The 71794-nt window shown below is 48.3% G+C and overlaps 1 protein-coding gene across 2 annotated transcripts; it reads right to left on the bottom strand.

The window, feature by feature from the left end:
* Positions 1 to 21048: 21048 nt before the first annotated feature.
* Positions 21049 to 31282, bottom strand: GMNC (geminin coiled-coil domain containing). Of its 2 annotated transcripts, XM_019499067.2 has the most exons (5): positions 29651 to 31282; positions 29137 to 29329; positions 27493 to 27578; positions 25868 to 25984; positions 21049 to 23542 (listed from the first exon to the last, which is right to left on the bottom strand). In XM_019499067.2, exons 1-5 carry the CDS (start codon positions 29651 to 29653, stop codon positions 22895 to 22897), a joined length of 1047 nt encoding a protein of 348 aa, XP_019354612.1. In that variant the 5' UTR covers positions 29654 to 31282; the 3' UTR covers positions 21049 to 22894. The 2 variants fall into 2 exon arrangements, with proteins under 2 accessions (XP_019354612.1, XP_006268853.2); XM_006268791.4 differs by having other exon boundaries at positions 29137 to 31282.
* Between the last annotated feature and the right edge of the window lie 40512 nt (positions 31283 to 71794).

Here is a 71794-nt window from a genome sequence, read left to right on the forward strand (position 1 = left end):
CCACAGCTGGACACAGGACTCCAGATGTGGCCTCCCCAGTTCTGAATAGAGGGAAGAATCACTGCCTTGATCTCCTGGCATCGCTCCTACTGATGCAGCCCAGGATGCCGGTCGCCTTCTTGGCAACAAAGCATATTTTACTAAAGGGGGAAACCGCTCCTGATTCTTCCAAACTCAAGCTCCACAGGGGATACAACAGTTTCACTGGAACTTTTTGCATGCAAGATTTCTCCATGGAAGTTGTATTCAAACCACAGAGAGGGATAATGTCCTTCCCCACCCCAATAGAGGTGGCTGGACAGAGTTTTTAGCCACGATGAGGGAAATGCAAAGTTAAGACCTTGAGCTCCTGGATTAAAATGTAGAAGCCTTATCTGAGATGCCAGGCACAACACAAGCACGGAAAACAGGACAACTTCATGAAATGCTCAGACTCCAAAGGGACAAGGCAGATGGGGATGTAGTGGGTCATGTGCACGTTAGTGCCAGCCCACAGGTCTGCAGAAAGCTCCACTGAGAAGCAAAGTTGCTCCAAACTTCAATTTGAACAGTGCTTCTGGCCACCTTGCAGCGTGGCTTGCTTTGTTTCACCCCCAGTCTCATCAGCTGGGGCTGGAAAGGTTCATAGATTTCATAGACATTCGGGCTGGAAGGGACCTCGGAAGATTATCAAGTCCAGCCCCCTGCCCCATGGGCAGGAAGTCAGCAGGGATCGTAGGATCCCAGCAAGATAAGCATCCAAATGTGTCTTGTAGGCATTCAAAGTAGGTGTTTGAACCACCTCCAGTGACAGGCTATTCCAGACCTTGGGGGCTCGGACAGTAAAGAAGTCCTTCCTTATGTCCAGCCTGAATCGGTCTTGCAGTAGTTTATAACTGTTCGACCTAGTCATCATCCCTTGGGGCGCTCTGGTGAACAGACGTTCCCCCAGATCCTGGTGGTCACCCCTGATAAACTTGTAGGTGGCCACCAGATCACCCCTGAGCCTGCGCTTTTCCAGGCTAAAGAGCCCCAGGGCTCTCAGCCTGTCGTCGTAGGGTCTGCTTCCCTGACCTCCGATCATGCGCGTGGCTCTTCTCTGGACTCTCTCAAGCTTCTCCACATCCTTCTTAAATTGTGGAGCCCAAAACTGGACGCAGTACTCCAGCTGCAGCCTCACCAAGGCCGAGTACAGGGGGAGAATGACGTCCCGGGATTTGCTTGAGAAGCATCTATGGATGCAAGCCAGGGTTTTGCTCGCTTTACTAGCCGCAGCATCGCATTGCAGGCTCATTTCATCTTGTGGTCAATCGTGACTCCCAAGTCCCTTTCGTCCGTAGTGCTAGCCAGCATAGCACTGCCGAGCCTATAAGGATGCTGCGGGTTTTTCCTCCCAAGGCGGAGAACCTTGCATTTATCGGCGTTGAACACCATCAGGTTCTCGTCCAGCCATTTCGTGAGCCTGTCCAGGTCAGCCTGGATCGCCTGCTGTGGGTGTCTGCTGTTCAGGTGTGAATGAAAGCTATTCAAAGGGCCTTGGACAGTCTCTGAGCTCGACGAGGGCTGAGTCCAGGCTTCACTTGCAAAGTTAGGGGAAGCCACTGCAGACTGGAAGGGGTTTGAGGAGTGAGTCTAGCTCTGAATGCTCACAAAAAGCCATGCAGTCTGGGGCCGGCTTTCTGGAAGGATGCTGCTTCACACCCCCATGCACATCATCTCTGAACCAACCCCGTCCAGGCCTCACATCAACACAGAAGCTGCTAATCAAAGCCGGTTACTGTAAATGATCAAATTCAGGAGATTGCAATGAGCTGGCCCCCTGCCGCTCTCTTCGGCTTCCTCTGTTTCACATTAACCCCGGTGTTGTCCTTCCCCGCTGCCCCGTGCAGAGCAGAAGGGTCCAAGTCTCTGTTGTTTTAAGGGTCCGTGCACACAGAGATGTGAGGGCGCATCGTTATCTCCGGCCCCTGCGCTCGTCACTCGGTGGAGCTGCTGTTAAGCCCAGGCTCAGCTTTTCTTTCCTGTTTCTTTCAGGGCCAGATCCTAATAGCCTGAGTCATGTTGCACCCCAAAACCAACCCAAATATAAGATACAGGAGTGACCAAGGGCTCCAGCAAGCCGTAAAAAGCCCTCCGCTGACCTGTCCAGTTGGGCTCCACGCACTTTGCTCTGGCTGGACACCATTTATATGTCAGCTGGCAATCCGGATTAAAGATGCCAGGAAAATATGAGCCATGCTGCCTTCTGCTCTTCCACCTTGCATCCTGCTTTCCCCCGCTCCTTTCTTCCCTCCCTTGCTCCTGCATTTCCCATCCAAAGCCACCCCGAGCGTGCAAGACAGAAAGGGCACGTGTGTTACCTACAGGAGGGTAGCATTTAAAAGCTCCCCTCACTACACAGACCTTCATCCAACCCCGCTTGGATGCTTAAAGCCGGTGTCGTACGGACCTGGGACCTCAATGCAGAAAGTTGTACAAACTCGGGACCTCAGAAATTCCCTGCGGCCTTTGTGTCACTCATATGCAAAGAGTATCCCTTGGCTATCCTGTGGAGCAGAAGGGAGTCGATGAAGGCCGGGCAGTCGAAACCACCCCTCATAAATCTGCAAAGTGAAACCCTTCATATATTCCAGGGCGGTGCTCACAAGGGGCACGTTGGAGGCATGCCAGCCGTGATGCTCATCCATCATCTTCTCCATTCGTTTAGCTGCTCTCAAGTATTCAGGTTGTTCTTTCCCTCATTTTATTCCCCAGTGAGTGCTCCTTTATTTTCCGGGGAACGCAGAAATAAAGAAGAATAGCGCACTGACCTAATGATGACAAATCGCTGCTTTGGCCTCGCCGTGGAGGGCTGTGATAACCCAGCCCCAGCCTTTGTGCACTCCTTCTGCCTTCAAGCATGAGCTCATTGAGGTGGCTGGGGCTGGCCTGGCTCCAGTTTGGCGTGTGTCTGACATTGTTCAGCGGGAACATACCGTGCCGGTGCAGGCACACTCCTCTCTCTGGGAGAGGAGGAAAGAAAACAAAAGCCCCTGGCCCCAAGTTAGCTAGTCTTATCTGCACCTACCATGGCCACCGCCGCCTCCTTCTCCCAAAGGGTGTTGCAAGCCATTTCTTCGAGCAGGCAAATCCCACGGAGGTGATCGGTACGTGGTAGACGGCTGGTTTGGAGCCGATGAGCAACGTGTCTCCGGGATGGGTGATAGCTATGAAGGAACGGCTGAGCATCAGTGCATAATTCATCATCAGCGCCCCATCTTTTTCCTCCAATATAGCATAGGCTCAAAGTCCCATGGTAGCAGAGAGCAATCTCCTCCTTCGTGATGAGCACCTGCTCCTTTGGTAGGAAGGTGGACTTTCTCTCTCTGGGGCCAGCAGTAGGGCATTCCCATCCTAAAGTTAATTCCCTTTATTTCCAGTTGGTTTGAGGATGAGCTGGTAGGGAAAAGTCTCAGTTGAACCAAGGGAGTGTGTTGAAAGGGGCACGCTGGCCCAGCTTGGGTTGACTGAGAAGACATTGCATTTTGGAGTGGAAAAGGAGTTGCTAAAGCATCCAAACAAACATCCCATTTCCTGTAACGAAACACATTTCCATTTACCATTTCACAATGATCCACCCAAAACGAATGTTTGAAATTGTTCATTGTCACTGAGCACTTCACCATTTTTGGTTTCCATTGCAAAGAGAAATGCTAATACAGTCTGAAACTGCAAACTCTCCCCTGAACCGGAATGATGGTTTTTTATGGCTATTTTTACATTTCATTTTGGTGAGATTCAGATCAAGATTTTTTTTTTTAAGTGCTATAATTTTCCTCTGATTTTCTTTGACCAGATGGATTGGAGTAGATATGAAAGACGGGTATTTTGGAATATTGTCCTTTGCTAAAGTTTCAAACCCAAATGTCAGGTGCTTCTCCAGATCTTGAACCAAATAATCTAGTGTTGAGTCTAGAAGTTTGGGCTGGTTAACTTGCAATAACTTGTCCTAACCAGCCTAGAAAAACCCTGACAAGGGTTTTTTTGTGGCGGCGAGAGACTTGACTTCTCTATTCAGGCAGGACTATGGAGGTTAAGAGGCAGAACCAGCAAAAGGAAAGGCAGCTGAATATCACAGCCTCCAGAATGATTCATGTTGCAAGGCATAAAGATGATTGCCAGCTCCTGTCTCCAAATTCACCACTTCCATCTGCTTAATATGCCATTTTATGAAGGAAAATGTGACAAAATAATAACATTTACCTGGCTATGGCGGGGAAAATTACTTCCTGACCTCAAATGTGATCAGTCGGACCCTAAGCAGGGGGGCAAGACCCTCTGGCCAGGAGCCTGTGGCTTTGGCACAACCCAGTCAAAACCCCAGCCTGGGCTGCAGCTTCTGAGAAGGTGGAAAAAATCCCTGACACATGTAGCAACAGGAAGAGAAAAAAATCCTTCCTGGCCCCATGCAGCAACCAGCAAAACCCAGAAACGAGGGCGATTAGCGTAGCATAGCAACCCTGATCCATGCTTGTCCAGCCTCTTCTTGAACACCGCCAGCGATGGAGAGCCCACATCTCCCCTCGGGGTCTATTCCACCACCTCCCTGCTCTGACAGTGAAGATATTTTTCCTGATCTCCAATCTAAACCTACTTTGATGCAACTTCAGGCCACTGGTCTGCATCCTACTCTTTGCAGCAAGAGAGAAAAGGTGCTTTTCCTCTTCTTTAGGGCAGCCCTTCAGATATTTGCAGACTGCTGTCATGTCCCCTTTTAAGAGCTTCTTCCACAAGCTGATCAGCCTCTTCTCTTGTGACTTGCTTTCCAAGCCCTTGATCATTTTTGCAGATCCTCTCTAACTGGGCTCCACATTTTTTAAAAGGACATAAAGAAAACCTGCACACACTACTCTACATAGGGACTAACCAGTGCTGAAGCACTGTCATCTCTTGTGCCTGCACCTAATGTCCCTCCTGAAGCATCCCAAAAGCATATCCACCTGTTGTGCAGCTGCATCCCACTGCAGACTCAAATTGAGTCTGTGGTCTACCAAGACCCCCATCCAGCCAAGTGTCACTCATCTTGTCGTTGTGTTTTTAATTATTCTTCCCAAGATGTAGCACCTTGCATCTGCCTGCTTTGAACTTCACCCCATTAGCTCTAGCCCAGCTTTCCAAACTGTCAAGAGAAAAGTAGTACAAGGCTGAAGCGCCGTCTCTGCCGCATTTTGACTCTGTTGCAAGGACTTTGAACAATGCCAAGGCTACTGACCTAGCAATGACTTCCATGATCCCATTTGGACCTAGCAATGACTTCCATGATCCCCATTTAGAGCTAGCAATGACTTCCATGATCCCATTTAGACATAGCAATGACTTCCATGATCCCATTTGGACCTAGCAATGACTTCCATGATCCCCATTTAGACATAGCAATGACTTCCATGATCCCATTTGGACCTAGCAATGACTTCCATGATCGCAATTGGACCTAGCAATGACTTCCATGATCCCATTTGGACTTAGCATTGACTTCCATGATCCCATTGGACTTAGCATTGACTTCCATGATCCCCATTTGGACCTAGCAATGACTTCCATGATCCCATTTGGACCTAGCAATGACTTCCATGATCCCCATTTAGACATAGCAATGACTTCCATGATCCCATTTGGACCTAGCAATGACTTCCATGATCGCAATTGGACCTAGCAATGACTTCCATGATCCCATTTGGACTTAGCATTGACTTCCATGATCCCATTGGACTTAGCATTGACTTCCATGATCCCCATTTGGACCTAGCAATGACTTCCATGATCCCATTTGGACCTAGCAATGACTTCCATGATCCCCATTTAGACATAGCAATGACTTCCATGATCCCATTTGGACCTAGCAATGACTTCTATGATCCCCATTTGGACCTAGCAATGACTTCCATGATCCCATTTGGACCTAGCAATGACTTCCATGATCCCCATTTAGACATAGCAATGACTTCCATGATCCCATTTGGACCTAGCAATGACTTCCATGATCCCATTTGGACCTAGCAATGACTTCCATGATCCCCATTTAGACATAGCAATGACTTCCATGATCCCATTTGGACCTAGCAATGACTTCTATGATCCCCATTTGGACCAAGCAATGACTTCCATGATCCCTTTCTTACATGAATTGCACAAGAGGTTGTTCCTTCTCCATCAACAAGATTTATAAGAGCACAGTGCAAACCCTCTCTGAGCCAAGTATCTGTGGCAAGGATCTCTTTCAGGGACGGTCCCTCAAAATCCAGTCCTACAGCACTTTTCTTGTGCACACTCCCTTAGAAAACAGTGGATCTAGCCCATAACAGCGGGATGCCAGAGAGAAGGTCAACCACCAGCTAAGTGCTGGACTCAAACTTTAACTTTAATATTTAGCTAATGGCCCTCCTTAAAAGCAAATCAAACAGAATAGCTTCCCCGTGAGCAGATTCTTTCCAGCAGCGGGGCTGCCAGCTGGGAACACATCTCATCCCGAAACCAATTAAGAGGCATCTGAGCAGTTAGTGTCTATCATCCGTGTTAATGCACTGGAACAAAAGATAACCCATTATATGTCCTCACATTAAACATTAAATGAGAAAGAATCCTCATTTGAACATCTGAGAGGAGAGGAATTCGTTGGGCCTTTTTGATCTGCACGTGTTTATGCTGGAAAGCAGGACCCCCACCCGTCCTGCCGTGCGTCGGGCTTGGTGCACGCGGTTATACTTTAAACAACGGTAGGGTCTGACCTGTCCTCTTGGCAGGGAAGGCACACACAGCCAGGGTTAATGCAGAACCACCTGCAATGAATGGCATTTTATGGCAGCATTTGAAATGCCCAGAGCAATGGCAAGAGCAAGGATGCTGGGTTCGGTTCCAGGATCTAGCTGGAAATAATGTGGGATAACATGCAATGCACAAGGAGCCCCTAGCAATAGGATGGGTCTCATTGGGAGTAAGGAGCTTGGTGTAGATTAGCATTGAATGGATCATGAACTATAGAAGGGCCAAAAGAGGAGATGGATGGATGGGACACTGCCCAAGGGTGATGAAGATGTCTCAGAGGAACAGGGTCAAAGGGAATAGCTGTGAGCGCTATACGTGGTAAAGGACTACCCGAAGATATGAGGCATCGACAGCAGAAATGCATGCAAGACAAATGGGAGAGGGGTGAGGTCCACCAGGGATGCTCAGAAGGAAAGAGCTCACGGCACCGACAGCTCTTCCTGGAGCCTCTTAGATGAGAGGAGAGAGCTCAGCCGTTTGCTTGGAGCAGATCAGCTTTGTGCAAAAAGTTAATTTTTGTCTTGACAACCAAAAATCCAGAAATGAAATGTTTTTTCACTTCTCCATCACTTTCAGCTACTTTTTAAATTGCATCCTTTTTTCAACCTCAGGTTTTGAGTTCTCAAAAAATGAGAAAGAAAGGATGTTTTTTGGAGCTTGGTTTGGTTTTTTTCCACTGAGCAGTCAGCATTTCCACTACGATGGGATCCGTTTCCCAACCGGTCGTGCTGCTCTCTGAGGGGAGGACCAGGCCCCTTGCTCACTGGAGATGGTCATGCTTGCTGACAAAGAGCTGGACCGACCATGTTCAAGGCATTAATTAGGGATATAGGTGGGGGTAGTGCTGCTTTGAGCAGGGGTTTGGACTACATATGACTTCCTGAGGTCCCTTCCAACCCTCATTTTCTCTGATTTTATGATTTCTGCTATAAAGTCTGGAAAGAGAGAGCTGCTTTGTTCAGGATCTTGGAAAGAAAAAGAAAGGATGTTGGACACCAGGCAGTGGTGACCGCAGGATTCATGATGCCCATGAGAGCAGGTGTGAACATATGGAAAGACAAAGGGGATGGAAGTAGCCCAGCGAAGACGGAGCAACCCAGGAGCTGAAGATCACGAAGGCAGGACCAGAGGGGTCCGGAGGGTGATGATGGCATCGGTTAGCAGGTCAATCAATGCAAGTCCAATGTTATCAAGAGAAAAAAAATCACTGGGCAGTGCCACCCTGCTTCTCTGCATGCCCACTTCAGCTGCTGTTCAATGCCCACACCAGCTCTGCATGAGCACATCAGCTGCTGCTGAGTTTCCCCCTTCAGATTAGGGCCACGGAGGATGGCTCTCTAGTGAGCGCTGCAATTCCCTTCCCCGCACAGGTGCCTGCTGGGCCTTGCAGCTGCCGGGGACATGCCGGGGTTGCCAGTCTCACGGGCTAGTGGCCAGTGCGCTGGCTTTGTTCAGTGCAGCCGCCGCTGGGCTGCAGAGAGTGCCAGCCAGGGATTTCATTAATCCCCCCCTCAGCTGGTCTGCATTCATTGCCACAAAGACAATGCCTTGTTCTGTGCGCCAGGCCAGGGGTATTTTTTCCTGACCCTGTGTCTGACCTCCTGTTATTTCTCAACAAACGCTGGCAAGCGCGGCCCGGCCAGCGGAGCAAAACAGCACAGCGTGTCACAGGCTGCTGCGTGCCTCCACGCCGAGAGGAGCGGCTGAGGCCAAAGGGACCCGCTGGGGCTTGGAAATGCAATGCTTAAGGCAGGAATAAATGCATATCGCTCCTGTGGGCACCGGGGCTCTGTCCTCCTGCTCCTCCTCCTGCTGCAGCCTGCACCTTTAGTACTGGACTCCAGGGAAGCCCCAAATTGGGCTGCTTTTGTCTCAAAATAGCTTCCACTTAGTCATTAGCCCCTTCTCTGATATGGGCAGGCAGTTCCCAGTGTCTTCAGGAGGGAGACTGGACCTGGCCCAGCCATATGCTGAAGGGTCCAGGGTAAATGTAGGGCTTTTCCTGTTCCACTCTCCATATCACCACAAAATCTGCCCTCCAGTGCTCTCCTCTGGGATTATTGCACCCAAGGGCGTGCTGCTCTGGGCAGAGGGGGGTGCTAGGATAGTGCAGTGAGAACCTGAGTACGCAGGACTGGGATGTGGTTTTGCACTGGGAGACATACCTTGCTGCTCCAGGTGTTGTGCATCCCCACTGGACCCTGATTGATGGGGCTTTCCCATGCCAGGGAAGCCAGTAGCAGCTCATGCTTTCAGCTCTAGGGATCCTCAAGGCAATTTCTGGTGCTGGTCCATATGGGAGCCAACAAACAGGTGTGTTTGAACCAGCAAATAATCTCTTTGCCTCAAGGCCTCAACATGAGGCCAATGACCTCCACTCTCCTCAAAGTGCTCTCAGATCTAGGGCAAAGGGATGTGTTTTGGCCCCTTCTTCCTGCCGGTGCCAGTGCTGACTGCAGGGCAAAGCAAGCCAAGACCTGAGATGTGCTGTGCATGCGGGAGGCTGGCATGAGCACGTACCCGGCTACACGTGTGTGCTGCCTCAATACCCCCTGGTTTGATAAAGGTGTGTATAGATCCTGCATGCACAATGCAGGCAGCTGGGTCCATTTTCCCTGCTACGAAGCCTTTTTGGGGAGCTGAACGTTGCATGATGTGGCCTTCACTCACACCATCCTCTGGGATGGGTTCTTCAGAGAAATGCCCACGCATGCACCAGGCCAGGGGTATTTTTTTTGGGTGCAGGAACAGCCTGGGAAGGCAGGCGAGATAGGCTCGGTGGCTTGCATCTGTGAGCATCCCTTTAACTTGCACCAGTGGAGGCCACGTGGGAGGTGGAAGGGACTGAAAGATGCTGCACAGGCTTGTTTGCAGCCACTGGGGTTTGCAAGCATTTGCTTTTGAGTAACAGCACATGGGCCAAGTGGAAACCGATGGTGGAGAGAGAACGATGCACCTCTGCAAAGGCAAGATGCACATCAGTCATGGAGACTGTGCAACCTGGCCGCGTAATTAGAAGGAAAAGATCCATCACGCTGGATGAACACAAACCAAGTTGGGGTTTTATGCCCATCTATTGATAAAGCTGCTTTGCCTTTGTGCTCCCTCGCAGGGGAGCTGCGTGTTTAAGGGCACCTAGGGTTGGCCATTGGCCCTGGCTGCCTGCTGGGGGTATGTAGATTTCATAGATTTCATAGACATTAGGGCTGGAAGGGACCTCGGAAGATCATCGAGTCCAGCCCCCTGCCCAAAGGACAGGAAGTCAGCTGGGGTCATAGGATCCCAGCAAGATGAGCATCCACTTTGCTCTTGAAGGTATTCAATGCAGGCGCTTGAACCACCTCCGGTGGCAGGCTGTTCCAGACCTTGGGGGCTCGGACAGTAAAGAAGTTCTTCCTTATGTCCAGTCTGAAATGATCTTGTAGTAGTTTATGACCGTTCGACCTAGGGTTTGTGCCTCTGCAAGTGAAAGTAAAATCTGGCCACTTATATGCAAACTTCACTGCCGCACGAATGCAGCAACCAGTGTAGATCAGGGGTGCCAAACTTATTTGCCTGGGGGGGTTGCTGCACTGGTTTGTGGGCCAGGCTGCATTGCCCATGGTGCACGGTCTGGAGCCAGCACTGCAGGCAGCACGAGGAGTCGGACCAGGGCACCATGTGCAGTTGACACCCAGGTCCCCTGGGCTGTGTGCATGGCTGGGGCTGGTGTGTGGGGTCAGTCCAATGACCCATGGCCCTAACCATACTGTCCCACAGATTGGATCTAGCCCATGGGCAGCATGCTTGACCCACCTGATGTAGATGCATGCTGCGGGGAGGGGAGAAGCATGCTGATTCAATACGAAACGTCCAGGGGAATGTGGGTAGGCAGATATGGCGTTAAGTCATGACCCTGGCATTAACTATCAAAAAAGAGTATTGTGGTGCGTGTAATGCTCACGGTGACTGGGAGGCCAGAAGTGATCAACAGAGTTTTCTTTGACAAGAAAAAATCTCCAATTTTCAGTTTAAAAATAGTAACCCCAAATCCACATTTTTCCATGATTACAATGAAACACCACAAATGAAACAAATGATATATACCACAAATGTATATATACATGTGTACATATGTAGATGTGTGTATATATGTATATTTATATTTTAATGGAAATATATTTATATTTTAATGTGGATGTAGGCTTACCAGGATCCCTAGTGACCGACACTCCTGTTTGTACTGTGCTAGTTCGTTCTACTCCCGAATAGGCAAGGGGCAATTCCACACACAAGTACCCATCCGCAACCACCGTTGGGCCCAATTCGGATCTCATGTACAGTGGGATTAATGAGGACTTTCCTGGACTGCAGTTCCTGCAACTGGAGCTGCCCTGGACTTACACCTCCCTGAATTGGATGAGCATCGGCTCACGTCCTGCTGGAGGGGCAGGTGTAGAGCTGTGTCTCACTTGGGATCCCTTGCATCCCAGGGAAAAGCAGAGCAGCAGGGATGATAAAGGAGCATGATGAATCTCTGCTCAAAACTTTGACTCTAGACAGAAACTCTTTGAAGTTTCCTGGAAGTCAGACACGGCTTTTCCATCATTTTGTAGTTGTGTTGAGGAGATGTTGTTGTTGTGATGGTCCAGGAGAGATGAGAGGCAAGCATTCTTGTGGGGTGTATATCTTTTACTGGACCAGTTTTGTGGTTGGTATAGACATTAGCTAGCTTTCAGGTATCTAATTTTCAGAAATATTGGGGAAAAGCTAAAATGTAGCAGGTTTGGGGTTAATACTTAGCTCAAACAGTCAACTTAAGTCTCCCACAACATATGTTTCTTCCCAGGCACCCTTCTCACACAGGAGTCATCCTAAAACAGTCCTCCAAACACACCCATAAACACAGTCCATACAGGGAAACTCAGTCCTGGGGTTTCTCCCCAGGCCCTGAGAAGGTGTTGCCTTCTCCCTCAGGTATGCTGCTCCCTCAATGCAAACTTCATCCTTTCTTTTGCACGAATTACCTCTCCTGGTCTTACGAAGCTACTGCCTCCAGACTTGCAGGCCTGGATCTTTCTCCAGACCCGGGGACAGTCTTTGGCTCAGTTTTGCCACCACTAGCCAAGCACCCTCTCCCTCTTGGTCTCCATCCTCTCCCTAGGAGTCTTTAACTTCCTGTGGGCTGCAATCATCCTCTGCAGCTGGTCCCATTCTCCTAGGCAGCCTGCAATCACTCCTGACTGCCTGCAGCTGGCTGTAGTCCCTGCAAGCCTGCAGTCTCCTCCGTCCTGGTGTGTGCATCTGCTGCAAGCCTTTGTGAGCCCACCTGCTACACTAAAACATTGGTAAAGAGCTTGTTCCATCCTGTTCACGATTTTAGCATCTAGTTCTCATGCAATTCCAGACCCAAGAAATCTGGAGAAGATACAGCAAAACATTTTGAGATTCAGAGTCTTTATGACAGCGTAACTGGAGGATTTCTCCTGAATCTGGAGCATGACTCCAGATTCTTCCCAGTGCACATGAGAGCAGAGTCTGACTACAAACCTACCAAGACATTTGAGGTCCAGCCTTCTTTGTTAGGTTTTACACCCTTTGGGAGCTCCTGGTATTATGCTTAGTACAATCGTGGCTGGTACCCCTGGGTGCAGACTCTCAAGGGGGCTGGACTCGATGATCTTCCGAGGTCCCTTCCAGCCCTAATGTCTATGAAATCTATTAAATCAATTCTCCAAATAACGAAAGGGGTGTTGGTTGCACCGTGTTGGTCTAAGGACATAGGCAAACAAGGTTATTTGGGTAAATCCAATATATTTTAGTAGACCAGCTAAAATAAGTGGAAAAAAATCTTCATTGCAAGCTTTTGGGTGCAAACACCCTTCTTCAGGCCACGGGGCCCAGTGACATTGCCATGCTCACTGGAGCAAGAGCCGGATAAGGTAAAGGGAGGTTGGGAAGTCAAATGTGCAAAATGCTTCAAAGATTACAGAGGTGGGGAGTGGGGAATGTTTCACCATCACAGATCACAGGGCAGCTGTGATCTCAGGGCAGCCTCTTTATAGGGAATAAAGAGCAGCAAATAGGGAACAGCTCTTCATTCACGTGTATCTTGGATAACGTACGGTGCTTTCCGCTAAGACATTTCCACTGCCTCCTGACTGCTTCTCTGGTTCTTCCAGGGAAGACTAGAAACATAATCTAAGAAAAATAACATCTGCAGCCCCAGCAGACACAGAGGTTCACTCATGAGCTTCACTCAGGGAAAGGTACTCCTTGGAGGGTGAGGATCAACTATACAGGAGCAAGCGCCCCGATGTTTCACTGGTCGTGTGTCCGCTCCATGGTTAGAGATTCAAAATGCTCCAGCTAATGAAGCAGCTGTAACAATAAGTCAGTTATAACAGCTGTGATAATAGCTCCATGCACATAGACTCCCCTGTTCCTTGGTGGCCTAATGCTGTGCTCTTCTGTGCTGGGAGAAGCCAGCTTGGGAGAGCTGGGTGAGCATCAGGCCTTAAGACATAGTAAAGATAAAATCCAAGGCAAATTTCTCTGGCAGTATTCACATCCTGCATCTACACCCTAGGGAGGAGGAGGACTCCTATTGCTCCTATTGCCTACGCTACATTTGTGCAGCAGCAAGGGGATGTTCTGCAAGACAAAATCTGACCCTGAGTGATGCACGTCCACTTGGCTTGCTGCCTCTCTGTTTTCCTTTGACATCTCATGGGTTGAATCATAGAATAATAGAAAATCTGGGCCATCCAGAGGTCCCATCTAGTCCAACTCCTGCTCAAGAGCTCTGTCTGGACCACCCCAGATAGGTATAGACTTGTCGAGTTAGAAGGGACCTCAGGAGGTCAGGTCTAGATCAACCCGCTGCTCAAAGCAGGACCAGCCCCAACTCCATCATCCCCACTGCATCCCCTGCTTTTAACAGCATAAGGAGCAACCTTCACAAAGGTACCAAGTGCCCAAATCATCACAGACACCCTGTGACTTGTCAGAGGTACAGCAAGGGCACCAGGGCACGGTGTCCTGCTCCTGCACAAACAGGAATTCGTTTGTTAAAATACACTTGAGCGATCCAAGGAGGAGCAACAAGGAAGGACGGTGCATCTTTTCATGCCCCGTCAGCTGTCGTTCCAATTAGCAGCCATGAGTCTCCTCCTGACGTCGAGTTTTCCAACGCGTGCAAGAGTTCAGAAATGAGGAGCGCTCCTGATTTCAGCACCTTGGCCAGAGCAACGAGCCTTGCACTTCACACTGCAATGGGGACAGGGACGGGGATGGGCCCGGTCCTCCAAGCTGCCCGCCCATGCCCTTGGGGAAGACCACCGTGTCTTGAAGTCGCATGACCAGCAAGTGGGAGGCCTAAGCTAGCGGTGTTGATGACTTTGGTTGAGTCACAAGCCTTGCCTCAGTTTCCTTTCTTGCCAATAAGGGTAGTAACATAGATTAACCTGCCAGCGAGGGTGTTAAAGCGGGATGCTTCACAAGCACTATGGGATCATCAGATGGAAGATGCCCCGTCTGTCCAAGCTGGTGGTATTTTCATTTTCACCAAGGCAATGATGTTGCCGAGTGTGTTCTTCACCTAACATTTGGATCAAAAGCAACAGCTGGAGTCTCTGTTGCTTTACGAACGAGCACTTCTCTTGTGCACGGGATGGTCCAAGATGCCTGGCTGACTCCAGCCCCCAAGCCCTCCTGGGTTTCTTAGCAGTTGAAAAGTTGGTTTCTGGGTCTCAGGCACAGGCATGGAGCTGATGTATTGTGGGTTGCAAACCCCACCTTGGGATGTGTATTGCTAAAACATTCAGCAATGCACAGCGAAGACACCAGGACGTGATTTAGGGGATGGAGTCAGAGGTGAGCTGCAGCTCGCTGTAAATGATTCACCGCCTGCTCAAGGCTTGTGGCTGGATGGCATGCGTCTGGCAGCCATCCACAGCGTTACCGAACTGTCTCTTCGGAGGCTCAGAAATGTCTTCCAGAGGTCAGGGGAGGTTACAGCAGAGGGCTCATTAAGTGTCTCTGTGATAAACAATAAACCAGCACACATTCCCCAGAAAAGAGCATCTCCCTCTGGTCCCAGAAGGTGCCTGGTTACTCATAAACCTGCCCACCACCAGGAGAGAGCGTTAATAAGTAACACGGCTCTAATTTTGGTGTCAAGCATAATTGACTTACTAAAGATTGGCAGTCTGGACTCAATCTCTCCTTTCTAAGCTTTTAAATGAGAAGGTGAAGCCATTTATACCTCCCCCCATTCATGTTCACAGTAACCGATGAAAATAATAATGCCCTGGGGTGCATGATGAATTTTGACTGCTTGTAAATTTATTCTTTGGATTCTCCTTTAAAACATAGGTGTTTTAGAGAGAAAAAGCAAACAAACTAGGTTGATGTTGTCGCACCAGACAGCAAAGCTAACCTATTTAACAATTTCTTTGTCTCTATTTTTCTGAGCAGGGACCGGATCACCCTCACCCCCGCCCCCACCGGGACCCCTGTAGGTCCCAGGGGAGGTGCACCCAGGCCCAGGGTCACTGAGGATCTAGTCAGGGAACTTCTGGAGGGGCTGGACGTATTTAAATCAGCTGGTCCTGACGACCTCCACCCCAGGGTGCTGAGGGAATTAGCAGAGGTCATTGTGGGACCCCTGGCATGGCTGTATAAGCACTCGTGGTGCTCTGGCGAGGTGCCGGAGGACTAGAAAAGGGCCAATGTGGTCCCCATTTTCAAAAAAGGGAGGAAGGAGGACCCAGGAAACTATAGGTCAGTTAGTCTTACCTTGGCCCTGGGTAAGCTTTTTGAGAGAGTTAACCTGGCACATGTCCGCGAGGGGTGAGCAGGGGAGATCATGCTCAGGGGCAACTGGCATGGGTTCATTCGAGGCGGATCCTGTCACACCAACCTGGTGGCTTTCTACAACCAGATCACAAAATCCTTGGACGCAGGTGTTGTGGTGGATGTAGTTTTTCTGGACTTTAGGAAGGCCTTCGACACCATCTCTCACCCCATTCTTGTTAAAAAACTTGGGGACTGTGGCGTCGACACCTACACAGTCAGATGGGTCACTAGTTGGCTGGAGGGCCGCACCCAGAGAGTGGTGGTGGACGGGGCATTTTCGACCTGGAGGGCTGTGGGCAGTGAGGTCCCCCAGGGCTCGGTCCTCGGGCCTGCACTGTTCAACATCTTCATCAGCAACTTGGACGAGGGGGTAAAAAGCACCCTGTTCAAATTTGAAGATGACAAGAGAAGGCCAAGGGAGATCTGGTGGCCATCTGTAAACTGGCCAAGGGAGACCAGCAGGTATTGGGGGAGTCCCTGGTAGGTGCAGCCTGGGATAGATCAGATGGGTAATATACTGTCCAAAGGATGCACCCAGGCCCTGCTCTCCAGGCACCTGTGAGAGGTTCCTGCAAGTCCCCATGAAGCAGTCACTGCACAGCCTGCACGATCCTCGAATCACAGAAAACGAGGGCTGCAAAGGACCTCAGGAGCTCACATCTAGTCCAACCCCTTGCTCAAAGCAGGACCAGCCCCAACTGCATCATCCCAGCCAAGGCTTGGTATACCCAGGTCTTAAAAACCTCCAAGGATGGAGACTGCACCACCTCTTCAGGTGACCTGTCCCAGTGCTTCACCACCCTGCTAGGGAGAAAGTTTTTCCTAATATCCAACCTCAACTTCCCTCGCTGCAACTTGAGCCCATTGCTCCTTGCTCTGTCAGTCCCTGTGTGGGAGCAGCTGCAGTTTTGCAAAGGGGGTGTTTTCCCAGCGGGGACTGGATAGAGCAGTGGTTCTCCACCTTGCTAGTTTTGAGGTCTCCCTCAGTCTCAAGCAGGGGAAAATCCAGGGGGCTGCACTGCTGCACTTATACCCCTGCTTCACTCCTGCTCCATGCAAAGTTTCAAACCAGCTGCCCAGCAGTGACAGCAGCATTTCTATTCAGGCAGCGCTTGACTTCATGGCTCATTGTCATCTACCTGATCTTCTAAACTCTTCACTCCACGGGTGCTAACGACACTCTCTTCTTTTCAGTGGTCTCGATGCTCCACCAAGCAACCTAGCTTTTCTTCAGCCATTCTGCTGTGTGTTGATTGCTCCTGGTCATGAAGCTCCTATTTCACAGTCCTGCAAACTGTCTTTAACTCACCAAGTGCTATTTGTTTTTGCTTCAATCTTAAGCTGAATGATGCAGCCTTAGGCTCCTCACACATTAGTAAAACTTCTAGTTTCTTTTTAACTGGAGAAAGCTATGTGCTGGGTTATATGTGATGATGCACCTCACCACCACATACACCCCACTTTTCAAAACTCTAGATCCTTCCCTGGACTCAAGGCAGCCCTCTGAAAATGCCAAATTTGATTTTTTTTTACATTATTTTTTACTACAGAAAATTGGTAGAGCGGTTCTTTTATTGCAAATTGCTCCTGCAGCAGGGCAAGATGTTTCTAATAATGATGATGATCATCATGCTCATTGTCAGCAGAGCAGGATGTTTCTGACACCCTGGATTCCTATTGGAAATCTCTGGGGCTATTTTGGGAATTGTGTGTAGGTGTTTGCACACCAAACTGAAAATAGTGTGGGATCCTTGAAAACCCCCAGACTGCCATGCTTCCTCGGTTGAGAATCACTGAGATAAGACTCCACCAATTCACCCTTCATCAGCTTACACGTGGTCCAATCCTGCCCTCACTGGGCACCCACATTTAATATGGAAAGGCCTGCTCCTGCTTTCATCCAAGGCATCAGGGAAACTCTGATTTAATTCAGTGAGAGCCCTTTTGAGACCTTGGGTTCATTAGGAAGGCAGGGCCTGATAAAAATGTTCCTCTTTATGCGAAGCCTCTTCATGTGGGCAAGCACAATTTTTCATGAGCACATTGTATGAGAGCACAAAGTCCACGTCCTCTGGGGGAGCACGTATTGAGGGCTCCAGGACTTTTGCTTAAGATGTGGAAACACGAGCATGACTAAAAGCAGGCATAATCCTAGATTGGATAGCCCTAGAGAGGTATGTGGATGACCAGCGGGGAGAAAGTCTGACTTACCAACTCATCCAGCACCCTAAATGTTTGGTCAGTGGAGCTGCATATGAAGGAGCTGAAGCGTGACCGAGAGGACAGACGTTTACAGCACTGAGGTGTTATTTCCAGCTTTATTAGATATAACTGACTGGCACCAATCATCTTGGCTCTGACACATCATTAGGAGTTTTTGCACCCACTGACACGCACACGCACACATCACAACATCCAACCAAGAAGCGTTATATTAATTGCCGCTGATATTATTGCCCGTTTCTAGAGACACCGAATGCTTTTTGTGTGCGATGGCATGCGTTGTCTTCGCATCGCCACAAAGGACAAAAAAACAAGGCCCTTTGGATAAAAATAACGAAGCAAATCTGTTCATTCAAGATGGGGATTTACAGGGGGTGAAACTTGCCCCTGCATAAAGGGTGAGCCAGTGTTTCTGGGCAATGTCTGTCCAGCTGAAGCACGCTGTATTCCCAAAATTTAAACAGTGGTGCATAGGCTTTATGTCCTGCAGGCCATGGGCTTGCCGTGAGGTTTCCCCATGGGGTAGAGCAGATAGCATCGCATTGCTGATGCAGATTGATGCTGGAGCTGGGGAAAGCCAAGGCACAGAGACCACGTGAGCTAGTTGAGCCAACATCAGGTGCCACAACTCCCGATCCCCACTCCACTCCGCTAATGACTTAATTAGCTGAAAGCACTGGCCCATGGGTTGGACCTTGTGGCGGTCTTTGCTCACACCCACCTCCTGCCTCCCTAAGCATGGCCGTGAGGGAGAACAGCCCGATCAGAGTCTGTTCCTAATGACTTCAGTCACTGCAGCAACTGGGCCTGGCACGGTCATGAATGGGTTAATTAAACAACTTTTAACCCAGGAATGACCAGAAAACTGAAGCATAGGATGGATGAAGTAACTTGACCATGGACACACCATGACTGAACCCAAGATCCCTACGGTCCCAGTCAAGATCCTTCCTACCTTCTAGCTATTGACCAAAGACAGTATGCTAAATGGAGACTGTTGAATGATGGAGAAGCTCAGGAAAGAGAAAGAACCAGCTTGAAATGAAGCCTGGCTTCTAAAGTTTCAAAAAGCGAGGGCCTCAAGACAGGCCTGTAAGATCATATTTAGCTGCCAGTATAAGTTCCTGGTTTTCAGAGGTAACGAGGATCTGCCAAACTTCCTTTCAGGAAGGATGGCGGAGGGGTTTTCAGTTATGTACAGCTTCATTACAGGAACAACAATACTTCACCTCAAGGCACTGCTTAATATTCACTTGTTCCCAGTTAATTCATTTGGTGCTTCACTACTTCACTCAATGTGACCAGTACTGGGCCCGGGAGAAACATTATTTTCTAGAGGAACACAGAAAGACAGATATTCATTAGGCCTTGCAGACTCTCCTTACAGAGACAGCGTATTAAGGAAAACGGTTTGCTATTGTTCTTGTTCTTGGGAAATGGGGCTTATTGGGTTTTTATTATTATTATAACTAAATAAATATTGCACAGAAAAATCTTCCACAGACATTCACTCAAATAACTGTGCTCTTTCAGTGCCATAAGCATCCATGTCATTAGGTTTAATCAGTAGAAATGTCTCAAAAAGCAAATTTCAAAGGGACATTCATGAAGATTTGCCAAAAGAAAGGAATGGGAATGATTTCATGTGCCTTTTCTGGCCGAACACAATTAATTGAAGCAAACTAAAAGAAAAAAAATAAAAGAAGCAACTATTTGTGATGAACGTATGGGATGAAACAATATTGTGCTGAATAAAATTGAGGAAATGCAGGAAAAAAAGGCTACCTGTGGCTAAATTAGCCACTTGATTAGTTTTCTCAGGTCTGTAATTTATTTAAGTGCTGTGCAGAAGGATGGCATAGGTATCATTTAAGTCTCATTGGGCGCATCTACACATGCATTCATGTGCTTTAGTTAATGCATATTACATCTAGTACCTTCATTGTGAGGGCATTTTTACATGGGCTCTGGGAGTTGGAGGGAGGTCACTTTAATTAGAGCAGCTTGAGAGTCTTAATTAAAGCACCTGGAGTGTCTCATGTATCAGTGTCTCCACGCTTTAAGATGGTGGCAGGGGCACTTTATCTAAAGCCTGTTGAACGAGCTTTAGTTAAAGTGCCTCCGTTGTCATTTTGACGTGTGGCGACGCCGATACACAAGATGCAGAGGCTGGCTGGAGTGCACTAATTAGCATGCTTCAGCAGACTTAATTAATCAAGTCTGCTCCGATGCACTGTAATTACAGTGCATCACAGCAGCCTCCATGCTCGTGTACAGGCACCCTTAGTGGTGCTTTAATGCACATTAAAATAGGCTAATGCACATTAAAGTGCTCATGTAGATGTGCCCATCTATCCCTATTTTGAGGCGTTACCTGGGACTTAACAGCCTAGGCTTGGTGCTAGCATCCTGCATATGCTGAATGTCATCCTAGTGATGTCTAGCAAAGAACAAGAAAAAGATGTAGTCTTTGTTTTGAAAAAAAACCCAAAAACCTAGAGAAGAGGGTATCAAACAGGGAGAATGACCTAACCACTCATTTATTTAATATTCATTTGGTTTAAAGACCAGTTACTGGACTAAAGGTAAAGACCGTAATGCTGTCAGTTGTATGGCACTACGATATGTAAATAGGACTGCCTCCTATGCTCTCGTTTTATAGTTTTAACACATAATAAAGGTGCAGTTGCATAGGGAGGCAGAGACTCTCCTGGACACCTGGTCTAATCCTCTGTAGCATGCTGCTCACCATGTTCAGACAACACACACGCACACACCCAGACATCACACTCCCATCACGCTCTCGTGTTAAGGAAAGTTAATTAAACAACGTGCTTTCTACCCTCTGTACTGATCAATATTAGAGCAATAACCTTAGCAAACAGAGAAAACCATCCTATATGCACGCATCTTCCACAGCTTTCTAGAGAGCAGACTGGAGCTAGTTAACATCTTGTCTAGAAAAAATGAAGGAGCTGTTTGTATCAGAGGGAACCTCATCCTGCTTTCATTTAAAATATAGCAAAGCAGAAAATTTGCTACCAGTGGTTTTGATTCTGCTCCACCTGAAACTGGCCAAACATCCATTGGTTTGGTTTTAATTCGCATGCATTATTGCACTGGGTTAAACTACTGCCTCTGCTAAATGCATTTAAACTCTTGTTCTGTGCACAGAACGCCTACCCTAACCCTCCAGAATAAGTTACATACAAATACAGATCAGTTTATTTAAATATTGTACAAAGAATTAGTTTAGCTCCTGACGCAGAAGCTCCAATACTGAGAGTCTAAGGCACAAGAGGATGCTTGGAGTAGAAAAAATGGATTTTAATCCTTAACTATGTAAAATAAAATTAGACCTAGGCTTTATAGGAAAATAAGCAACCGGAAGGACCCTTTCATAAAGAATCTTTCCTCAAATCGTGGTCACAGATGCAAATAGACCTCCTTGGGAGAGTAGGAATCACCGGGTCTGTCCCTTGGTTTTCAATTCGATTAAGACTTGAACACCAAAAGATGAGCTGAAGTCAATTAGCAAGCAAAGGTTAAGCAAAACATTGGATGTCTGTAAGTTTACTTCATATCAGCCGACTTCATCTTGTTCTAACTATTGCAAACAGTGCCGTCAGCTTCTCTAGCACCCTCTGTCCCAGGATTTTAAAGCAGTTTTGCAGGCAGTAATGCATTTACCCCTGGAACACCCCTGGGAGATAGGTAAGGGCCTAGAGAAAATCCTCAGTCCCAGGTAATGGCTTCAACCACTAGAGGACACTGTCCCCAACGTCAGAGGAAACATCTCCCACGGAGAGGAGAGAACAAAAGAAAAGCCGAAAGCCGACTAGCTTTTGCAATAAGTAGGGGTCTCTGGGAAACAAAACCTCAGGCTGATGCTGCTTCGGATCCAGACAGTGTTTTCTGGAGCAGGAAAAAAAAGTCACGTGCAACCTGTGAGTGTCTGGGGTAGCCCAGAGGGAGGCACCGGCTCTGCCGATAAAACTAAACGTGGCTTTTGTGAGCAAAGGTGTCCAGTATCCAACTGCAAAATACTGAGACCTCCAACAAGTGCGCCCGGGAGCAAGTCAGTCCCAGCCTGAGGGCTGATGATCACAGAGACTATTGCAAGCACAAGGGGATTCATCTGTTGTCTTAGCAAAGGTGGCTCTGAATTCATCTCTCTGCAAGCTGTAATTTCTCCCAACAATATACCGGGTCATCCCCTCGGCCGGCAGTGGTAGAGTTACATTGCTTGACAACAGCCGAGCACCCGGCCCGTCACCTGTAAATCCAGAGACAGCGAGAAAGCGATGGAGCAGTTTTGCCTCAGTGGGTCCCGCAGTGAAAACAGCTTCAACAAACAAAGTGCAGGGAACACTAGGAGTTGCTGATTTGGAGCAGAAAACCTGCAAGGTTGGCTGAGTTCCTCCTGGTTCATAAGGTGCCCTCCGTGTTCACAAGCACGTGATTGCAGGGATGAGAACGAGGGGCTAGAGCATGTGCTAGTGGACCCCTTGGTGCTTGGCAAGATATGCAGCCACGGGGACTTCCAGGCACCCAGCACCAGCACGACTATCCCCTCTTCTCCATCCCTGGTCCCAACCAGCTCTGGCACAAAAGGGCAACAGCAGAGACCACGTTCCCTTCCTGTCCCACCTCTATGCAATCAGGTCCAGGAGGGGATGGTTCCCAGGGGTCCAAGGCAGGCGAGGCTGGGTGCAATCCTGCCCAGCAGCTCCGAGATGGCAGGAGTTGGCTAGTGTGGCAGGAGGGTTGGGATGCATGGCAGTGATGGGTTTGCAGATGCAAAGAACAGATTAGGAGGAACTGTTTATGTGTCAGAGCCCGGGCAGAGAGTTTAGACACTTCCCAGTGCAATCTGGAGCCGCTCTGGCCACACTCAGGAGCGTGCCGGGGGGGTGAAACGAGCTGAGGGGTGCAGCGAGAGAAAAGCCCGTAGGAGGGGCAGTGCTTCTGTTCTCCCAGCCCCTCTCCAGCGCCAGCGGGGCTGGTCGCGATGGCTCAGTGTCTGTAAACCCATCCCCAGCGGCCGGTGCAGTCACTCGGACTGCTTGGGCACCCACGTGAACTTCCAGCCCCCGTCATCGTCACGGCGCACGAAGGCCTGGCCTTGCTGGAAGGTGTGCGTCTTCACGTTGCGGTGGGGGCTCACGGACGTGGTAAAGGCCACTTCGGTTTTGTTGCGTGACACATCCTGGGAGAAATAGGGCAATCCGTAGGCGGGGAAAGGCACGTCACCATGCCCGGAGGAGGATGCGCAAGGGGCTGAGGAGAGAGGGGGGAGATAGGGTGTAACCTCCTTGCAGGGGCTGGCCGTGCTGGGGGTGCGGGTCAAAGGCTCGCAGCCGTACAGAGCTGTTGGGTCCTCTGCACTGTCGTAATCCATGGCCTCCACGGGCTGCGGGCAGTACGGGTCCTTTCCCAGCTCGCTGGCCAGGGCACTGTAGTTAGCTGATACCGACTCATCAATGGTGTCGATGTCTTTTAATCCAAGGGTCTGTAGCACCCAGCTGTCCACCGCAGGGTGGGGGGACTCTTCGCAAGCGGTGAACTCGCTGAAGAGGTTTCTCCTGGCTTTTGCTAGCGGAGGAGACTCTGGAGGGGCAAAGCAATCGTTCTCCCTGACCTTCCTCTTGCCGCCTCTGAAGATGGCATGGTCCCTCTGGCTGCTGCCTGAGAGCAGTTTCTAGACAAGAGAATGGGAGGACAAGGCAGGTTACAAACTAATCAGGCTTGTTTCAAGACTAATTATACCCAGAGCTCGTTCTCCATGACAAGGCAGGTGCCGCTGTGATCGTCTGGGGGCATTGCTCCCTTTGGGAATAACTTGCGGCCTTGAGAGACCAGAGCACGGTAAGGCTGGAGCCGAGATTGTGTCTTCACGTGGGAGCTCAGAGCAAATCCTGCCGCAGTGTCTGGACAACAGGTTGGGAAAGACACCTAGGATGACCCTGGGTTGTATGGAAACAGATGGGGTAGCATAGATCGCCAGGCATCCTCAGGGGTCTCCCCCTATAGAGGGGAAAGGACGGGAGAAGCCAACAGCTCCTTTTCCCTACAACAAATTATAGGGATTGCCCACGAGAGACCCCCAGCTCCCGCCCTCGTGCCCTAGAGGGGCAGCAAGGAGCCCAGCTCCTGTGCCCATGAGGGCCAGGGTTGCTGGAGGAAGCATGGAGTCAGGGCTCAGGGCATAGCCCACCTTCAATCATCATGAGGGGGCTGAGTGACTTGACTAAGGTCCCCGGGATAGTCTGTGGCAGAGCTGGGAACAGGGTCTCCTCTCTGAACAGAGGCTTCTTTGCCTTCCAGAGATGGAAAAAGAGACATCCTTGCTGCCACTGGAAGGACTGATCAGCAGATAGAGGTGTTGGGGGAGAGGAAGATCATTACTTCTGAACTCTTCTTCTAGGAAACCGTAGTGAGCAAATCATTGGGTTTTTGGTCCTCTGGCAAGTGTGGGGGGAAAACCAACCAATCAACCCCCAAAACAAACCTTGATCCAGGACAGACAGAGATGTTGTATGACCCAAGGAAAAAAAATCATTTTGGATTTGAGCCTTTTTATTTAAAAAAAAAAAGGAGGGGTGGGGGGAGCATTTAAAAAAAATAAAGTTTATGAAAATGGTGAAGCAATAAGTTTCAAGAAAAAAATGGAAATGTGCAATTTTGAAAATAGTTAAATGAAACGTTTTGTGTTTAGTTAATTAATAAAGAAATATTTCAACCCAAAAAAACAGCAACGCTCAGATGGAATTGGCTGAGATTTATGCTTTGCTGAATCTGCAGTTTTTCCAAAGGAAGTTTTGGCCCAAATAATTTTCAGCCTGTTTGACTCATGGACTAGAGGTGATAAAGTTCAATATCTTTATTAATGATCTGAAAGATGGGATGGAGTACACGCTAATCAAATCGGCAGATGACCCCAAATGGGGGGAGCAGTAGATGTGCAGGAGGGTAGGGTTGGGATTCAGAGAGACCTGGACACATTGGAGGATTGGGCCAAAAGAAATCCCATGCGGTTCAACAAGGACAAGTGCAAAGTCCTGCACTGAGGAGGGGGCAACCCCCTGCACCGGTGCAGGCTGGGGGTGACGGGCTGGGCAGCAGCTCTGCAGAAAAGGACCTGGGGGGACAGGGGACAAGAAGCTGGACAGGAGCCAGCAGTGTGCCCTTGGTGCCAAGAAGGCGACCGGCATCCTGGGTGCATTGGCAGGAGCGATGCCAGCAGATTGAGGGCAGTGATTCTTCCCCTCTGTTCAGCACCGGGGAGGCCACATCTGGAGTCCTGTGTCCAGCTGTGGGCCCCCGCTGCAGAAAGGATGTGGGCACATTGGGGAGTCCAATAAAAATGGTTGGGAGGCTGGGGGACAGGACTGGTGAGGAGAGGCTGAGGGAAATGGGCTGATTGAGTCTGCAGAAGAGAAGACCGAGGGGGATTGAATAGCAGCTTCACCTCCCTGCAGGGGGGCTGCAAAGAGGATGGAGCTGGGCTGGTCTCAGTGGGGGCAGATGACAGAAGGAGCAATGGGCTCAAGCTGCAACAAGGGAAGTTGAGGTTGGATATTAAGAAAAACTCTATTAGGAGGGTGGTGAAAAGCAGGAGCAGGTTACCCACAGGGGTTGTGGAGTCTCCATCCTTGGAGGATTTTAAGGCCGAACTCGAGAAAGGCTTGTCTGGGATGATGTAGATGGGGCTGGTCCTGCTTGGAGCAGGGGTTGGACTTGACGTGACCTCCCGAGGTCCCTTCAACCCTCATTTCCTACGATTCTAAGTTCAGGGTTTAACATAACTCAGGAACATGACTTAGTCCTGTCTACGACAGCCAGGCAAACCATGAAACAACGATCACATTAGAACATGACCACCCTTCTGGACATTTTGCAAGTGTTGGAGAGGTTTTTATATCTACCTGTGGCCGTTACCCCGTTTACCTATTAAGCATTTCACCTGCGTGCTGCATTTCCATTTTCTCTACACATGCTTTCACAGCGGGTGTGAACACCATACCTTGGCCTTCTCTTCCAAGCACTTAATCAAAGCTGAATTCAGGTATTGTCGGAGGTTGTTATTTTCTTCATGTAACCTAGCAAGTTCCTCTTCCTTCTGCAGCAAGGTATCTTGAAGCTGCAAAATACAGAGACGAATGAATACACACATCTGGGGTGTGTTGACTCTGTAATCAAATAGCCACTGCCCTGCTCGGATTGGCCTGCCAGGATTTGATGATTTTTGTGTTTGCTTTGTGAACACAATCCCCAGAACCCCTTGTCCCGGCACCTCTTCGTGGCATGACTGTTCAGTTCTCACTTTTGACTTCTCTTATTCTTTACCAAGTGCTTGAGAAGATTACTCTGAAAACCTGTAACCGCAGAAGCATAATAGAGGTGTGCAGGGGAATGAACTGCAAACAGCCCTTTAAATACACAGATTATCTCGGTCATGATGCATGACTGCCAGTTCTTCTGCTGCATGCCAGAGAGCCTCAGCTTCCCTCTGGATCCCGGCCTCTCTGCCCTGGACCCAGCCGGAGGAGAAAGGAGAGGCTGAGGGTGCAGTTAATAAAATGCAGATCCCAGTGTCACTCTTTGTACTAGAGTTTCATACAGAGGCCCATTGAGAGCCAGTATCCAGTGCATACGCCAGGTAGGAGGCAGGCACTGACACATGTTGCTCACAAGCTGAATAGACAGACAAAGGGAAAGGTTGAGGGAAGATGCTTGACTTTAGAGAAAAATCCTAGCACTGATCAAACCAATGGGCGAACATCCCTTGACTTCAGTGGGGCCGAGATTTTATTTTGGGTCAGGATCACCTTGAATTATGGAGCCAGGTATAAGGAGCTATAAGGGGAAATACTTATCTGGCATACCCAATGCCCATTTTACTGCCTATAAGAATCAACCAAAAAGAAACAGGAAATGCGACTGTTTCTTCCCCAATGTGATTAGCTTTTGCTATGTGAGATACCTGGGGCATCTGGGTCACACGCTTAAATATGCACAATATCAGACCCTAAGGCATTTCCCAGCGATGCCTCAGATCTCTTTGGACAGAGATGGTGTAAAGTAGATGGGCTGGAGACACGGACAGTGCAATGATCCCTTGGGAATTATTCCTTGTATCATTCCTAAGACACTGATCCTCAGCCAGGATCAGCGAACACTTCCACCCAATTCACAAGATCAACCGAGAGATTTCCAATAGGAAACCAGAGAGGCAAAACCATGCTGGCCTGCTGCAGGCTTCCTAAGTTATTTGCAGCAGACAAACTGCTCTGTGATTTTTCTGCACTCAAAAAAGGCATGCAATGCCCCGAGCCGGCATTTCCCGAGGGAGGTCTTGGTGCTGACGAGGCAGGCCTCGAGTCTAACGAGGGGTGCCCTGAGTCTACAAAAGGTCGAGAGCAGCCATTCAAATATTTCAGGAAGATGGAGAGAGAGCAGGGAAAAAAAATGACTTGGTGTTACCAGCATTTTCCACACCTGTGCCAAAGAGAAATGCAGGCTGATGGATACGTCAATCCCAAACCTGCTGCGAGTATAAATGCAGTCCGGGAGCAGACACAGGGGCCTGTCTCCTGTAAGCAAGGGGTGTGCTGCCCCGGGGAAGGGGGGCATTATAGGACAGGTTACCTGCTTGTTTCTGTAGAGCTGGGAGGACAGCTGGTCTCCTGGCCACACGTCATCCTGACCAGCAAAATCCAAATCACAGAACGGGTCTGGGAGGGGGAACAGAAATCAAAGCAATGAACGCAGGAACCTGAGTTTCCACACCAATACAGAAACCATCATCGAGGGCATTTCAAACCCTGTGGTTTGCTCCTGCAGGCAAGGGTTTTGCTACACAGCAACGAGGTGTCAGCCATTTGAAACATTGAATAATACATCTGGAAATCACCCTTGGTTGGGGCCAAGACCTCTTTGTCTGGCAGACACTTGGATCTGTCAGTAGGAAAGGATGTTTCGACGTAAGCCTGGCAGAGACCCTACGAGGCAGAGGGGCCGGGCAGGGAGTCCAGACACCTGGGTTCCCGTCTGGACACTACTGCTTCTCCACCATGACCCTGAGCCATCTCCCTTTCCCCATCTCTAGTAGAGGCTAACATCCAGACTGCCGGGCTGCCTTGAGGAGGATCAGGGCAGGCTGGTCAGAGACCTACCAGGTGGCATGTTCACAGCAGCCGCTTTCCAGCTGTGCCCAGCCTGTCCCTCCCGGCTCCCTTAGACCCTAGTCAGCCTAATGCATCCACCCTCCGCACGATGCTGCCCTGGATGGTGAGCTGGGTCCAACCAGGTTTCCCCCGTTCCTCTCTGTGTTGAAGCCTCCAGCATGGACAGTCCCAGCTGTTTTGGCTCACAAGCTGTGCCCCTCCTGCCCAACCCCCAAATTTCCCAGGGATCAAGCAGCACGCCCCAGCTTGGCATTGCGCCCCTTCCAGGGGAGATCAAGCAACACCCCTCCCAGCGTGGAATTGCACTCCTTCCAGAGGGGATCAAGCAACCTCCCCCCCCAACCAAGCCTGGAATTGCACCCCTTCCAGGAGGGATCAAGCACCACCCCCCCCCAGCCTGGCATTGCATCCCTTCCAGGAGGGATCAAGCAACCCCCCCCCCCCCCCAGCCTGGCATTGCACCCCTTCCAGGGGGGTTCAAACAACACCCCCCCCAAGCCTGGCATTGCACCCCTTCCAGAGGGGTTCAAGCAACTCCCCCCCCCCCAGCCTGGCACTGCACCCCTTCCAGGGGGGATCAAACAACACCCCCCCACATGGCATTGCACCCCTTCCAGAGGGGTTCAAGCAACCTCCCCCCCAGCCTGGCACTGCACCTCTTCCAGGGGGGATCAAACAACACCCCCCCCCACATGGCATTGCACCCCTTCCAGAGGGGTTCAAGCAACTCCCCCCCCCCCCCAGCCTGGCACTGCACCCCTTCCAGGGGGGATCAAACAACACCCCCCCCCCACATGGCATTGCACCCCTTCCAGAGGGGTTCAAGCAACTCCCCCAAAGCCTGGCATTACATCCCTTCCGGGGGGATCAAACAACACGCCCCCCACATGGCATTGCACCCCTTGCAGGGGGGATCAAGCAACCCCCCCAGCCTGGCATTGCACCCCTTGCAGGGGGAGCAGCAGGGGCACTTGCCCCCTCCAGGCATCGTGCCAGCCGGTGCACCCCGCACCCCTGCCCTCCCCGGGGTGCCCCCAGCTGCAGGCACCTGCTCCCTGGTCCCGCAGCCGCCGGGGCCGGGGCCGGGGGCTGCATCCCGACTTACCGCCGGGCTGTCCCTCGCCGCTGTTGTCCGGGAGACCGGCAGCCCAGAAAGAAACCCGGGTCTCCTTGGAGACATCAACACTGGCGGCTGACGGGCAGGCGCTGGAGCTGGAGCTGGAGCGGCAGCAGGAGCAGGAGCAGGAGCCCGCCTGGCCCCCTGCGAGGGGCGGCTCCGGGCGGGGCAGCGCGGTGCTCTGGGCAGGGGAGAGCGGGGGCATCACGCACCGAGCATCCCCGGCGCCGGTCCCCTCCCCGGCCCCGCTCGCAGGTGGGATGCAGGGATGGATGGATGCCGGGCCAGGGGCATGCAGGTGTGCCCAGCCGCATCTCGCAGCCGGGCGGGGGCTCTCCCCACCTCCCTCCCCGGGGCGGGCAGCCCTTGCGGGTGATGGCGAGGAGCAGCACCGTCCTGGCCGCCTCCTGCAGCGGCTGTGCATCCACCCATTGCCCGGGCACCGGCTCCTGCAGCCTGGTGCTGCCGCCCCGGGCACCCCCTCGCTCCGCGGGGCACTCACCATCGCAGGGGCGAGCTTGCACGGCAGGTCCGAGCAGCACCGGTGCCTTAAAGCCCCGGCGAGCTCTCCCCGGCTCTGAAGGGGGGGCAGCCCGGGGAGGCTTGTCCTAATCTAAAGGAGCTCCCGGTGACGCCTCGGACCTCTCTGCCAGCCCCGCGATCTGATTTGGTGCAAAGCTGTCAAACTTGTGACGTGCAAGCAAAGGCGAGCTTGCTGCCAGACCAGCTCGCCCCGGGGAGGAGGAGGAGGGACCCCCCCACCCAGGACAGACATCGTAATAAGAGCACTGATCCAGGGCAGTGCAGTCTTCCGGGCAGCGGCGGGCACGGGGGAGGCACCTCGCCGAGCAGGGCAGGCTGGGGGTGCCCCTGAGCCCGGCTGGGCAATGGCAGAGGGGGCTGCAGACCTCCAGGAGTAAACCCCTCTGCTTGCAGATCTTCTCCTGGTTGCAAATCTTCGGGCATAACCCCTTGGTTGCAAACCTCCAGGGAGAACCCCAGGGTTGCACATCTTCAGGAACAACCCCTGAGTTGCACATCTTCAGGGATAACCCCTTGGTTGCAAACCTCCAGGAACAACCCCCCTGGTTGCAAATCTTCGGGCATAACCCCCTAGTTGCAAACCTCCAGGAACAACCCCCCTGGTTGCAAATCTTCAGGAATAACCCCCTAATTGCAAACGTCCAGAGATAATCTGGTTGCACATCTTCATGGATAACCCCTTGGTTGCAAACCTCCATGAATAACCCCCTAGTTGCAAACCTCCAGGAACAATCCCCCTGGTTGCACATCTTCAGGAATAACCCCCTAGTTGCAAACGTCCAGGGATAACCCTCTGGTTGCAGATCTTCAGGGATAACCCCTTGGTTGCAAACCTCCAGGAACAACCCTCCGGGTTGCAGATCTTCAGGAATAACCCCCTAATTGCAAACCTCCAGGGAGAACCCCCTGGCTGCACATCTTCAGGGATAACCCCCTAATTGCAAACCTCCAGGAACAACCCCTTGGTTGCACGTCTTCAGGAACAACCCCCTAGCTGCAGACCTCCAGGAACAACCCCTTGGTTGCACATCTTCAGGGATACCCCCTTGGTTGCAAACCTCCAGAAACAACCCCCCTGGTTGCAGATCTTCAGGGATAACCCTCTAATTGCAAACCTCCAGGGATCCCCCTGGCTGCACATCTTCAGGGATAACCCCCTAGTTGCAAACCTCCAGGAATAACTCCCTAGCTGCAAACCTTCAGGAACAACCCCCTGGTTGCAGATCCTCAGGGCTAACCCCGGTTGCAAGCCTCCCGCGAGAGCCCGGCCCTCCTTGCCCGCTCGCCCCGGGCCGGGCGGCGCCTGCAGCGGGGTGCGCGGCGGGGCAGCCCGGCGGCGGGGTGCCGCGACGCCCCGCGCGCAGCCCGTGCCCGCAGCCCGCGGCTGTGCAAGCCCCGTGCAGTGCACTGCATTGCAGTGCAAGGTGCACGGGTGTCCCCGCCGCCGGGCGTGCCCTGCCCGCCTGCCCCCGGCCCCGGAGCACCCCCCGGCCGCCTGGCAGAGGGGCCAGCCCTGCAAATGCCCCCAGCTGGGGCCTGAGACAGCTCGAGACAGCGGCCATGTTGGGCTTCCCAAAAAACCCACACTCAAAACAAGGGACTTTGGGGGAGTTGAAAGGTTAGGGAGCCGACGTCATCTCCTTGCGCCCACCTCCAGGTTTTTTGGGGGGTGGGGAAGGAGGCAGAGCCTGGGGATGCCCAGCCCCCTGCCCACCAGCCAGCATGCTGCAGCCTGCACCCGGGCACCCTGCCAGGGCAGAGGGATGCCAGCCCCCAGCCCAGCCTTCCCCCTCTCCTGGGCAGGCTGGGCTCTGCCCCTGGCCCCCTGAGAGCCAGGGTGGCACATGGCATGCCTCCAAGGGGCATGGGCACACAGCTGGAGGCAGCAGGAGGAGGAGGGATGAGCTTCCCCACTTCTTCTTCATGCCTCTTGCATCCCCACCCCTGTGCATCCCTCATCTGTCCGGAGATAGATGCCTGTCTAGAGGGAGATGCATCTGCCTGGACAAACAGAGCTGGATGTGTAGGCGCGTAGCCCTTCGGGTTCGTCTAAGAAAAGAGACCAGATTCACCCAAAGATCCTCTCCTGCCCACGTGCAGGGAGGGCTGGACCCCACCACCTGCAAGGTCCCGTCCAGCCCCTAACGACTATGTGCACACGCACACAAGTGCAACCCAAAATTGCAGGGTACTTTAGATCTGGAGCTGTTGAGTTGTGTATTGTCAGGGAAAATGCATGGATTTCTGTCTTTTAAGTTGTTGTAGTATAGATCTGGAGAGCATTTAACTCTGTCCCAAATGGTCACGTTATCTACTACGATCCCCTTTGGTTTTGGCCTCTTGTTTCGTGGTGGCACAGGAACAGCCCCACCACTGTGATAGCTTGCATTTATCTCTTGTTGCCTTTGTAGATAGATAGATAGATAGATAGATAGATAGATAGATAGATAGATAGAGTTATCTATCTATATATGTGTGTGTGTGTGTATGGGTAAAGGGTGGAGATACGGATTTATCGAAAAGGAAACTAAAACAGGCATAGTCTCTTGTCATCTCCCTTCTTCTTATCCCTCTCCTGTGCTCCTGTTATCATCCACCAGTCCCCCAGGCATTCATCAACACAGCATCATGCAGTACAGAAGCAGAAAGGCGAAATCCTCCAGAAACAAGTGGAGGTGAGGGATGTAAAATATGCTGCCCTCTACGGGCTCTCTGCAAGGCTCGAGTCCCAGCAGCGAGCCCAGGCAAGACAAAAGGCACTCCCCTGTGCATGCAAGGAAAGGCAGAAGTATTTGCAAGCATCCGGCTGTCTTCATTTCCTCAAGAAATGCACCCAGCACCATGCGAGTGAGTGCAAGGAGCCGTAAGGCTTTGCACGCACATGTAGATAACGAAGAATTGCATTATTTTTCTTCATGAGCAGGAAAAAAGCAGCGGTTCATTATTTAGAGCACAAGTCAACACTAATAATGATAAATACAAGCCTCTAAGTTTGTCGTATCAGCCTTCAGAAACTCCTTCCTTCCTTCCTTCCTAGCAATTGAAAACAAAACCTACCCCGACGCCGTTATACAGCCCTGTCTACACAGCTCGGGGCCGGGAGTCAGGGTTTCTGAGCTTGGCTAGGAGACCACGGCTAAATCACTCTCCCTCTCTCTACTACAGATTCCCCGCCTACTTTGTAAAGTGTTTTAAGACTTAAGGGTGGAAAGTACCTTCCTGGTCAGACAAGGGCTTTACAAACCTATTTCTGTGTTAAGAAGAAAGAAGAAGACTGGGAAGTTTCAATAACAGCTGGAGATTTGAGGTTAACTTCATGTGACTTGAGTTTAAGGGTGGAAAGCCCATGGATCAGAGCCCTCCAGCACACACAGCCTAGGGATGTCAGATAAACTCAATGCAAGGGTGGATTGTTAATTTAAGCATCAAGGGAAATCTTCCAAAATGGGAGATTGATTTTTTTTTGAAAACACCGGAAAGAAAAGTGTCAAGGTCTGGTAGGGACGGTGTGTGCAGTACAAACACAAGGTCAAGATCAGGCCCGCTAACGAGTTATTTTATTGAGGAGCTAAGAAGATGGTAACAGGGGCAGTGCTTGGTCCTCAGACCTGTTGAAGATGATAGATCTCAGAGCCAAGTCTCGCTCCTATTTGAATTTAAAGTGCACTGGAGCTTGCTTTACCTAACATTTTTTTTCTCATGTTCCCTCTTTGCAATGGCTGCTAGTCACTGCCCAGCTCCAGTCCAGATGGGCTAGCATTTTGGTGAACATATTGATCCGAACAAGTCCCAGCCCTCAGACAGATCCCCCTTGGGCCGACAGGCAGCATCACTGATTGCAGGGGGCTACATCAGCCTGACAAAGGAGCATCATCCTCTCTAAAGGGACTGTGGATGTTTCTGAAGGCAGAAACCTGCCATCCTTGTTGGTCCCTTTGCTTGCCGTCTCTGCCGGCAGCAGCCGTCTCATCGTCCTGGGCAAAAGCTCTCAAGCGGCATTTTAAGAACTAGGGAGGCGGTTTGTCCCACTCTCCCTGGTGGTGCACTGGCCCAGAAACTCACTCCTCCCATAATTGAAAATTTCTTTTAATTTCCAGCCACCGTTCTCGTCAAGGCCGGTTGATACCCAGGGGATCTTATGGCAACACTGTGCTTTAGCTTTTAGGTTGACCCTGTGATGGATTCGTGGATTCGTGGACAGGAATTGTATCCCCTCTCTTTTTTGCTAGGCCACACAAACCAAGCTCTTCTCATCGCCGGTGAGAAGAAAGGCTTCCCAGTCCTCTGATCTTCCCGGGAGTCCATCTCTGAGTCCGTTCTGGTCTGAATCCATCTTTCTTGCTGGGTTACCAGCTCTGTGCACAGCATTTCGTATGAGGTCTTTCCCCAATATAATACCAGGAGTGTTGCCTTAGCTTTACTGCAAATAGCTCACCTGCTGCATGCTAGGATCAGATTTGTCTTTTTTTTTCTGGCTGTATCACATAAGGGACTCACTCACTGGTGCATAAAAACAGGAGGACATTTTTTGGGATCGTTGGCAGTTTGCATTGAATCTACACAGGCTTATTTATTTGCATTGATGCAAGCTAAGCCAAGCTCCCAGCATGTCTGTGATCCTTCTTTCCCTCTCTGACATAAAGCAATTGTCTGGCTGCTTGTGAAATGTTGGGAAGCCAACCCAGGAAAAGTCTCAATCTGTAAAATCGTGTTGCTGGCCTTCCATGTCAGGTCCCATTGCATCTGTGACGCTGCCTGTCGGAGCATGGGGGGTGGTGTGCGCCCTTCGATGAGACCTCCCAGGACAAATTCTTTATAACTCCTTACATGCATGCTCCAGGTTTGCAATGAAGACATGAGATATAGTTGGATTTAACAACGAGATCTGTCTCCGCTGAGGCTGGGTGTGCGTGTCCATTCCTGTCCAGTTCTTAGTGTGCTGCATGTCCTTTTGCATGTGCGGTGGTTTGGCACGATTGGCAGAGGGCTGCTAAGCTTAGAAAAAAATGGTGGTTTTTTTTAAGCGATTTGTCCGGTGCACTTTATTGTGGGCAGCGACACACTTGTGTATCTGCTCTGGTATGTCATCTATTGGAGAAGTGAGCTTTTAAAAAAAAATATTGATATCTTTTACTGGACCTGCTGTTCACTGGGTGAGGTGTTTTCAGACACCAAGCACCCTTCCTGAGTCACTGGCTATCACCTGCAGCAGAGAATAACACCTGCAAAGCACCCTCCTGGTAGGCCGAGGGCTTTACAAACCTATTTATAAGTTAAAAAGAAGTAAGAATACCGAGTAGTTTAAATAACAGCTGGGGATTAGGAATTAACTTCATATGACTTGAGTTTCTCCCAGGTTCGTAGGGAATCTGTATTTTGTGGAAGGCTCTTGGGAAGTTGCAACAGGTTTTTTTTTAGATGTAGCCCTTGATAGCATCCTCTCCACATAGAGCAGATTTTTGGGAGTAGGTTTGTTATAACGTGATTCATCTGGAAGTTGAATGTCACAGCACGTGCCTGACAAAAGAGTGCTGCAAAGCCTCAGATTGAACCTAAAATGTTGAAATTATGGTATTACAGATGACTATATCCATGCAGATAAAACTTGACTCATATGCACCTACAACCTTGCCCTCTTCTTGGTGGAGACAGAGCTGTGTGTCCTAGATCCTGTACTGCTAACAATGAATTTGTTAGCAGTTAATTAATCTGTTACAATTCATTTGTTAGCAGTTAATTAACCTGTTACAATTCATTTGTTAGCATCAGGGCTGGATCCGATGATCTTCCAAGGTCCCTTCCGGCTTTACAATCTATGACTTTCTGACGAGCCTCCCACACCTCAAGCATCAGGAGGAATGTGTGGTTTTGCCATCAGAAGATCTGAGTTTCTTTCCACTTGATGTAACCGCGTGCTTGGTGCTGTACAAGGCACAGAGAAGATCTCTTCCCATTCCAGAGGAGCTTATCATCCAAATCATGACTACTGATTGGGAGGTGAATCAGTAATGCCCTGTCTTGTGATACTAGCACATAGCTCATCCTGCGAAGGCAACATTTAAAACTGCCTGGAGTTTCCATACCTTGCCCTATGATGCACAGTCGGCCTGTGGGAACTCACTGCTGCAAGATGTTCATGAAGAAGGCACAGCATGGGAGGGTTTGGCTAATGAGAACAAGAGAAAATCCAAGCATTTTGCAAAGGAATGCAATACCACTTGCTTCAGGAACTGTCCTCGACTTTGATTGTTTCGGGTTAGGGACAAACTTGCCCCATGGGCAGCTTATCCCATCTGTACCTGCTTTGGATTTCTTATACCTTGGCGGCAGCTGGAGCTGGCCGCTGCAAGAGGGAGCTGGAGAACCAGACTCTGGCTTTCATACCCTTTCCTACTGTCATGATGGAGGAGACCTTTGATTCCAGGTCCACTCCCTGATTAGAAGACATCTCCACTCCTCCTGCAGCGAGCTTTTGTGAGAACAACTGCTCTGTGTTTTTCCTCCAAACTGATGGAAAACACATCTTTGGCACAGTTTTGGGCTGCGGGTGCAGACCTGGGATTCGGGAGCTGGGGGTTCACGTCTCACTCCTGTCCCTGACTTAGTGTATCTGACTCTGGGCACAGCCCTTTATCTCATTCTGTTGCCCATCTGTAAATTAAGAAAAATGCAGCCTTCTTTCTCTTTTTTTTTGTCTGCTTTGCTTATGTAAATTGTAAGTTCTTTGGGGCTTGGATATCCTGTGTATGTGTATATGGATGTGTGTGGGTATGATGACGATGTAGCCCCTAGGAGAAATAGGCACTGATCTTCACAGTCGGTGGTTGTGGTCTCTTGGGTCTAAAATTATATCATCAACAATATCATCGATGATGTCGATGGTTGAAAAGGTGCGAATGCAGGATGTAGGATGTGTGGCCGACTTGGCACAATACCGTAGCTGTAACAAACTGGGCAGAGACAAGTATAAAACAGGATATGATAGTATTGCACATAGGGTGCTCTGTAAGAAGTGAAGTCCGTAAAGTATTCCCACTGCCGGCCAGACAAAGCTGTAGGCACTAACTGCATAAAAATACAATGGGATTTTTCATTCATTATTGTTCACAAAAGATATGCCAGAAAACCAGATATGACTGTCATAAAATACAGGAAGGGACAGTGCCTCATCTGGGATCTTTGCTTTCCATTTGATGTGACTGTTCAGGCGACGGGTGCTAGAAAAAACTGGCAAATATGATCAGTTATGGCAAGAACTGGGGCATGACAAGTATAGGTATATCATTAATTGTTCACGGTGCATTTGCATCTTATGGTGGGGGTATCACGACCTCACCGACTAAATTAGAAGTTGGCTCTATTATAAAGCAGGGGTCCTCCAGAAAACAATACCGATGGGTATCTTGAACTTGCCAAAGAAAGTGGAAATATTCGAATCCTATTGATACCATATATATATATATATTTCCTCCAAGATGCCAGATGGTGCATCATCATCACCGTGGTTGTAGTTGTAGGTTGAATGGCATAACAGTGTGGTCCATCAGCAGCTGATGCATCATTAAAAGCTGATTGATGCCATCACCCTATGCTACAAATGCAGGCAGACACCGGTGCTAAAACCAAACTGGATTGGGATACAGCAACCAACCAGACCCAACCAAGCACCGGCGTGGGTCAGAGGCATGTTCTGAGCTGTGTTTTCTTGGGTGGTATCTGGTTGCCGTCACTTTTGATATGCAGACTGCTGGAGTCTGTATATTCTGGAAAGCCGGCACTAGCAAGTCGTCTTCCAGACCCCAAAGGCAATGCAGAAAACACAACTTGGATATGTGTCTGGTGGCGAAAGCTCAGAAAAGGTTTATTGTCGTCAGGTGGTCTCATTAACAGTCAGTCCAACTTCATGAAGCTTGTCCTTGACAGACAGAGACACCATACAGCGTTCGAGCTGTCCTAGGCCTCTACAAAAAAGTGAGTCTTGACTCTCTTCTCTCTCCCTCCCTTGAGATGTTCATCTGTATTTGTTTTGCTCATCGAGTTTACAAACCTGCAGTCTCATTAGTCAGTTCTAATTTTGCCATATTCATACAGTGTCTTCTTTTCTGCTCATTAGTGTGGGTTTTTCCCTGCTTTTTCTCTTACAGGGTCATCCAGCAGTCACGAGGCCCCTTTCTCCCATACCGCTTTTCAGCAATGTAGCTTAGCATAACTATAACCTCGCACAGCTGGGACTCCTACAGCCAGGGCTGTGGATATGCACTGATGTTGCTATCCCATGAGGGGATATATGCAGCATCATATCACCTTCATTTCTCTCATGCGGTTGTGGGTACCTTCTTGGCACCTCAAGAAGATGACTGGTAGTGCCATCTGTGGATGGGGATATACTCGAGCCAGTTGCGAAGGTCTTTAAAATGTAGAAATGGGACAAACCATCCCAGTCATTCACAAAGGACCTCTTATATGGATGGCGAGGACTCCTGGCAAGTTCTCTCTCTGTGAGCATGCATGGCTTGCCGTGTTTCATACATGCACTAGGATATATAACTGGCACGAGGCATCAATGCTGTTCTGCTTTTTTCTCTTCCTTTTCTCAACATCATCATCATCATCATTATTATTGACATTTTTATTATTTATTGCAGAAATCTCATCTCCCAGGAGTTGGGAAGTGTCGAATCAGAGTTTGAAAACCAACCTTGACTTGCTGTTGCTTTTTCTTTCTCTTCTTCTTCTCATCATCATCATCATTATTATTGACATTTTTATTATCTATTGCAGAAATCTCATCTCCCAGGAGTTGGGAAGCGTCGAATCAGAGTTTGAATACAAACCTTGAATTGCTGCTGCTGCTTCTTTCTCTTCTTCTTCTCAACATCATTATCCTTATTATTAACATTATTATTATTTATTGCAGAAATCTCATCTGCCAGGAGTTGGGAGCTGTTGAATCAGAGTTTGAATACCAACCCTGACTTGCTCGAAGGGGCCTATTTCAAATCCCTTTCCAACCACACCAACACCCTGCCTGTGTTTAAGACGTTCTTCTACACATCTGTATAGAGATAGCGACACACCTGGCAGAACAAGTAGCCGTGCTGCAGCTGAGCAGTTGAGATCTCCATTATAACACGCTGGCCCAGTAACAGAGCCACGTGTTTTTTAAGCAGCTTTTGCTGTCGAGATGCTCTGTAGCAGACAATCCAGGCAGTCTCTGTTGCTCGAAGGCAACATTTTCTGGCCTGCGGTAGAGAAGTCAGACAAGGCTATTTGAATGGTCCTTTCCAGCTGCAAGATCGAGTACTCTATGTAGTAGATCCCCTAAAATCCATGTTTTCCTCCCAAGGCTTGTATTACAGCCAGGCTTTCCAAGAGGACCCTCTGCCAGGGAGATTGCTGTTAATACTGCTCTCCCCTTTGGCTGGCTCTCTGGAGCTGGCAGTCAGATTGGCTTCCCTCCACCTCTCCTTGGGTGCAGAAGCTGGGCACATCTATTCTTGGCTGGCAGTTGGGAGATTTGGCAGAGTTTACTGATCCGAGTACATAGATGCCAGGGCGGTACTATAGTGCTGACTGGCCCAGCCGTTGCCTCCGCTAATCAATAAAGCATGAAAAAGCCCAAGGATGGTTAAAAGTGTGTCAGGGGTATGGAGGTGAAGGATGTGGTTGTCAGGGGTGGTGAAAGATGCCTGGGCTTTTTTATGTGCTATTCAGAGGTTGAGTTAAAACAGCAAAAAGTCATTAAGGAAGTACTTTAGCAACCAGATGTGGCCCTATAAATGCACCGTCCAGCTTCTCTTTCTTTGAGTTCATGTTGAATACAGAAAGTGGACGCTTAACTGACATGATCAGGGTTTCCTAGATGAAAATAGCAGGCAGTTTTAAAGCTTTTCTCTCGAGCTGGCTGGAGGAGAACTACTTTGTTTTGAGATTTTGAAACCTGGCTCCGCTTCTCCCTTGTTTAACTCAGTGAGCTCTCTGCATCCAAATGGCCCGAACTCAGGGGCCCGTGATGCCAAACCTGTGGCCCAGGCCCATCTCCCACAGTGTAAAGTACAGTCCCTTGGGGAGGTAAAGCCTTTTCTGGAGGGCTTTCAGGTCCTGTTTATAACATCCCAGGGGTGCTCCTGGTTGCTAAAGTGGCAGGTTTTTATTCCATCCTGCCTCCTCAAGGAAGTGTCGTGGACTTGCATCCTCTGCACAGAAGAAACTTTGGGGCCTGGGCTTACAGGTCCATGGCTCCCATTCCTGGAGGGAGGTGCTCCTTCCATCTGTCCATCCAAACAACCAACCCAGGGGGACGTGCAATGCATACCAACAGCACCGTTTGGGTTGTGGTCTACACCACTGCCCTTTGCGGAGGCTCTGACTCGGAAGCTCGTTCTGGATTTGAGGTAGGTCTGATGATCTCATGAGGTCCCTTCCAGCCCTAAATGTCTGTCTTTCTGAGCTGCAGATACAGGTTCTGCTTTCAGCCCGCCTGTCCTCCCACTTCCAGGGAGTTTGCATCCAGGGGAAGATGGTTAATCCCATCTTCGGTCTGCAAGGCAGGTGTAGGAGATGTGAATGTGTACATGGGGCAATGGGGGTAAATTTGCCAGATTGGATTCCCTCTTTCCTTTCTAGAGGAAATTCTGGTCTTTAAAAGAAACAAACTTAGGCCTTGTTATGTGTTAATTTTGGGTGGTTCCCGGAGCTCTTAACCCGTGGATTTTCCAAACAGTAACAGTTTAAGTGGCTTAAAGCACTCATTATGCTGCTCAAAGTTATGCCACTCCAGGGCAGGAATGTCTCTGATCTACATAACCGAGTTATCTACATAACTCTTCCATTAAAGCGTGGCCACAGATGTGCCACTCAAGTGGCAGATGTGACTGCAAGCTAGCATTAAGGCACTCAACATCTGTGCAGCTCACAATATAACGGGTAGCAAGACCCTTACAAGCAAACCGCTGCAGATCTGCAATCAGTGTCATGCAGATGGGGACCGAGGAGTTGCCAGTTCTGTTCCTGGTCCTTCCACTGGGTTTCCGGAAGGCTTTAGGTTCACCTCCCCGTGCTTCAGTTTTCCCCTTGTAAAAGGAGGATCATAATACAGACCCCTTTAGTAAAGAGCTTTGAGATCTACTGATGTAAAGCACTGTGGAAGATCGAGGCATTGAATCCCAGCGTTTTTCCCTTCTGGTCCCCTTTGCAGATCAGCTAGCACTGGAAACTCTCATTTCTTTTCTTTAAAGCACATGGGATGGACAGCTAGAGATACTCAGACTTCATGTCAGCTTTCGTGCTTTTCGGGATGCCAGCTCGTAATGCAGAATCGTGCAGTGTCTGAACACGAGAGGGCTTCCAGCCGTCACACCCTCTCTCCTCCACGAGGCAGGTCAGAAAGCAGTTTATCTGCATTAGTGGTTATCAACCAGGGGCCACAGCACCCTGGGGTGCCATGAGATCCCTTTAAGGGTGCTATGGGGTGCCACACACTGTTGAGCAAAAACCTTCACGTGATTCACAAAACAAACCCAGACATTTCAAAAAAGGCTGGATTCATTCACATCTGCGGTGGCCTTTCTGACTTGTGTGCAACTGGAAAGTTGCTTTATTTTTTTCCCACTGTCTAGGAACAAGTGAAAGCGAAGAGCTGGCATTTTCTGATGGGGGCCAGGAGTCGAAAAGGGTCGAGAGCCACTGATCTGAGTCAAGCAGGGAGATTTTATTCTTAGGTTTTTAAATTGGGGCTAAGTTATGGGGAGAGGCAAGGATGTCCGAAGTTACACCCTTTGGTCATACGAAATGACTCCGAGACAAGGTTTAGTTTCCCTGAGCAGGTCAAACGTGCCTGCGCTTTGGGAATTTTTATGGCTTATTATTTTGTTGTGGGATATATGGAGTATAAGAACAGAGGGAATAAGTTATTTGACAATTCTTGCCTATTTTCCTGTTTGAGAACTGCCTGGGAGCAAGAGCCAGTTGTCATCGGTTCATTTAGTGTGTCAAAGTGTTCATCAGACCATTTCTATGAATATTTCTTGACCTGTAGCTTGCTTCTGAGCACCGCATAGGAGATTTTCTTGTTTTCAAAATGTGAGGACCGGTCATTAGTTCTGATTGGAGCCACAGATCATGTGATATATCGCGATTGTCTGATTGGAGCCATGTCATTGTAGAGTCTGATTTCTGGTGTGAAAAGCAGACCTGGCAGCCCCAAGCGTTAAACTGTCTTGAGTCCAACTCCCAAATTTATGAAGTTGGATTTATAATGCTAAACTTTTATCAATAAACCCACATTTATTGCCTTTTAGTACCGTGGTTCTGATGCTCACATTTACAAGTTGAGATTCCTATGTTATCACAGGACCCCTTGGGCTGCAGTCCCAAGAAGTGCACCTTACTTTTGCAATAGTTGTGAGGAAACAACAGGTTTTGCTAATGCTTGTATTAATTCCACGTTTCCTCTTTGCAAAGGCGTTCAATCTAACCCAGCTACGGCACAGTTTATATCTACATTTTCCAAAATGGAGGCCTAAGATTAGACACCTACGTTCTTTTTATTAGGTACCTAATTTAGGATTTAAGTAAATTTGGACTTTAACTTTGGACACACTGGGTGCATCTACACGTTCAATTAATGTGCTTTAGATAATGCACATTACATCTAGTATTGTGAGGCACTGGGAAAATGTGCATTAGCCTATTTTAATGTGCATTAGCTTAAGATCACATTTTTTGTGACACTTTAATGCATATTAAAATAGGCTAATGCACACTGAAGCACACGTGTAGCTTCACCCTCTTTCTACAAGATCTTAACTGAAACCTGGGTCTGTGTTTTTATTGCATCTTCCTGCTCAGGCTCTAAAAACACCATTAGGAAAGGTGTTACCGTGACGCTAAGTGAAGAAAGAGGATCCAAAATAGAATAACCTGACACTTCAGCTAGACTTCTGTGGTTTCATTTGAGGATCTCAGCTGCCATTTCTATATACTTTACTAAAGGTCTCCAGCTGGCAATGACTATGACCTTCTGGCACAGTCTTGCTATCAGTCACCTCCCACATCTGCTTGTGCTATATTGTCCTTTGGGCGTGTTACTCACAAATACATCCATGATGAGGTGTCTTCTGAACTGGATAGATAGGAGTCACCAATTCCTGAAGACATCCCAAATTTATCTGTGTTTCCTCTGTGTTTCCCCCTGTAGCGTATCTTGGTTAAGACCCATATTGCACGTCAAAGGCTTTTCTGAGCTCTGTAGGCGAGGATCACTTTATACCGCTTCTTTTGGGAAGGAGCGAGAGAGCTGGTTTACATCGGGTAGCAACGTGACAGTAGAGTTGAGGGAGCCAGAAGAAGAATAGCACCCTACCCGATTCCTGGGGTGGGATTGAAGTGGGCAGGAAGTCATTGCCTGAGCAGGACAACTTCGCTGCAACACCGGCATTCAAACCTTTGCTCCTTCACAGAGAAAAGTGGTCAGGAATAGCATTTTTCTATCTCGGTAGAAAGATGATAGATGGGGAAAGATGCGGTCTATTGGACCCAGTCCCATGTAGAAAGAAACCCAGAGGGATTTTCAAAATAGAACGGTACTTAACATTCATTTTTAGTTTCATTTGCATATGTTATGTTTCATTTAATAATTTATCATCATCGTCCAATCCTTTTTTTAAAAAGTCAACATTATTGTTTTAAAAATCTGGAAATATGAACAAATGGATTTTCCCTCTTCTATTGAACTCAAAAATTCAAAACTGAAACAGTTCCTTCTTGGAAAAAAACAGCGAGCAACGTGACTGATGTGACCGGCCCAAAGAGATGATACAAAAATATAGAAAAAATGTCAACATATTTGCTGTTGTTTGTTTAAAATCTGTAGGGACAGTCTGTGGAAAAACAAATTGGTTCATCGGAAAAGTCGATGTTGCGTTTCAAATAAACTAAATTCTGTTTAAAATAATTCAACACATTCGGATACACCGGTTTCTTCCCAAACTTGTTGGATCCCAGACAAAATTGGTGTCAGTTCACTGACCTAAAGAGTTGCACGGTAAATGAGTTGAGATTTTGTGTCCCTGCCAGATTTATTCCAGTCCTGAACCAGGTCTGCGTCTGGTGGGAGATGGGCCACGAGCCGTATTGCCCCAAACCAGCTCGTCCCACTGCAGAGCCCCATCCTCCAAACTCCAGACTCTAGATCTGAGTCTACGTGCTAAATTAAATGTGCAGTGACTAAGGTGCATTAATACGTGTGTAACTTAGCACATGAGCTATCCATGGAGGTGAAGGATAAAACTCACGTGCGTGAAGAAACCACTCATGTTTTGGTCACCGCACGTTAAGGGGAGTGTAGATAAATTGGAAAGAGTCCCGTGGAGAGAAGCAGCAATGATTAGAGGTCGAGAAAACATGATTGATGGGAAAGATTGGAAGAACTGGGATTACTTAGTCCAGAGAAGAGAAGATGGAGGAGGAATTTGATAACAGTCTTCAACTACCTGAAGGGTGGCTATAAAAAGGATGATAATAGACTGCTGCCTCTGGCTGCAGAAGATAGGGTAAAAAGTAATAATGGTCTTAAATTGCAATGAGGAAATTTGCAGTTGGATATTAGGAAAATCTAATGCTGAGGGTGGGTAAGGACTGCAACAGATCACTGAGAGAGACTGTGGCGTCTCCATCCTTGCATCATTTTAAGAGCACGTTAGACAAACACTTGGATGAAATGGGTTGGTCTAATAAAAGATATCAAATTTACTCAAGGAACCTTGTCTGGATGAAATAGTGCATACAGGGATGATCCTGCCTGGAGCAGGGGGGGTGGCCTAGGTCTGAGTCTATGTGTTAAATTAAATGTGCAGTGACTAAGGTGCATTAATGAACATGTAGACGCACCTACTTAATAAGACAGTCTCTGCCCTGAAGAGCCCGCAACCTGAATGGAGAAGGCAGAGACAGAGCAGGAAAGTAGAGAGAGGCACGGAGACCCTTCAGAGGGAAAGGCTTTCCCAGCAGGCAGGAATCTAGCTTGCTTCACGAGAGACCTGGGGTCAGCCCCTGCCCTGCCACAGACTCCCTGCAGCCCCCTGGGCAAGTCATTTAGGACTCATTGCAGCCAAGAAGCAAGGGGCTACAGGGCATGACTCGGGGGTGTTTGAGCTGCAGTGGGATGGAGAGCCCTGCCCGTGCGTGTCCAGACTGGGGCAGTTCTGGGCACATCCAACTTCTGGTACATTTGCAGTGAGGTGCATTTCCAGGGCTCAGCAGCATCACTGTTTTGGACTTTGGACTTTGCCCAAATCCTTTCTTTGGATCTGTCTACTTCCATGATTGACCCATACGGTGGGAACCTATGTCCCTTACCGGGGAGGCGTGAGGATAAGCCCCTGGACAAGGTAACGAGGCACTGCTGCGATGGAAACCAAGCACGTGAGATCAACAGGTGGGAAGGTGAAGACATCTGCCCGGGGTCAACGGGCAGCCGGTGGCAGAGATCAGAAGGGTCCCGAGGTCTCCAGACTCCCAGCACGTGGCCTCTCTCAGCAAGTTCAGCACAAGGGACGTCACCGCCATTGCTTTGGCAAAGGGAAAGAGTGAAATCAGAGAGATCAGGGAAAAGCCTCAGGCCAAAAGGCTTTCCTCAGTGCTGGGGCTAGGTATAGCAGGCTGGCAGGGTTTGCTGTGACACGCTAGCCAAAGCTTTGAGGACCAGAGACGGCTGCACAGACTGCCAGAGTGGCTGGCAGAAGGGGATGCAGATGGGTTAGTTTGTGCTGCTGCATTTTGGTCAGTGCACGGGGTGACTTGGAAAGACAGGGTTGCTTGCTGGCATCCCCTCACTACCTTTGTCTTACCTGTGAAAACCATGCTGCTTCCAAGATCTTTGCAGAAACCTATTCTCTTAACATCATCTAAATCAGAGATCATAGGAAATGAGGGTTGTAGGGACCTCACATCTAATCCAACCCCCTGCTCCAAGCAAGACCAGCCCCAACTACATCATCCCAGCCAAGGCTTTGTCTAGCGGGTCTTCAACACCTCCAAGGATGGAGACTGCACCGCCTCTCTGGGTGACCTGGTCCAGTGCTTCACCACCCTCCTCGGGAGAGTTTTTTCTAATATCCAATTTAAACCTCCCTTGCTGCAACTTGAGCCCATTGCTCCTTGTCACTAATGAAGCGATTGCAAGCATGGGCCTAGGTTTAAGAAATGCTCCCTGTTTATGAGGAGCACTTCAGCATGCAGTGGTGACAACCTGAATGTGTCCAGTGAGGTCAAGGGAGTGACTCTTGAGGGTAAACCTATATCTGGCCTGTCCTTAAGCATCTGGTGACTTGGTGCTTTTGCTCAGTTAAGAAGAGACAGGCAGGTATTGTTCCTTTTGTGAACCCATATGATACCTGTGCTTTTGCCCTGATAGGCAAAATAACACTCCAACAAAAAAAAAATTAAGCTTCACGTCTCAAGCATAAGCTCTGCCATGCTAAATGCACAACCCCCCGGAGAGCAGGCTGTTTGCATTATTTAGCCAACCAAATCTCACAGTAGTCGGGAACACAAATGCAAGGCAGATGGATGGTATATTCAGGAGACCTTACCTTGAGACCGTGCTTCCAACCTCTGATGCTGCTAGCACTAATTTCGCAGTGCCTGGCAGCTCGACTACGACTGGCTCAAAAAAAAAAACAATTATACCGTCAGGTGCCCCCTTCGGTGTGTAACAAGAGACCTCAAACCACAGAGCTGGGTGATCAGAGGTGGATTACGCCAGGAGCTAAAGCCTTGCTGCAATGGGTTAAGCCAGGCCATCAGCAGCAGCTTCCATTCACCAGACTTTTCAAGTGGACTGGGATTTCCCACCCCTCCTCCCACCCTCCTTTCCCCTTGGTTTTCTTTATTTTTTTTTTCCTCCCCCCGCGTCTCTTTTGATTTCATGCTGGCTTTTTAAATTGAGGATAAAGTTAATTCATCTCACAATGCCGCAGCTGGAATGAAACATGGCTGGCCGCCTGCGTGCAGGGGAGAGGAGGTGCCCGGTCGGACCCCCTAACCCCAGGAAGGGCTGTTGCTGATTGAGCGGTTGGTGCCTCTAGCGACAAAGCCCAAAGTTAACTAATTACGAACATATGGTTCAGCAGCTCTCCACTCAGCAGACACCTTGTTAGCTCCGAGCCGGCTAGGTGTTCGGAAGGAGGTGAAGGGGAAAGTTTTTTGGGTGGAAGGTGTGGTTCAAAGTCCCACTGACAAGCCTGAGGGAGCCTCGATTGATCCTAATCTATTCTTTTTGTTCGGCAGCAGCCTGCTGCTGGCAGGAACAGCTTGGTAATAACAGATTTGCGGCCTTTAAGTCCTTGTGGTTATGGGCAGCACGCGACACTCAGCCGGCTCCTCACACACTCCCCGCTTAATTGGTCTCCACGGTGGGAACTGAAATGAGACGGCGGTTCAAGGTGCAACACATGGCCTACCTGAAATTGCACCCGGAGAGCGGCGGCACAGATGTCACCGCTTTACCAGCGGGCTTTCCGCAGGGGGGAACCGGCAAGTCCGTAAAGAAAGGGGCCGGCAATCTCTAAGGGGATCTGCAGCCTCTCGGTGCTGACTCTGGAATTAATTAGAGGCGCATTTAGCGAGCTGCATGCCGCACGTGTTAGGAAACATGTCAGGCCCGGCGGCGGCGGCTTCGTCTGCACTGATGGATGGGTGCACTCAGGGCAGAGGGGAGAGGGTTTTATGGGGCAGGGACCAGGTGTCTGTCTGTCGCTGGAGCTGTCATGCACACAAATCACAAAGGTCCCTAGGCCTGGCAGGTGATAGGGAATAAGGTGCATTTGGATGGTGATTTCTATCTAAGCGAGGAAGCATGGGCGTGCCATTGTTTGGCCTGATAGGGAATAAGGTGCATTTGGATGGTGATTTTTTCTAAGCAAAGAAGCATGGGTGTGCCATTGCTTGGCCTGATAGGAAATAAGGTGCATTTGGATGGTGATTTCTATCTAAGCAAGGAAGCATGGGTGTGCCATTGCTTGGCCTGATATGAAATAAGGTGCGTTTGGATGGTGATTTCTATCTAAGCAAGGAAGCATGGGTGTGCCATTGCTTGGCCTGATACGAAATAAGGTGCGTTTGGATGGTGATTTCTATCTAAGCAAGGAAGCATGGGTGTGCCATTGCTTGGCCTGATATGAAATAAGGTGCATTTAGATGGTGATTTCTATCTAAGCAAGGAAGCATGGGTGTGCCATTGCTTGGCCTGTTAGGAAGTAAGGTGCATATAGATGGCGACTTGTTTCTAAGCAAGGAAACATGGGCCTGCCATTGCTTGGCCTGTAATGAGTTTGAAAAGGAAAAGCAGGGTCAGGATGGGACAATTAGGAAGAGCTTTGTGTGCGCCTGAGAGCTACAATTTAATTTTGGGGGGTTTCATGCCCCCTTTGCAAGTGCAGCAACTCAAAGTGACATCACAACCCTTAGCTTAGAAGCTGCTACTCTAGATACATAATAAAAATATAATTATATCAGCAGAAGCCATCAGAGATGGATCCACCCATCACCCCTCTTCTATATGACTCTCACATATCCATCACCCACAGCAGAAGAGGGCCTGTTGGAGTCAATGGCAAGTTTTCCATTCAGTGCACAGGAGCAGGGACATAATGAAGACCTCACCATCTTCCAATACCTCCCTACACCAAAAGGCTGTGTAGCAGGTTCCAAAAAGGGAGAAATTGGAACTATTTTGGACTTGGGAGAAGGTAAGAGCAGTCCAGGTACAGGTCAGGTATAGGACTGAGCAAGGACTGCCTGGCATAGTCGTGTGGCCCTCTCTGGGAGAGGATGAAGTCACAGTCACAGTCAAGAGTCACGATTCAGATCTCCCATGGGTGCTTGGGTAACACGGGTCCTTAGAAAACCCTGAAAATACCACTTTTGTTTGTTTGTTTGTTTGTTTGCAAAAAAGTGAACCCTGTGGTTCCCTTGGCAAATCGAAGCATACTAAAACCCCATTACGCCCACTCCATTGACCCTACAGGACCAAGAGTTCCCTCTTTCTCCCACTGTCAAGTTTTCTGCAAGGAGAAATGCTGGCAGGTACTGGCTACAGAAACTTTCAGAGCTACCCAGAGTCCAATCTGTCTCTCACAAGCATCTGTTTTAATCACAGTGGCATGAATCTGTCCCTTGGGCACGCTACAGATGGAGGATGTACAAGCTGTCCGAAGCATATACTACTTCTCTCTCTCCCTGAAGCTCTGCAGTGCCTTCTGGTGACGGCACGGTGGTCTCCTGCCTGCCTGGAAGCTCCCCGCAGACCCCACGGCCAGGCTGCAGAAATGAGGGGGCTTGAAGGGGAGTTTCTTTCTCTTGCACGCACATAAAGGCAGAGCTGCTGTATTTATTGGCATTTTCCAGTGCATGCTTTGGTGTCGGCCGCTGCCAGAGACAAGGTGCTGGGTTTGATGGGTGAATGGTTTGAATGCACATAGGAAAGTCCCACATGCTGTGAAACCTCTAAGTGAGCCTGTATCTTCCCCTGCAAGCTAAGCCACCGGAGGGGAATAGCACTCTGGGTACGGTTTGTAGCAGTAGATATAACCTCACACATGGCCTCTGTGCTTCCCTCTGATCTCACATCACTTCCTCCTGGTCCCATCTCAGGACCCACTTCTGCTCCCAGTCAGCCAGGTGAGGCTGACCACGTTGCACAGCAGCCCAGGGGAGCAGATGGCACGTATTTAGTTATGGTAATACATGCATATTTAATGGGGGGAAATCCTTTCAGGTGCTTTGAAGCCAAATGGCAGATTAATAGCTCACCTCTGTAACCGTGGTGCATGATTTTATCTCCGCTACCACCAGCCTCCATCCTCCACTTGCAAAATCTGATGATGGTTGGGGTTTTTTGCAAGTGGGAAACATGACTTACATTGTGGGTTTGCTCCACGTGGACCTCATCTTGACTGAAGACTGCAGAAGCATCATGGTGCAAAGTGCTCTTATGTCCTCATGGCACGTTTCCCTTCCATTTTTTAGCTAGGAAAGCAGCCTTGAACATCTCAACACAGCACTAGCATCCCTGACTGGGGAAAAAAACAGCTGCTTTTGTGTTTTGCAGAGAGTTCATCATTCACACTGGGTCCACTGCAAAAGCAAGATCAGGTTGCCTTGTCTTGAAGGAATTTAGTCAATGGTTTCAAACCAGGATTGAGTTTGGAGCTTGGTTTCAACCTAAAATGTTCTGAAAATTCAGGAGCATTTGGGCTTGGGGCACTGATGTAGATCCAGCCTGAGACACGAACCCAATACCCCAAGTGGAGAGGACTTATTCTTGCTACAGCACCAGGTGGTTGATGTGTAAACCAGTTTAAACCAACAGTTAATTCAAATCTATTACCTATGGGTTTATTTGATTTCAAATCAGGTGGCAGCCAGTCATCGGTTGCAATGCAGATATGGAAAGAGCACTAACCTAATGTGAAGACCGGGGGATGCATGAGTGAGATATACCCAGCAAAGTGAGAGCACAATGCACTCAGGGGTCAAAACTGCATTGCAATGAGTCACATTACCCCAAAATGTTTCGGGGTTGGGGCACTTGACTGTTGTGTGAGGAGAGGCGGAGGGAATGGGCTGATTGAGTCTGCAGAAGAGAAGACTGAGGGGGATTTGATAGCAGCCTTCACCTCCCTGAAGGGGGGCTGCAAAGAGGACGGAGCTGGGCTGGTCCCAGTGGGGGCAGATACAGGATAAGGAGCAATGGGCTCACGTTGCAGCAAGGTTGGATATTAGGAAAAACTGTCTCACTAGGAGGGTGGTGAAGCACTGGAGAGGCTGTAGGATCTCCATCCTTGGAGGTTTTGAAGCCCCAGGTAGACAAAGCCTTGGCTGCGGGATGCAGTTGGGGCTGGTCCTGCTTGGAGCAGGGGGTTGCACTAGATGTGACCTCCTGTGGTCCCTTCCCACCCAAAACTATGATTTGTAGCCCAGAGTTTTTCCAGTCACCATACGTGTGAGCCTCCGCGTCGTCCCCCAGAGCACGCTGAGCTCCCCTTGCTGCTAATTCCCCCGTATCCATCTGTCCCTAGTCGGACTAAAGCAGCCATCGAGTCTCCCGCTCCTCCTTTCAGGGCGGCCAGCGGAGACCCCAGCGGTCCCTTTCCCGCCAGACAGGAGCCGAGCCATTAGGATGACTTGCATCCAGCTGCAGGCAATATGTCCGATGTTTAACATACAAAGGCATTGTTGAACGGGCGCTTCTGATTTTGAACAAACTGGCCCAGCAGGGAGACTTTAACCTCCAGTCCTTTACGGGCACAACAGCCTGTGTTTGTAAACAGAGCCTTATTGGACTAGTGGGAGTCACTACAAGACTGTCAGCTAGTTAATTGGATGTCAGCTCCCTGCCGAGAATAAAGCCTAATGAGCCATCCTGAATAAAGAGAATGGCTCCGAGAGAAAGGCAAAGATTTGTACAGCAATAAGCGGGTGTATAGAAAAGCCTGGAGCCCGCCTGTTGGGATAAAGGGAGAGCAGCATTTGAGGACAGAGGGCTTCCCTGTTTGGATTTAGTTAAACAGAGATTAAACGGAGGTTATGAATCTATAAAGCCCAGGCAGTCGCTGGGGTATATGTGTGTGTGTGTGTGCGCATGGGTGCGCACATAAGTCGCTTAATAAAAGAGGCCATAAACCGCTTTTTGCAGGAAATAGGCAGATCCGTCGCCCTCGCGGTTTTCTAGAAAATGCCTGTCTGTCCTGCCATAGAGGAAAAGTTCACCGAAGAAAAGTTCAGTAGCAAAAAGTGGCAATAAAGAATAATAATAAGAAATGATCATCCAGCTATTCCTGCTGAACGGTATGGGTGTATCCTCCCATCCCTCCGTTTGATTAGAGCAGGCTAGAAAGTTTTTGGATTTCTTCCCTTGAAAAAAAAATCAGACAACAGAATTGGGGTTTGGTTTTTTTTGGTGGTGGGGTGGGGGTTGTTTTTCATTTGGGCTGAAAACTTTCTTTGACATTTTTTGGGTTTTCATCAATGAAACAATCAAAATAAGCAGCAGAAACAGATCTTTTCTGTGATGCTTTCCGTGTTGTCCATAAAGCCATTCTCCCTTAAAAGACATTTGAACTGAAAATATGGACCAGAGCTACTACTGTGAAATGCAGTAGTATGTCAAACGAATCAGAACGTGTGGTAGAGGTGATATCTTTTATTAGACCAACTAGTTTTTTTGCAAACAAAATGTCTTTAATGGCAAACTTTCGGGTACAAGCACCCTTCTTCAAGCATCGGAGAAAAGGTTGTAAAAGTTCTCCTGGGTAGAAATGAAGGTTCATATTTCATAGGAGAGTTGAAGGTGGTAAAATCTCCTGTTTGTAGATATGTAACTAATTTATACACACACATGTAGGTATAGATATGCACATATAGACATGTATGTGTATGCATATGTATATGTGTGTGTATATGTATTTATATGTTTTTATGTGTATATATATGTGTGTATATATGTATATATTTGTGTGTGTGTAGTGGAGAGAGAAAGGTAAGAGAGAACCCAAGAGAGATTAAACTATGGATGTAAGTTTTATAAGGCATGACTCTAAAGGCACGTAGCAAAGAAATACCCCTTGGGGTGGAAGCGTTAAAAGAAAAATGCTGCAAAAGAAAATGCAGATTTCAACATGATACAAATGGCATGGGTTTGCACTGAGAGCTGCATATGCAGATGCCGTGGCTGCAAGAGGGTGTCTCACGAAGGTGGAAAGGAAGACCACATGCAGGGACCCGTGCTGCTGCCACAACTCCGGTCGCCCGAGGTTGCAGTCGGTCCCATGGGTCCTACCGCTCACCCCTCTGCTGCACTCCCTAGCACGCAGGTCTGCACCCCCCAACTTACCCAGCACATCAGAAGAGGGTCAGGGTCTCTGTGTTTGGAGACCTCTGTGCCTCCGGGTCCTTTGTGCATTCAGAAATAGTGACCCATGTGAGCTGAGAGCTAAGGCAGTGAATGAGCTGTCATCTCCCGTCCATCTTTTTTGCAATGCAATCTTGATTTTCAGCACAGCTTCTCTGGGCCTTTCAATGTAGGCTTGAGAAGCAAGCATCCTAGTCTGTTTTTGAGGTTACTGCCCACTTAGCCCTAAGTCTGAGTGATCCAGTTTTGACACAACACCCCCTTCAATCTCCGATTAACTTTAAGCGCTCCGATATTCAGGTAGCAGTGCCCTTTTCCTCCTTCCCCTTCCCAGATGGAATTGGCTGGATGGAAATTTGCTGAAATGTTGCTTTATCCAAAGGCATCCAAACCTGCAGGTTCACCCATCTGCAGTTGGCATGTGCTATGGGAGCCTTTTGTTGTAATGCAATGGTGCAGCATGGTAATGTTGTGAGAAACACATCTCGATCTCCTAGTAGATGGGTCTTAAGACTATAGCACACCACGTAACTCAGGGAGCATTTAATAAAATCTAGTACAAGGGATCGTCTCTAAACTAACAGTTCTAAAGTTTTGCATTTCTTTTTGTCTCAGACCAACACGGCTACTAAATGCATCCCTGAAATAAGGGAGCGTTTCTCACTTGATGGATGAGTTTAGGTTGGCATCCAAATCATGCCTTGTTAGAGGCATTTCTGGGCTTTGTCTCTGTTATACATGCCACCTTCAGCACGCTATTGCTCATTAAGGGCTCCTGGTAGAAGCAAGCTTATATCTGTCCCTCCACCATGAGCTGAGTGGTTCAAATGTGGGCACGTTTCTGGCAGTCATGGTAAGTTGTTACCCTCCATCGACTCCCTGACCAGTTGTGTGAGGTGGGGAAGTAGATGGATCCCCCAGTTCCTAGTGAACTGGTGTCCGTATCTGAAAAGACAGCAGCAAAGCTGGAGAGCATGGAAACTCAGGAAGCCTGAATTTCCATTTCTCTCCCCCTTGGTCCCTCTAGAGCAGTGATGAAACGCACTGACAGGGCAGGGCATGGTGTGTCTGTTCTGTGGATCAAGTCAATGGCTGTCAATCCTGTGCTAAATTAAAAAAAAAAGTCATAAGAATTAATGTGCTTTATAAATGCAGGTTAAGCACATTATAATTACAGCCGGCTGCCTCGTTATGGCAATCTAGCAGCACTGAGCTCTGGAATTAAGTTGAAGGCACAATTAATAGGAGCTTATATTAACGGCATTAGCAGAGTTACAAAAGCGTTGTAACAACAGCATAACCCAGCCTTGGGCAGGGACCACCGGTGTTTATGCTCTATAATTAGCATTAAAAAAAAGTCACTTCTGGTAACAAGTGAGGTTTGTTTGGTAATATCTTTTATTGGACCAACTGAATGGGTGCTTGGACAAACTATTGGGCATAAAACCTCCTTCCCCAGCCCTGGGAAAGAAGTTGGTTTAACCTAAGCTGATACTAGGCAGACCAGCTATCAGACAGAAACACCATCGCAGCACGACTGCAACATGCCAATTTTCATTATTCCTTTAAAGAGCCGAGCAGTGTGTGTCAGTCCCAACAGCACGGGCCCAGGAAGTATTAGGGTCAATGGAGAGATGACACCTCACCTTCCTTTATCGGGATGATGGGAACAGAGTCTCCTCCAAACCAGCTCAGGACAGGCCAGCTGGTCAGCTGAGGGGCCCGGGCAGGACAAGGTCTCTGCTGATCATAGGATCACAGAAAATTCAGGTTGAAGGGACCTCAGGAGGTTGCATCCAGTCCAACCCCCTGCTCAGACTGGACCAGCCCCAACTACATCATCTCAGCCAAGGCTTTGTCTACCCGGGTCTTCAAAACCTCCAAGGATGGAGACTGCACCACCTCTGTGGGGAGCCTGCCCAGTGCTTCACCCTCCTAGTGAGAAAGTTTTTTCTAATATCCAATCTTGTTGCAACTTGAGCCCATTGCTTCTTCTGCCATCTGCCCCCACTGAGACCAGCCCGGCTCCATCCTCTTTGCAGCCCCCCTGCAGGGCGATAAAGGCTGCTATTCAATCCCCCTTAGTCCCCTGCCAGCGTCTATCCTGTTCGCTCATTCTCGTTGTTGGTTATGGGCAAGGAACAGGTTCATGTCACTTGAGGCAGGAAGTGTTGAACAAGCAAGGCAAACCCTGCACCCAGAAGGGAATTAACTGAATATGGACAAGAATGAGTGTGTCTTTGCAATACATTGTGTATGCTCTCTAAGCAGCAGGGCTTTGGTGGTGACTTGATTCGGAGGAGATTTGGCCAATTTGGTGGCTGAATCTCCGAATCAAATCAGGGGACCAGTTAGAAGGTCCAAATTGATTCAAAGCTCTCCGAATCTTTGGAAAAAAATGGCATTGGAAAAGATTCGGAAAGCTTCAAAGATTTGGGCAGTCCCTGGCGGCTGCAGCATGGAGCTGGAGCTGACTCTGAGCTGGTAAGTACTAGGGGCAGGGGAGGGGGAAGAGGACCATGAGGGGCACCCCTGCCAGCTCCCCCAGCCCCCCCCATGGGTGCCCCACCCACCATGGCTCTGGCCCTTTAAGAAAAAAAAAACAGAGAAAAGCCCCGGGACTCACCGCTCCTGCATCAGCCTCGGGGCTTCGGGGGCTCGTGCAGAGCCCCCACGTGGTGCAAGGCAGCGGGGGGCAGCGGGGATCGCCCCCCCCACACACACACCTGGCAGCACCCGCTGAATCAGGGCTTTTTTTTTAACAAGAGCCGGGGTGAGCAGGGCAGTCATTGCCGGCCCGGCAGGGACGGGCCTGGCTGATTCGGAAGCAGCCAAATCTCCAAATCAGATTCAGCCAAATCGATTTGGGACAGTGATTCGAATCACCAAATCGAAGCACTGTCCCCTGAATTGGCTGAATCCGAATCCAAAGCAAATACCAGCCGCTTTGCACAGGTCTACTAAGTAGTAGCATTACCAACACTGGATTTTTATAACCGCTAGTGGAAATGTAGAGGAGATTGCAAAGTTTGCTTTCCTTCAGCTGTGCATGGCCCATTTCTCTGCCGGTGCATTGTTTAGCCATGTCCAGACCACTTTGTCCTGCAGGATCTCATGAGATGCAGGGTTATTGCCAAAAATAAATTGGTTTGTGTGTCTCTGATTTTCTGAGAAAAAAATTAAGCAAGCAGACCCTTTACACACATGCATGGACACCTACCCTCTTCCCCCCTCCCCAGTATATATACATTTTCTTTCATTATGTCTATCTATCTATCTATCTATCTATCTATCTATCTATCTATCTATCTATCTATCTATTGATATAGATATAGAAACAGATAGATAGATCTATGTATATAATGAAAGAAAATGGTACAAAAATGCGCCCATATATATATATATATATATATATATATATATATATATATATATCATCGTTCCATCCAGGAAGAACACACACCAACTGCTGAAACTTCCTCAGCCTGATGAAGGTTTTTTGAACCTGAAAGCTTGCTTAAAAATGTTTTTTCCAACTATTTAAGTTGGTCTAATAAAAGATTTCAGATTCACCCAAAGAACCTTGTCTGCCTATGTCTTTACACTAACCCGGCTACAACCTAAATAACCCTGTGTTTATATATATAGAAAGATAGATACACACACACACACACACACACACACAGGGTATATAACCCTGTATATGTGTGTGTGTGCACATATAATATAATATAATATAATATAATATAATATAATATAATATGCAGACAGAAAGTATAATATAAAAGAAAAGGGTACATGTATATATAAATAATTATATATAATTATAATAATTATATATTATAAAAGAAAATGGTACAAAAATGCATATCTATATACAATTATATATATTATCGATCTATCTCTATATAGATATATAGTATCTATATAGATATAGTATCTATATAGATAAGTAGATAGTATAAGTAGATAAGTATAAGTATCTATATAGATATATCTATATATAGATATAAAGATAGATATGTCTCTATATCTATATATGGATATAGAGATAGATATATCTAATTTACACACCTGCAATATAATATAAAAGAAAATGGTTGTGGAGCACCTGCACATCCTAGTAGCTCTCTGTGGAGTACTCAGCGTGGCTGACAAACGGGCCAGAGGCTCATGTGAGACTGCCTGGCATCAGGAGGCATCGAGCAGTGGCACACAGGCTTGGAGACCTCTTTGCAGCCATATTCTCTTAGCAGCAGCATTATATATATTATAAAAGAAAACAGTACAAAAGTGCATACATACAGACACACGTGCACACACACACACTGCAGTATGAATGAAAATGGTACAAAAATGCAATCAACCATCCGTAATTTGTGGCTCTGTATTCAGATGCAGGAAACCCCCCCAAATGGACGGCTAATTATGACATTAGGGTTTTTTGCTTCGAGTTGTGTTGAAGAGTGCCTCAAGGAGCAGCAGAGGGGTGGTGTGCACCGTGCAGCTGGGACGGTTGGGTTTGGTTGATATGTAAAGCAGGTCCTACTTCCATCCTTATGTAGCTAAAGTATCTGAGCAGCTCAGAAAGGTTAATGGACTCACTTAGATGAGAGGCAGAGAAGTATTATCACCTCCACTTAGCATATACAGTGTTACTGTGAGCTCTTGAACCACTGCCATGTTTTACCCTGGAGGCAGGGGGATTGTAATGGTGGATAATGCAATGCCTGGTTGTTGTCTGTATCCGATTCCCAGAGCTGAGGAAAAATCAGAATTTCATTCCCGTGGAAAATGATTGTGCAATATTGTCTTTTTCATCTTGAATTGTGACAAAAAGTTGGAATCTCAAACCTGTGCTTCGAGGAAACTCTGGATAGATTCAGTTTGGGAAGGCCTCGTGTTCAGGCTTTGTTTTTAACGTCTTCCCCCAAATTCAGTCCTGCACAGCTCAGGCACATCTCTGCTCCCCTCCTCCTGCTCACCATGGCTGTGTCTCTTGCACTCCCATCGCGTGTATATGTATAGACACATACCTGTGTATGTGTGCATGTGTGTGCGTAAGTAGGTGTGCACAGATACATGCATGATTAGGGTTGGCGAGCTGATCAACGGACTGGTCAAATATTGTCAATTAACCGAGCGATTAACTGCATATTTTTGACTGGTCAAAGATTATAGCAATATTACAAACATGCTACATTTATCGGTAGTTTTCTTGACAGAAATATGATTTTTGATTGCTTTTGACACATTTCTTAATGGAAAATATGTGCTTTTCCTGTGTATTACTTGGACTTATTGGCAATTTTTTACAGCTCTTGGCCGATATATGACCAGTCAATTGACTGAATTTTACTTGACTGGTCAAATACCCAACCCTATGTATGATACAACATACACATGTGATATGTATTGCCATATAGACATATGCACAGCTTTCTCCTCTGTCCCCTTATGCCTGTATCTCTCCTTCTCATCAACACGTCATCTCTTTTCTCCTTCTCATCCAACAAACAAGCCTTTTCTCCCTCGTTGCCTGCACCTCTTACTTTCCCTGTGCTTCCCTGCTCCACAAATGCTCTTTCATTTCTTCTGTGAAGCCTCTGCAAACCTGTTTGGGAGACAAATGAATGAAATGCACTTTGTCTCATGTGGGACAACACCCAATTGAAGTGTGTGTTTGCAGGTGAGTGTACGTGTGTGTATATATGTGTGTGTGCATGCATCTGTGTGTATGTGTGTGTCTATATACATATATATGTGCATGCATATATACATATGTGCATCTAAATGTGTGCATATATAGACATATGTGTGTATTACATATACACACACACAATCTATATACCAATATATAGCTTGTCTATTGACAAGGACATACGCACTCACTCACAGGCCGTATGTCCTCTGCCCGGATAGCTTCCACGTGCAGAGTCTGATGGTCTGATCGTTGCTATTATGCTTCAGAGTGTGTTTTCAAAAATAATTTCCTGCCACATTCCTCACTGTATTTGTAGGCTGAGTTGATCCTCTTCCCTGCTGTTCCGTGATCTGCCCCAAGGTTACTAACAACCCCAACAGACAGCCTGGCTCATGCTACCTGCTGCTTAGACACAGATTAACTCACTACCAACCATATGGACTACCGACTTCACAAATTCCTCTCCTTTTGCTTTCTGCTCTGCAGAAAGTGAATGGACAGTTTGCTGGTAAAGGGCCTCCCCCCGCAAACCCGGCGGTGTTCGGCTTATGCCAAATCACCTGCGCTTCACACAACTGGCACCTCCATCTGCCTTGATGCGGCTATTTGTGCACAGAAAGCAGATTACAGCTCTCTCTGCAAAGAGGGTGGGTCTCAGCAATGCTTTTCTGTCCACTAGTTAAATTCTACAGCGTGTGCAGCTTTCTATGGATATGCTTGTGTGTTATCAATGACAGCAATAAAGACGTGAACCAATGGCTATCCGATGTGTCTATATCTATACAGACACATACATATGCATACAAACACAACACAAATAGGTGTGTTTATTTGTGCATAGGTACGTGTGTACAGAAGCATGTACGCTACAACATACACATGTGTACAGCATACACATACATGTGTACAACATGCACGAGTGTACGACATACATACACATATGTACAACATACACGTGTGTATGACATACACATACACATATGTACAACATACACGTGTATTTGCATATGTACACATGTGCAGAAACATATGATACAGCATACACATGTGTACAACACGTGTGTGTGGTTTTGCACATGTGTGTGTTTGTAAGCAATCACTGGTAACACTGGTTCTGTGCACTGGTGTGCACAGAAACATGTATGATATGACATATGCACAGCATATATAGGTGTGCATAGATAAGTGTGTACAAAACATGTATGCAACAATATGCACATCTGTGTATGGCATGCATATCTACAACATACACGTGTGTGTATTTGTGCATAGGCACGTGTGTACAGAAACATGATACAACATACACATGTGTACAACATACACATACATGTGCGTGTTTGTGTATACATATGTGTGCATTTGTAAGCAATCACTGGTAACACTGGTTCTGTACACTAGTGTGTACAGAAACATGTATGATACAACACACATGTGTATGATGTATGTGCATTTGTGCATAGGTAAGTGTGTACAGAAACATGTATGATACACTATACACATATGTGTACACTATACACATACACATAACGTGTGTGTGTGTGTTTGTGCCTAGGTACCCGTGTACAGAATCATGTATGATACAACATACACATACGATATACACTGACATGAAAGTATGTCTTGTATTCAATCTCTATTAGGACAGGCTTTTTCACTGCGTGCCCATATAAAACCTGGCCTCATTTTTGGAAGTGATTTCTTTTTCCCTCCAAGGAGAGCCCTTGAGACTCTGGTACTCGCATGGGGTTTGCTCTTGAACCCTTGGGTCTGGCATGCTCGAGAGCTGCTGCTAGGGACCAGCCCAGAGCAACCTTCTAGATGGGCTTTGAGCCTGCCTGTTGGTGTAGATGGGCAGGGTGTGAGCAGGGCACACTCAGCTGCTGAGTGGGGCAGGTTTCACTCCAGCTATTTCGTGGCTGGGTGCTTCAGTTTTCCAATGCAAGGAACATATGGGTCGGAGTCCGTTCAGGTTGAGGAAAGTGCAGAGCCCAGGTTTCCTACTTCTTGGGTGAGTGCTGTAACCCTAAGGCTATGCTTCCATGTGAAAGTGCTGCTGTTTGGTCTGAATTCAATCTCCTTGAGTTGAGGTGGATGCCTCTCCCTTGAGTCTGCTGGATCCCAGGAGGCTGAGAGCATCCAATGGGTAGTTTTGAGTTAGGCTTTGAAGAGGGGCAGGTGCTCAGATACCACCCATGCCTGCCTGGTTGCAGGCACCTCCATGCTCAATGTCCCTTGGGTAGCATCAAACTCTCTCCATTGCCTAGACAGGGGTTTGGAGAAGGATCCTTGGAGCCATCCAACACACAATGCAAATGACTGGCAGTTTGTGGGCTTTGCACAAGCCACATTTGACAAATCTTGCTTTGAGTATTTATTTTTTGCTAGGAGTGTGATGGCTAATTTAGCCCATCATTTGCCATGTGCTCTGTGTGCATGGTCACTGAAGCCAGTATTTTAGTCTCCTTATATGAAAACCTGGATGATTTATAGGCAGGCGGAGACCTTGTATCATAGCATCCTAGGAAGGAGTAGGAGGAGTGCTTCAGTGTCCAAAAGGTATCAAAACTCATGGAAGAGGCAGTATCTTTTTATTAGACCAACTAGACATTTGCAAACAAATGACTGTATGTATTTGCAAGCTTTTGGGCACGCTCACCCCTCATCAGGCCTAGGCGAGAGCGGAGATTGTAAAAGTTCTCCTAGGTAGAAATAAAAATTCATATTTCACAGGACTTCTGGAAGTACCACAAATACTTATTTCTTTGTGGCACTTCCAGCCTGAATAATGGTCTAAATACACATTCTCACAAGCAGTTACAGAGTTTTTTCTTCCCTGCACATCCTTGCAATCAGAGAATTGGAGAAATGCAGAAATATCAAATAAAAGGCAGAGGGATCATACAAATGAATTTGCTTTTAATCAGAATGAAAGTGATTATTATATGGTTTTTATGATACATTCACCCACATCTGATTCTCAATTTTCATTCAAGCGTGAGAACCACTTTGGTTATTCATGAGAAGGTGCTGAAGATGAGCAAAGCATTGTTACTAGAGATGATAAAAAAAATGGAGATTTTTTTAAAGAAGTAACTATTTTTAATAGAAAGCATTTAGGTTTTTTTTTTTTTCAAAATGCCATTAAAAAAACCCCATGAAATAATAATAATAAAAAAAGACAAAGACTGTTTTCCCCCAATAGTAGTTTGGAAATGCATAATACAGCAAATGCAAGGGGGGAGAGGAAGGGTACATAAAACCATTTTTGATTTTCAAAGGTTTCCAGTTTTTCACCAGAAAAATTCTAATTTTTTTTTTAATTACAAAATTCATTTTCTCCAAAAAGTTAAAATCCATCTTGACCTGCTCTAGCTGTTATTAAACTGCTAAGCACTCAGGTGTCCAGAAAACACATGATGGAGTTAAACTAAATTCAGGGTTTCTGATTCTCCCCTTCCCAAAGTGTCAAAACCCAGGGCATATGGGAGCCCCTAGGTAAAAAGCAGGATCTCCAAGTACTAGAGCACCTCTCGTTCCCTTTGAAAGGATATTGAGTCCAGCGTCTCTCAGTATGAATACAGGACTGTCATAGTATTATTATAGCCCTGATGGTCTGGGAAACACGTGAAAGCAGGATTTGTTTTGTAATATCCTGTATTGAACAAACTGTATAGCTGGGAGCAAGCCTTGGGACATAGAAATGCCTAAAGGAAGGGCATCGTGTGCCCAAAAGCTGGTCCAACATCTCTCTCAGCTATACAGTTGGGCTAGTAAAGTATATTACCAAGCAAATCCTGCTAACACACACTGTTAGCATGCATACAGAGACTGAGCTGAGCTGCATTTGTATGCTTTTAAAAGTATTGCACCCCTTTCGAGCCAGGCACCACCGTCTTTTGCTTTGGTTTGGATGCTTTTGTTGTATCCCATGCAAAAAGCACCTGGGCAGAGCCCTCTCATCCTGCTGGTTGTGTGCCAGGGTCTCGTGGGGGAACGAGAGTACTGCGGGTAAAACAATGAAAGGGCATCCAGCAAGCCAAATTCAGTCCCTGGCTTTGCTATAGATCTGTTCATCTCCCTAAATTGCATGTGTGTGGAGGGAATAACACTCCCCTGCCTGTTGTGAAGATGCACTTCACTTAGGAGACCCTCTCCTAACAGTGCCCAGGTGGGTACGACAGGTAAATCGCATCCAGGTGAGGGGCCAGCCCTCTTCTGAGATGGGAGCCTGACCTGCCTCCACCACTAATTTGCGTTGAGGGAATTTCTTTCTCTTTAAAATGACATTTGAACCTCTTAAATTATAGAATTACAGACAATGAGGGCTGGAAGGGATCTCCAGAGGTCACATCTAGTCCAAAGCAGGACCAGCCCCAACGCCATCATCCCAGCCAAGGCTTTGTGTAGATGGGTCTTCAAACCCTCCAAGGATGGAGACTGCACCACCTCTCTGGGTAACCTGTTGCAGTGCTTTACTATCCTCCTAGTGAGAAAGTTTTTCCTAATATCCAACCTGCAACTTGAGCCCATTGCTCCTTCTGTCGTCTGCCCCCACTGAGAACAGCCCAGCTCCATCCTCCAAATTAATTTATTCCCTCCCCTAGGGTGAAGGAGACGACCATGTCACAGCCGTTCTCCATTTCTCCCGCAGCAAAATGCATCCGCCCCAAAGGCCGTCCTGTTCTCCAGCAAACTCGTTATCACAAACTGCCCAAGAAAGGGGGGTTCCCGTGTCTGCCTTGGGTCCTCGTGGCAGCTCGGAAAGAGGACAGGGGATCATCTTCTTCGGCCATATGGTTTTTGGAAGGAAAATGTTGGGAATCAATGCATCTCCCAGGAAGGGTCAAGGTGGAGGTGTCTCCAGTCTCAAAGGGAGATGGGGCCTGTGGGGGGTCCCCGTGCTATGTAGGTCCAAGCAAAAGCTGTGCTTAATATTGCCTTCATTTTGGAGAAGAGCGAGAGGAGATGTAGCAGGGGGGAAATGCCAGGACCCTGTGGGCCAGGTGTGCGAGGTTTCTAGGGCATGTTGACACGTGCAAAGTTTAGGAAAACAGGGAAAATTGGGCTCATTTGGGGTCAGAGCATGGCCTCACCTTGCTGGTCACACAGGATGGAGGATCCCCCCGGCCTCTGCCAGCCCACTGGCATGTGCTGACGGCAGGCCCTAAAGCAAGGTGCAGGTCAATGCACGCTCTGGACAGGGGACCCGTGACCCCGGGCAGGCTTCTTGGACCTTTCATTTGGACTTCTGTTTCCTGGACTTCCTCTGCCCTGAGAGGCATGGAGCAATATTTTGCTTTAGCCTTGCATCACCTCTTTGGCAAGCAGGGAAGCGGAGGCGGCGGATCCCATCCAGGCCGTCAGGGTTAAATTCCTGCTACACGCCTGAGTCGCGTCCAGACCTGGCCGGGTGGGCGTCCCCGGGGGCGAGGGGCTCCATCACTGTTCGCTTTGCCCCTTGCAGCCTACCCACGCCGCTAGCCTGTGGATAGCAGGGCCGTCCACGTGTTCCTGCTTCTCCCGTAATACAATTTCAGCTTGAGTCCTCTGTCCCAGAAGCAACGTAATGAAATTTTCCCAGCAGGATGGTGGCCTGCCCTGCGGCCCCAGATCCTGAAGGGACGAGGGGGGAAATTTCTGTATCAGCAAATACCTTCCGAGTGGATGCAGGGTATTTAGCGAGCACGTGCAGGCCGCTGCGAGAGCAACGGGGAACCTCGCTCTTAATGAAACCCTCCGACAGGAGGGTAAGGCTGGCCGGCACGGTCACTGGCGCCTTCCTCCGGTGCCGACGCCAGCTAGGCCCTGCCGAAATAATCCTCTTAGGAAAGAAATTGCAGAAAGCATTTCCATCTCCTTCATATTCTGTTTGGATGGAGCTGTTGTTGTGTCTGAGTCTCCTACACCAATTTTTGTTCTCTCTTTCGAGGCCTGGATAGCACACGAGGCCTTCGAGGAGGCGTTGGGAGAGACCTACCGCCAACAGGACGTTGGCCACCGTGATCCCCCTACTTTATCTGAGTGCTGTGTCTTGTGGTTGTGTCAAGGTGGACTGTGTAGCCGTGTGAATAGGTTAAATAATGGATTTGTATAGGATGGCTTGATCCTTCCTTAGGCAGGGGGTCGGGCGAGATGACCCCCTCGAGCCCTGCTTCTCTGTGGAGGACTCCCTATAGCCTGGCCTCCCTCCTTCACCTCCATGATGAGCCTTGACCTGTCCCCGCCGGCTGCCGGATGAAACGCTATCTCCCATTCATTTTCTTTGCATTTGTATAGACCTCTTCTCTCCCACACCCCCCCTGCTTGACTGTCTGCTATGCAACATCCTCCGCGCGACTCAGTCGATACTAAGCTGATTGGGTCTGGAGGAAGCAAATCCACGAAAGGTAAGATGAATCCCAACACAAGGCCTTTGACCAAGAAGAGGGACACCTGGTCCCCGAGCGGAGTTTGCTCATCGTGCCCGCATCGAGTCCTTGCATCCCGGTGCTCTCAAAACTCAAAGACGAGTTGGGACGTCAAATCCGGATCCAAACCAGAGGCTCTTTTTTGTAGTCTGAATGTAAAACCTGGATCCAAACAGGGCAAGACAGGTGTGGATTTGTATTCTGTAACTCAGGTCCACCTCTCAAGAAGCATATAATGTTTCAAGGGGCTTCAGATGCAATTTTCAGCCTGAAAACATAGGTGTCTACAGCTTCAGCTAAGAGAACAGCCCCTCGTGCTCCCATTTGAGACCCATCCGGGGTCACTTGAGCCCAGTTTTCCTCCTGCCCAGGCAGGGGGTCGGACTTGAAGATCGACAAGGTCCCTTCCCACCCTTCTTCTGTGATTCTATGATTTCACTTATTTATTGTGTTGGAGAGAGAGGTTTTGGCAAAAAGTATCCGGTGCAAAGAGCAGGGCTTTGTCCTTTGTTTCAACCAGCCACCGGAGCGAGACGTGAGACGCTTGCAGACTCACCTTGCAAAGGAGATTGCTCCTGGGCATGGGGGTTTCGGACCCGCCAGGTCAGGTAGAGGAGCAGCCTGTTTATTTCAATATTAAGCCATCAGCAGATTATAGCAATATATTGTGAGGAAAAAGAGGTTCCTGAACATTATTAAGTCTTTAGTTTGGGATTAGGAGTTTTTAAGACAGATTTAATTAAACGGAGCAGGGACACCTTTATAAACCTGAAGTTGGGGTTAATTCGCTCCCCCCAACATGCTCCGTTCCTTGCTTGCACCAAGATGAAACAAATCCCGTGTCCTACCTGGGGAGCCCAGAAAGGGACTGGAAAGTTTCATCTCCAGACAGGTCAGTGCCCTGTCCAGGGGAGAGTGATTAATAACCATGTCGGGGAAATGCAAGGCGATCGGTCCTGGCAGCGGCACGCAGGGGGCTTGCTTGTACATAGGCTGGAGGAACGGGAACCGGTCCGGGGAAAGAGGCCGTGCCCCATGCGGAGCGGCGGCGGGGCGCTCTCCGTCAAAAGCTGATGATTAATGGGACCTGAGATGGATGTTGGTTAGACTTGACTTTGCATTTCTACCTCCAGGATATTTGGCCTCTCCGCCTTCATCTGCCATTAGCGATCTGCTATCAAATGAGCCAGACGGGTCAGGCAAAGTCAAAGCTGCCCCACATCCCCGCCCCAACTTCCATCAACCCCCGGCGACGTCCTTTAAAGAGGTTGCAGCGCTTCCGCTAATTTGTGTCCGAACTTTTCTCATGTGGGCCCATTTCGGCGCTCCCTCGCCCGACCTGGGAACCCGGGCAGATGTGGGCAAACGCCAAAGACATGAAAGCCAGAGGTTGGGATCATGTTGTTAGCTCTAGGTGCGCTTCCCCTCCGTACCGTGAAATCGTGCAGATTTGAGGGTGGCATTTGCAATCAGGACATAAAAACAATTAAGTGAGACTGTTTACTCTGAAAGCAGGAGAACTGCCTGCCTCGAGATCCACATGAATATCAGAGTATGTTTGATGGCTTGGAGAGTCATAGCTTTATAGATGTTTAAAGCCAGAAAGAGCCACTAGATCATCTCGTTGGACCACCGGCATAGCACAGGACAGGAGATTGCACCTACTTAGCCCCGCGTTGGGACTAAGGCATTGCATCTGACCATGGCAGATCTCCTAAAAAGAAATCCAGGCTTGATGTGGTGACATCTAAACCACTGGTCACTCACCCTGACTGCTCAAAGCTTGTGTCTGCTTTCCAATTTGAATGTGTTTTGGCTTTGCAGTCTGCCTTTTGGTTCTTGTTAGGCCTCTCTCAGATGTATTAAAGAGCTCGTTGATGCCTGGGAGTTTCTCCCTATGAAGTCCAATCGCTGTTTTCTGTTTGATAAGCTAAACAGATTGAGCTTTTGATGCGTCTTGCTGCAAGGCACGTTCTTCATCTCCTTAGATCTTTTTGCAGCTCTTTCTGCACCTCTTTGATTTTTCAGCCTTCTCACATCACGTGAGCCAGCACTTGGCGTAGTATTCCCATATCCCTCCCAAAGCTGTAGGCAAAGGTACATTTTTTTCTTTGCACCAACACGGCATCTTCCTGGGAGCCCAGATTGAATTGCTTGTTCGTTCTGGCCCTTCAATTCTTCCTGGAGTGACAGCCGTCCAGGATGCAGTCTCCTGTTTTGTGGGTCTGGCGTGCTTTGTTTCTAAGTGTGTAACTTGGTATTTGGCTGCATTGTAGTGCGCTTTGTTTGACTTTGCCTGGCTCACCAAACAATCTAGATCGCTTTGTATGACGGCGTCTCCCCCGTCGTTATTCATCCATCACTCCACCAGGTTTTCTGCCAGCTGCAAATGTTATCAGCTATGAAATAAAATTGACTTCCATGGCAAAAATGAATGGCATCAAGCCTGCTAATGATGCGTGAAGGATGCCACGGAGGAGATCAGTATACTTGTGCTAGTTGGTCTCAAGTCAGGTGAATTAAACTGTGTAAATCTAATGTGTAGTGCCTAGGACAGTGACTGTTAACCCTGATAGACTCAAGGCACCTCTTAGCAAAGCTTCATTCTTAGTTTTCACTCAATTGTGGATTACAGAAGGAGAACAGAGCAATTCTTCTGTAGCCAAGCACTCAGAAAGGCCACAACGGGTCAGAAGGCTTGGATTCCTATTTGAAATCTCTGGGTTTATCTTGTGAATAGCGTTTGCACACCAAACAGTGTTAATATGCTGTGATATCATACAATCATAGAAAATGAGGGTGGAAGGGAGCTCAGGAGGTGACATCAAGTCCAACCCCTGCTCCAAGCAGGACCAGCCCCAACTACATCATCCCAGCCAGGGTTTGTCTACCTGGGTCTCAAAACCTCCAAGGATGGAGATCCCAGCACCTCTCTGGGGAGCCTGTCCCAGTGCTTCACCCTCCTGGTGAGACAGTTTTTCCTAATACCAACAGTCCTCAGACTTATGACACAATTGATTCCTGAAAACCACATTTTAAATTGAAATGTTGCAACTTGGAACCGATTTCCCCATAGAAAACAATGTTATCAATGGGGGATTGGTTCCTGAACCAAAGCCTGATACCCTATTTTCACCAGAAATAACCCAGGATTTTGTACTCAATCAATTATAGACGAGTCATATGGCTACATGAATGTGTTTGTATTGTAAACAGCAATCCTGTTGATGTGGAAGGACTTCTTCGAGGTGACTTTGCTGGACTGTTTGAAGGGCTCTTGGCTGGAGTCTTCTCGGGAGTCTCAGTTGCAGGGTTTTTTGGAGTCTCATCTGCTTTCTTAAAGAAAGTGTCCAAGGAAGTTTGGACAGACGTTCTCCAGGGAGACGGGCGACGCAGCAAACTTGTTCGCTGGCGTGGCATCAGATCAAACGTTGTAAAGTCGAAGCTGACATCGGGAAGTGGAAGCAGGGTGTCAATTTAGAAACGTTGTAAGTGCAAAACGTTGTAACTTGAAACATTGTAAGTCAAGGACTGCCGGTATCCAACCTCAACTTCCCTTGCTGCAGCTTGAGCCCATTGCTCCTTCTGTCGTCTGCGCCCACTGAGACCAGCCCAGCTCCATCCTCTTTGCAGCCCCGCTGCAGGGAGGTGAAGGCTGCTATTCAATCCCCCTCAGTCTTCTCTTCTGCAGACTCAATCAGCCCATTTCCCTCAGCCTCTCCTCACCAGTCCTGTCCCCCAGCCCCACAACCATTTTCATTGCCCTCCACTGGACTCTCTCCAACGTGTCTGTAGTGGGGGGCCCACGACTGGACACAGGACTCCAGATACCAGGGCAATGCACAATGCCATGCACCCTGGCTGGGAGTCACTGGCCTAGAGCACCCTTCGACTCATTCGTCTCTCTGTCTATCCCATGCTCATCGCCCTGGCTTACGTACAAAGGTGGGCGTGAACCGAACCGAATCACGATGCAGATGCTGGGCAGTATGCTATTACAAGACAATAAAGAGGACCAGACCCAGATCCCTCAATCCAGCTGCCCTCTAAGCTTTGGGCAAGGCCACATAGGGAGTAGGACTGGTGCAGCTGGTTGTCTGCTCTCCGGGTTCAAATCCAGATCTGAAACGGGCAGCTCAGGACCCTCGCCGGCGAAAAAGTTTCTCCAAATGTGCAGTCTGAAAGCAGATGTGGATCCAAAGTGCACCCCCAAATCTTTTGCAGCTTTCCCTGCCAGGCCCAGGCATTTTCACGAGCGTGTCGGTGCCAGGATGGCAGCGGTGCCTAGCATGTCTGCTTGCATGTTTTCTACATCTTAGGCAACATAAATCTGGATGTTTGTGCCCGTCCTTACCCTACACAGGCAAAAGAGCCACCATATTCACTCAGCACGCTCTAATCCAAAGGAACAGGATCCGGCCCTATATTATACTCTTAATACATCTTGATGGCACATCTCTGGAAAACAAACTAGCACATCTGCTGTGGAGTAAAATCAGGACTGCACTTCTGCAGATCGTTAACGACTAACGAGGGGGAATAATGCCACCTCATGGCTTGTCTCATCAGTGCAGGGGCTGTTACAGTTTCAGGCTCAACATACTGCCAGCAAAGATTGACGGGCCTGCTTTTCCCCTGCCTTGGGGGAAGTCATTTCCACCTGGACAAAATAAGTGCAAGGTGGGTGTAAAAGCACTCCTGTACTCACCGGGTTGCTTTTCATGCTCACTTTGCACGGGTGTGACTGACCGTGCAAACAGCAAAGCCACAGAGACTCAACATGGACACGTTCACATCCCAGGCTGCAAATAAAATACGACGAATCTAGGAACGACTTCATGCTTCGGCCGCTGTACACCAGACAGGGTTTTGCACGCCGGGCAGGTAAGGGACGCGATTACAGAACCGTTTAAGCCCAGGACAGAGCTTTCTGGGAATTTTTGAGATCTTACATAATGAACTTCACAAGATTTTAAATGAATCGTGCTAAGATTTAACTGAGTTGGACCTTTACAGAGGGTGCTGTTTGCAGAACGTGAGTTTTCCTGCTTTGGTTTGGGCTGTACCTTCATATTTATGGCAACCAAACTCTGACTTCTTTTTAAGTTTAAAGTTGTTGTTTCAATATTTTCCCCCTCAAATTAAATAAGTAGAGTTTTTCTTGGGGGGGGGTTGGAGTTTTTTCAATCAGTCAATATGACTTTTTGGCTCATGAAGCTCTAACTGAACATTGCAAGTAGTGAGATTTACAATGAACAAGACTTAAAATTAACATAAAAAAAGACTCGTCTTAATAAACCCAGTGTTGCCGACCCCGATCTTTCAAAAATTGTGATTCGGGGCTCTGGAAGAGTTGTGAGATTTAAAAGGTATCTTTTTTTCTTTACCTTCAGCTTTCTGAGCCTCTAGGTCATGCTTGGGTCTTGTTTTTCTAGCTTTTCTCTGCAACCACAGAGGTTAGCAACTCACCTCTTTGAACGAGAATTGAAATTCAAGCATAGTTATACGACTCCAGGAACTGGGGCATTAAGAAAAAAAACAACACCGAATATCGTGAAACACGTTAAAATTGCAGGAATAGAAAACACGATAACTTTCTAACGAGGGCCAGTTTTCCCCTTAGGGGAAAAAGTAATTATGTGGCCAACTGACAGGAAAATTCTCCTTTCTGATTCGTCTTGGTTTTCAGTTTCATGCGTACTCCACATCCAGCCCCACCGTTAAGGTCCATACTTTCCTGCTAAACTCTGAATGCCAAAATAAAAACCAGCACCCAATAACCTGTCCCCATATGTATCCAGTACTAATATAGTTACCATATAGTCTTAGTGTCTGTTTTCTTCACCAACATGTACTGGAACAAATCTTTATATCATTTCATTATCCAACCTTGGCTTTCTCACTCCTTTGAAAAAGATCCGTGGATGAAAATTGCTATATGTATTCATGCAATGCATGTGCATATATGGAAGAGTTTGCACTGGCTGCACTATTTCTGGGACGGACGTTACACATGAAAATTGAATGAGGTATATCTATCAGTCGAATCTGCCAGTTAGAAGTGGTGAGTGTCTCTGAAAAGATGATACCCCCTCCAAAATCTGACAAGATTTACCCAAAAGACCCTGTCTGCCTCTGAAAGCTGGCAATTAAAGATTTTTTTTTTCTTTTTTGTATAAATCTAGTTGGTCTAATAAAAGATATCACCTCTACCACGAGTCCTGATTGCTTTTTCTGAAAAGATTATGTTTGTTGAGACAATCTCCCTTCTTTTCTTTTACTAGTGCAGGACTTGTCCCATGGGAGGGTGTCCCTTTTCTGTATAAATTCTCTAATGTGCTCTCAAGAAGGCAGGTATGGATACCCGCACCACCTTTTAAATCTGATGAATCTGTTCTTCTAGTGGGCAAGCAGAAGTGATGCATCCACTTGCTCGAGCTCAAGCGCAGTGTGCCATTTAAAAAGTCCTGTGAAACAACCCGTTGTTCAGAGAAGGAGCATTGCTTTATTTGCTGCTGCTTTTAGCAAGCCTGAGCGTTTTGCTTGGTGGTTATTTTACTATGTGCTGTGTGCCGTTCGCAAGCATAGCGACTCGTTCGGGTGCTGCTGGTCATTCACAGGAGCAAGAAGCTTGCGAGACAACGGAGAGGGGCCCCCTGCATCACAAGGCTAGGAAGGCAAGTGGCCCGTAGTTTTTGGTGATGGAGTACTTCTTCTTTTGCCCTCTTTTGCTCTCTAAATGAGATACGTTCATGTGCATTAGCCTAATTTAATGCGCGTTAAGGGTGCACATTTACGTGTGCACCCATAATGCACATTAAAAATGGCAAATTTAAGCTAATCACACTTAAATTTGATACCTGCAAATGCAGGGCATGTCTACACATGCTTTAATGTGTCTTTGCTAATGCTCATTAAATGTAATACCTCCAATGTGAGGCACTAAATTAATGAGCATTAGGCTGTGATAATGGGCAGTAGTGCATTTTTATGCTTTTTGGTGGCACTTAGAGTGCAGTGGATGATTTTACTGCGCATCAGTGTCATGTCACAGTTTTTTACATGACACTTTAATGAGCA

Source organism: Alligator mississippiensis, chromosome 7 (genome assembly GCF_030867095.1).
Source record: "Alligator mississippiensis isolate rAllMis1 chromosome 7, rAllMis1, whole genome shotgun sequence".
Lineage (NCBI taxonomy): Eukaryota > Metazoa > Chordata > Crocodylia > Alligatoridae > Alligator > Alligator mississippiensis.

Coding starts and splice junctions, on each gene's coding strand:
- GMNC (XM_006268791.4), bottom strand. CDS start 29,653: ATGGTGAGTGCCCCGCGGAGCGAGGGGGTGCCCGGGGCGGCAGCACCA. Junction 27,579..29,136: donor CGGCGAGGGACAGCCCGGCG/GTAAGTCGGGAT, acceptor TCCCCCTCCCAG/ACCCGTTCTGTGATTTGGAT. Junction 25,985..27,492: donor AGCTCTACAGAAACAAGCAG/GTAACCTGTCCT, acceptor TGTATTTTGCAG/CTTCAAGATACCTTGCTGCA.